Source organism: Urtica dioica, chromosome 5, assembly GCF_054948205.1.
Source record: "Urtica dioica subsp. dioica isolate 48M chromosome 5, U.dioica_male_clone48M_v1_H2, whole genome shotgun sequence".
In the NCBI taxonomy this organism is placed as follows: Eukaryota; Viridiplantae; Streptophyta; class Magnoliopsida; order Rosales; family Urticaceae; genus Urtica; species Urtica dioica.
Window position 1 is genome coordinate 30,372,561 of NC_142760.1, and position 72,089 is coordinate 30,444,649.

At 44.2% G+C, this 72,089-nt stretch overlaps 1 protein-coding gene and 2 pseudogenes across 2 annotated transcripts; 2 read left to right on the forward strand and 1 right to left on the reverse strand.

Moving 5' to 3' along the window:
- The first annotated feature begins 23,487 nt into the window (after window positions 1–23,487).
- Window positions 23,488–31,883, forward strand: LOC149397835 (protein FAR1-RELATED SEQUENCE 6-like; annotated as a pseudogene).
- An 828-nt stretch (window positions 31,884–32,711) lies between these two features.
- On the forward strand, window positions 32,712–35,256 carry LOC149397836 (eukaryotic translation initiation factor-like). Of its 2 annotated transcripts, XM_089614324.1 has the most exons (5): window positions 32,712–32,898; window positions 33,173–33,263; window positions 33,359–33,694; window positions 33,773–34,015; window positions 34,559–35,256. In XM_089614324.1, coding segments are annotated over exons 1-5 (1,275 nt in total). In that variant the 5' UTR covers window positions 32,712–32,896; the 3' UTR covers window positions 35,162–35,256. The 2 variants fall into 2 exon arrangements, with proteins under 2 accessions (XP_089470450.1, XP_089470451.1); XM_089614325.1 differs by lacking the exon at window positions 32,712–32,898 and having other exon boundaries at window positions 33,173–33,268.
- A 5,824-nt stretch (window positions 35,257–41,080) lies between these two features.
- LOC149397837 (germin-like protein 1 pseudogene) lies at window positions 41,081–41,990 on the reverse strand (annotated as a pseudogene).
- Window positions 41,991–72,089: the final 30,099 nt, after the last annotated feature.

Here is a 72,089-nt window from a genome sequence, read left to right on the forward strand (position 1 = left end):
AAGTTTTATTAAGACTTTTATAAAATCCAAAGGTGTTATAAACCAAACGATAATTTACTCCCTCAAGAGAAGGCCGCAAAAAATCTCCTTTTATAAGTAAATGACACATCATTAATGCTAAGCCAAGATGTCAATACATCTATTTTGACTAGCCACCTTGTAAATTGGTTTGATCACTCACATCCTTTCGCAGGGCCTCGAGGGAGGATTACTAGGGATTGAGTCTAAGTGTGTAGCCAACCACTTAGTCCAAGAGATCGACTTTGAAAAACAATCCACCGAGGGGAGGCCTTGCCATCATCGTCTCACTCTCGGACGTAGCTCATTGAGCAATGATCAGAGCAAAGCGCCCTTGAGTACTCTCATTTAAGAGAGGGCCACGAGGGTGACTCTTAGTCCGGCGACACTTGCACTTTTCATTAGTGTTGGGGATCGTGGGTTACAAACAACGAATATAACCCTCCCACTTAGTTTTTGGAGTTGGTTCATCGACTCTTATAAGTTCGGAAACAAATTTCCTAGTTAGAGAGCGACAGAGCGGACAACTAGAAGAGAATCCTAGATCGACATGTTCAGAGCAGTATTAGTGCATAAAGGCACAAGGTACATACTCGATCTTTTCCTATTTTCTATTTCGGGAAAGTGCGTGAGGGAAGTGTGAACTTCAACTCACTCGAACACTTGAAAGTTTGAGATTACACATCTTTTTATTTTTCGGCTTGTCTACAAGGAGACCTCCCACTCAAATTTTCAAGAGCATATAGATTTTGAACATATGTGATATAGATATAGTTTTGAAAACATGTTGAAAATTTATTTGATTTGGATGACAAAATATTTTCAAGTTTGAAAGTGAAAACGGTTTTTCAAAATTCAAACTAGTTTTGTAAAAATTCAATTTCAATTAAACTTTCAAAAATCAAAACATTTTAATCTTACACATCATGTTTATAATCATATGAAAAACATTTTTGCTCAAGAAAATTTTCTCATTAGAGTTCTATAACTCATGGTAGTGGGGTTTGAAAATCCGGATTTCTAAAAAACTGGAGTTTCAGACAGCCGCGCACCTCGGAGTAAAATCGCCATATCTGGCGGCTCCGATGTCCTTTTCAGCCGAAACCGGTGGCATTGGACAGAGGACAGACAGAGCTTTAATTTGATTCAAGAATCATTAAATTTAGATTTCGGAGCAGAGAGTTATGACACTTTTAATGCTGGTTTACTCCAGCTCGAAGAAAAAGAAATAAATTAAAGCTTGGTCCTACTTAGGTGCGAAAAAGAATCAAGTGTAACGGAACGTTTTAAGATGTTGTTTAAAGCTTCTATTTGTGTTTTATTAGCAGGGTAATAACATAGAATAAAAGAGATAACAACAAGCATAAAACGAATACGGTAAATAAAAGAAACTAGAAAGACAATGTAACTAGTCACAAAATTTACCGAAAATTCTCAAACCTTTAAAACACGTTTTTCAATATAAAAAATTAAAAACTTTTAGAACTGATTCTAATGTGTTTTAAAAACATCCCAAACTCATAGAAAATCAACATGCTTTTTAATTTAAAGGCAAGAGCAATAAATTAAAAAAAAATCTAAGATTACAATTCTAACTTGTCACAAAATTAGTAAACTTTCGAAAACGATTTTCAAGCTCATAATTTTAAAAACATGTACATGCTAATCTTTGACCATAGCTCTGATACCATTTGTTGGAATCGATCTAGGGTTTGAGAAAATAATTAACGCTTCGGTAAGCGGCGGAATTTTAAAAATTTTCTTTTACAAGTAAAACAGTTTTTACTAACCTAGACAAGTGCAAGTACATGTAATTAAAAACTATTATGAGCATAGAAGTTTACTAACCTTTCTTGAAGCTTGAACTTTGAGAAGCTTTTGGAAAGTTGCAACGCTCGTCTCCCTCGCAGCACGTCTCTCTTGCTTTCCTCGCCAACTCGAGCAACCACGAAAGTTTCTATCACATGAATCACTCGAGAATAAAGGAATTAGTGAGTGGGCACTTTTAAACACGACGACTCGAGAACAAGTCTCAAAGTCGAAGAGCTAAAACCACTAGGTCAAATGAGGACCTAGGTGCCAAAACAAAAACAAAAATAACTAGAGAGAGAGAGAGGAGAAATCGGCCACAAGGTCTAGAGAGAGAGTCTCTCAATCTCTAACTTATGTGGAATGAATCAAATGAGAGGAATGAGGTGGGGTATTTATAGGAGGATGATTACCTTCAAAAGGTAGTTTCCTCATACCCCTTGCACGTCCAAATGAGCTTCTAGAAGCCTTTGGATTTGTTTCCTCATTTGCTTTCTCTCTTATTGGCCGAAAATGCACTTTCCTTCTAAAGGAAATTTGTTTCCTCTTTTTCTTTTGGCAAGTATCTTCATACATCAATGCACAAAATAAACTCTCTTTTTCTCTATGGGGCTGCACGAAATTAGTCTCCCATTCTCTTGGGTTGGACGGCCAAAGGGCTTCCAGAAAGCCTTTCTAGATTTTTCTTTACTTGTTCATGACAACATAAGAAAAGCCCATTGAGAATTTTCAAGTAAAATTCTATGAAATGAAATTAATCCACAAGGCCCAATGAACACATCATGGCCAAGTGATCTAGGCCATCATATGACCATGTCAAAAAAATTTATTGACATTCATTTCATGCTATGTCCAAAAAGACAAATTTACCCTTTTGACAATTTTCGTAAAACTTGTCTCGTTCTTGTTTTGACTTAGCTTCTAGTTTAACTATTCCTACTCGATATGATTTGTGATAGTGACCTCATGGATCCAAATGAACAAAGCTTGAGCTAAACACTTGGACTCAAAAGTTCACAAACCTTTTCCAAGTTTAGCTTAATGTAAACTGACTCCACTAAAGAGCTGACACTGAAAATCTCTCGGTTCAAATGAATTTATTTTCTACTCAAGAATTCGACCTAATTGTAATGAGCGGATCCACTGAATATTATCTATGTTACCCTTCATGAATGTCATCAGCTAGTCGGGATTTACTAAATTACCATTTTACCCTTCTAGCTGTTATTTCCTCAACTCCTTTGTCGCTTGTGAATAAGTTAGAAACAATGTATTGACGAGGAGCTAACAAGTCACATTGTTTCATCCAAAAGAGTCAGGACTCAATTTGGACACTGGCCAGTTCATTTATTCACACTCCAAGGAACAAAGCATGAGGTGACATACATTGCATTTCAGCAATCTTGTACATGAATTCCATATCTATGAGAACTTCACAAAGTTACTCATGACAGACTCACAACTTAGTACTTCACCAATAGGCCTTGTTCGGAATCACATAGTGAGTCCGAACTTTGACTTTCTCAAATGAGAATACTAAGGTGTGAAATGGCATGTCTCATTTAAGGATTAAGGTAAGCATGATGCAATTCATACATAGTGACTTCGAGACATAAGAGTTTAAATGGTTTGTTCTTATATTGTCTCTAGAAGTGCACTGGTCAATTCAGTACCTTCGGAAGATACCTAGAAGAACTATAGAGTCCCCAACTCTCAATGCCTCATAACCAGACATCATAGATTCTTCTGACAATCATACTGAGGTCAATAGTCCTTTGACCCTAAGATTGCGAATATATCGTTTTAAGCAAACTACGAAGAGTTCGTTCATGCAAATCTACATTTGTCTCTTCGTAAGTTGTTAAGTTTGTTTATGGACTAAAAGACTAAGGTTTTATCATAAAGCTTCAAACAAAGAAAGAATGAATGAACGTTTCAACTTTATTAATGAATGAATAGGCAATTACAAGCAAGAGTCTTCGTAAGACTATATGACATCAAATGTACATAAATAGACACTACTACTCTTCTTGTGGGCACCATTGACAACACTTTTCTTCAAGCACAATTTTCCTTCTAGGTTTCGCATCCTTCATAAAGTCCTCCTCAAGGAAACGAGCATTCGTGCTAACGAAAGTCTTATCGTCCTCGGGACTATAGAAAGTAAAACCTTTGGTTTCCTTCGGATATCCTACAAACAGGCACAATTCTGACCTACTAGCCAACTTGCTAGTCTTTTGCCTCAGCACGTGTGCAGGGCAACCCCAAATTCGGATGCGGCCAAGATTCACTTTACGACCAGTCCATCGTTCATAAGGAGTACCAGGAACCGTTTTAGACGGAACTTGGTTCAGAATGTAAGCGGCTGTTTCGAGGGCATATCCCCAAAAGGAAGGAGGGAGTGATGAGTAACTCATCATTGATCTAACCATCTCCATTAGAGTTCGGTTCCTTCTCTCTGACATTCCGTTTTTTTGAGGTGTGCCAGGTGCGGTAAGCTGAGAAGCGATATCTTCTTCTTTAAGAAAGTCATCGAACTCTCCAGACATATACTCACCACCTCGATCGGATCGAAGGGTTTTGATCACTTTGCCAGTTTTCTTTTCCACTAAAGCCCTAAATACCTTAAATACGTTAAAGGTCTCGGATTTGTGTTTGAGCAAATAGACAAACCCATATCTTGAGTAATCATCAGTGAAGGTAACGAAGTATTCGTATCCTCCACGTGCCTGTTGGTTGAGCGGACCACATACATCAGAATGTATTAGTTCCAGCAACTCAGTGGCTCTTCGACCCTTATCGAAGAAAGGTCGCTTAGTCATTTTTCCTTCTATACAGGATTCACAAGTAGGTAGTGAACCTATTGCAGAGGCTTGGAGTGGACCATCCCTCACAAGTCTCTTAATCCTATCTAGACTAATATGACCAAGTCTTAAGTGCCAGAGGTATGTTGATTTTGTTAGATCGGAGGATTCAGAAAGTTTGATCCTCTTTGGCTCCCTAATTAGATCGTTATCTATTTCGGTGTCTAAAAGAGAAGGTTGAGTGGGATAGATGTAAAAAAGACCATTCTTCATACATGCATCAGTGACGAAAGAATTAGAAAAAGAAATACGAATTCCATTCTTTATAAACTTTAAATAATAATCTTGCTCGAAAAGTTGAGCAACAGATACTAGGTTTTTCCCAAAGGAAGGAACATAATAAACATTATTCAAATTTAAAGTTCGATCTTCAAAAGATAGCGTCACGGATCCCACAGCCTTCGCAGACACCACACTCTCATCATCCCACTTGAAGCAGAAGTCGCCATCCTCTAAGCTTTTGCTTTTCCTAAAACCAGTCAAGGAGCAGCAAATATGGTTAGTAGCAGCGGAGTCAATAATCCACGATGATACATTATCAGCTACTAAACAGGCTTCAGTAACAAGTACAATACCTTTTGCTTTGGTTTTGAGGTAGGCGGGACAGTTCCTACGCCAGTGACCAGGCTCGTTGCAGTGGTGGCACTTGTCTTTAGACTTGTCCACCTTCGGAGCCTTTGGCGCCTTCTTCTTCGTTTGAACCTTAGGTTGGTTCTTCTTCTCGGCATTGCGAGGTCTCTTCTTAGATCCAGAGGTGGAGGCAGTAGCATGTACTTCTCCTTGAGCCCTCTTTTTCTTAGTGAGTGCCTCAGCGGTTTGAAGTTCCTTCATGAGCTCGGTAACAGTGTACTCTAGCTTGTTCATGGAATAATTCAACTTGAAGGTATCAAAGGTTTCGGGGAGAGTTTCCAAGATCATATCTATTTTAGTCTCCCCATCAATCTCATATCCAAGAATCTCCATCTCGTTGAGATAGCTAATGATCAGCATCATATGATCTCTAACGGGAGTTCCAGCCTTCATACGACAGTTCATGAATTGTCGGACCGCTTGTTGCCTAGCTTGATGTCCTTGCCCTCCAAACATCTCATGGAGATTGTAGAGCATATCGGTGGCAGTTTCATAATCACGATGTTGTTGTTGCAACACATTGTTCATCGATGCCAAAATATAGCATCTCGCAATCTCATCGGATCGAAGCCAGGCCGCCAGGGCGTCTTTCTCCTCTTGCGTCGAATCTTCATTCGTTTGAGGACAGGGGGTGGTGAGAACCCATTTGTGCTTGTCGACAGTAAGGACTATGTCGAGGTTACGTTTCCAGTCGACGTAATTGTCGCCTTCGAGTTTATTCGAGGAAAGAATTGTAGAGAGAGGGTTGAGAGACATATTGCCTATAAAAGTTGAAACAAGTTTATGATTAGTCTTTGGTTTAGGATTTAAGTTTTATTAAGACTTTTATAAAATCCAAAGGTGTTATAAACCAAACGATAATTTACTCCCTCAAGAGAAGGCCGCAAAAAATCTCCATTTATAAGTAAATGACACATCATTAATGCTAAGCCAAGATGTCAATACATCTATTTTGACTAGCCACCTTTTAAATTGGTTTGATCACTCACATCCTTTCGCAGAGCCTCAAGGGAGGATTACTAGGGATTGAGCCTAAGTGTGTAACCAACCACTTAGTCCAAAAGATCAGCTTTGAAAAACAATCCCCCAAGGGGAGGCCTTGTCATCATTGCATCACTCTCGGACGTAGCTCATTGAGCAATGATCGAAGCAATAACGCCTTGGAGTACTCACATTTAAGTGAGGGTCGCAAGAGCGGCTCTTAGTCCCACGTTATTGCATCTTTCACTAGTGTTGGGGATCGTGGGTTACAAACAACGAATATAACCCTCCCACTTAGTTTTTGGAGTTGGTTCATCGACTCTTATAAGTTCGGAAACAAATTTCCTAGTTAGAGAGCGACAGAGCGGACAACTAGAAGAGAATCCTAGATCGACATGTTCAGAGCAGTATTAGTGCATAAAGGCACAAGGTACATACTCGATCTTTTCCTATTTTCTATTTCGGGAAAGTGCGTGAGGGAAGTGTGAACTTCAACTCACTCGAACACTTGAAAGTTTGAGATTACACATCTTTTTATTTTTCGGCTTGTCTACAAGGAGACCTCCCACTCAAATTTTCAAGAGCATATAGATTTTGAACATATGTGATATAGATATAGTTTTGAAAACATTTTGAAAATTTATTTGATTTGGATGACAAAATATTTTTCAAGTTTGAAAGTGAAAACGGTTTTTCAAAATTCAAACTAGTTTTGTAAAAATTCAATTTCAATTAAACTTTCAAAAATCAAAACATTTTAATCTTACACATCATGTTTATAATCATATGAAAAACATTTTTGCTCAAGAAAATTTTCTCATTAGAGTTCTATAACTCATGGTAGTGGGGTTTGAAAATCCGGATTTCTAAAAAAACTGGAGTTTCAGACAGCCGCGCACCTCGGAGTAAAATCGCCATATCTGGCGGCTCCGATGTCCTTTTGAGCCGAAACCGGTGGCATTGGACAGAGGACAGACAGAGCTTTAATTTGATTCAAGAATAATTAAATTTAGATTTCTGAACAGAGAGTTATGCCACTTTTAATGCGGGTTTACTCCAGCTCGAAGAAAAAGAAATAAATTAAAGCTTGGTCCTTTTTAAGTGCGAAAAAGAATCGAGTGTAACGGAACGTTTTAAGATGTTGTTTAAAGCTTTTATTTGTGTTTTATTAGCAGGGTAATAACATAGAATAAAAGAAATAACAACAAGCATAAAACGAATACGGTAAATAAAAGAAACTAGAAAGACAAGGTAACTAGTCACAAAATTTACCGAAATTTTTCAAACCTTTAAAACACGTTTTTCAATATAAAAAATTAAAAACTTTTAGAACTGATTCTAATGTGTTTTAAAAACATCCCAAACTCATAGAAAATCAACATGCTTTTTAATTTAAAGACATGAGCAATAAATTAAAAAAAATCTAAGATAACAATTCTAACTTGTCACAAAATTAGTAAACTTTCGAAAACGATTTTCAAGCTCATAATTTTAAAAAACATGTACATGCTAATCTTTGACCATAGCTCTGATACCATTTGTTGGAATCGATCTAGGGTTTGAGAAAATAATTAACGCTTCGATAAGCGGCGGAATTTTAAAAATTTTCTTTTACAAGTAAAACAGTTTTTACTAACCTAGACAAGTGCAAGTACATGTAATTAAAAACCAATATGAGCTAGAAGTTTACTAACCTTTCTTGAAGCTTGAACTTTGAAGAAGCTTTTTGGAAAGTTTGCAACGCTCGTCTCCCCTCGCAGCACGTCTCTCTTTCTTTCCTCGGCACCTCGAGCAACCACGAAAGTTTCTATCACTAAATCACTCGAAAAGAAGGAATCAGTGAGTGGGCACTTTTAAACGCTACGACTTAAGAACGAGTCTCGAAGTCGCAGAGCTAAACACTAGGTCGAGTGAGGACCTAGGTGCCAAGACAAGAAAAAATCGAAAATAAACTAGAGAGAGAGAGAGGATTTTCGGCCAACAATGTCTAGAGAGAGAGTCTCTCAATCTCTAACTTGTGTTGAATGAGAAAACAATGAGAATGAGGGCCCTATTTATAGGAGAGGGGTTGGCCTTGGAAAGAAGTAGTTTCCTCTTATTTTCCAAGCCTTTATGAGCAATCTTTTATTACCCATACCTATCAATATAGGCGCCCATCTCATACAATCCACAAGGGATTAGTTTCCTCTTTTGTTTCCCTTCTTGGTGCCTTGGCCGATTCTCCTTGTTTCCTCATAGAGGAAATTTGTTTCCTCTTTTTCTTTTGGCAAGTATCTTGATACATTTATGCACAAAATATTCTCTTTCTCTTGGGTATTTTGGGCGCCCATCTCTCATCTAGAAGGAGCTTCTAGAAGCTTCTTCATTTGTTCATGACAACATGAGAAAAACCCATTAAGAATTTTCAATAAAATTCTTATGAAACGGAATTAATTCACAAGGCCCAATAATCAAGTTATGGCCGAGTGACATTAAGTCATCAAATGAACTTGTCAAAAAATTTATTGACATTCATTTCATCCTTTGTCTCAAAAGACAAAAATACCCTTTTAACTATTTTCGTTCTTGTTTTGACTTAGCTTCCAGTTTAACTATTCCTATCGATGTGATTCGTGACAGTGACCTCATGGACCCAAATGAACAAAGCTTGAGCTAAACACTTGGACTCAAAAGTTCACAAACCTTTTCCAAGTTTAGCTTAATGCCAACTGACTCCACTAAAGAGCTGACAGTGAAAATCTCTCGGTTCAAATGAATTTATTTTCTACTCAAGAATTCGACCTAATTATGATGAGCGGATCCACTGAATATTATCTATGTTTACCCTTCATGAATGTCATCAGCTAGTCGGGATTTACTAAATCACCATTTTACCCTTCTAGCTGTTATTTCCTCAACTCCTTTGTCGCTTGTGAATAAGTTAGAAACAATGTATTGACGAGGAGCTAACAAGTCACATTGTTTCATCCAAAAGAGTCAGGACTCAATTTGGACACTGGCCAGTTCATTTATTCACACTCCAAGGAACAAAGCATGAGGTGACATACATTGCATTTCAGCAATCTTGTACATGAATTCCATATCTATGAGAACTTCACAAAGTTACTCATGACAGACTCACAACTTAGTACTTCACCAATAGGCCTTGTTCGGAATCACATAGTGAGTCCGAACTTTGACTTTCTCAAATGAGAATACTAAGGTGTGAAATGGCATGTCTCATTTCAGGATTAAGGTAAGCATGATGCAATTCATACATAGTGACTTCGAGACATAAGAGGTTAAATGGTTTGTTCTTATATTGTCTCTAGAAGTGCACTGGTCAATTCAGTACCTTCAGAAGATACCTAGAAGAACTATAGAGTCCCCAACTCTCAATGCCTCATAACCAGACATCATAGATTCTTCTAACAATCATACTGAGGTCAATAGTCCTTTGACCCTAAGATTGCGAATATATCGTTTTAAGCAAACTACGAAGAGTTTGTTCATGCAAATCTACATTTGTCTCTTCGTAAGTTGTTAAGTTTGTTTATGGACTAAAAGACTAAGGTTTTATCATAAAGCTTCAAACAAAGAAAGAATGGATGAACGTTTCAACTTTATTAATGAATAGATAGGCAATTACAAGCAAGAGTCTTCATGAGACTTTATTACATCAAATGTACAAAATAAAGACTACAACTCTTCTTGTGGGCACCATTGACAACAAAATTTTTGTGTTCCATGCCTCGACCAATCATCGCTTGCCTTAACTATAATCCATAGACTTACATACAAATGAGAGTTCATGAGTTTTAACTTTAAGTCAATTACTAAGTATGATAGAAGAATCACAAGCTCGGGTTACCTTGACCTTTCGCAATGCTTTTGCGTCTCGAGAAATCTCGACTCCCAAGGTTTTATAACTCTTCAAACCCCTCTCAATAAGCACACCTAATGCCTAATTTCGTGAATTTTGGCTCAACACACCCATATGCCCCCTCTTTTCCTTTAGTCTCCACTAATACACACATAATTTCTAGTTGGTCCGTAAGTCGTTAAAGCTTGTATCATTTAGGCTTAGGTCACAGGTAGATATGGATAATGTCATGGCTCATAGTTAAACTAACAAGGGTCGTAAATCACATTCCTTTTGACTCACACAATAATTTCCTCCTAGTCAATACTAAATCGTTTAAACACTGCGAACAAACTTGTAACAAATAAACATACTATACAGAACGCTAAAGAAAAGCGTTCCTAAGTACTCATCGTATTTTTTTTTTCTTTTGAGGTACGAGATTAGATAAACAACTGAAATAAAAGACAGTGTTTAACGAGTTTTTAACAATTTTTCTGTCGGACTCGGAGGATCACTCAACAAACAAGTCACAAAAATTCGGAAGTGATAACCAATGATGTCCTTGCTAGCTCAACGGGTTCTTTGTGGGATTGTCTTCTTTGGCTAGGCTCATTTAGTGACTTATAATGAGATGGGTCGTATTTGACCTTATGTGAAAAGGGTTCTAATTGGTATCCATGATCAGGTCGGATTTTTAGGTCAACATGGCTTATCCTAATGCTTACTTCATCCCAACTTAGATTAGTATGCATTCTATTTCGCCTCGATTTGGAATCGGAGAGGGTTATAGTGTGTTGTGGGTGTTTTCAATCAAGAGATCAGTCAAGTTACTATCCAAGGTCGCCTAAAGATTCAAAACATACATTATGGGGTCAAATATGGCAACTATAAAGCTTGACAAATTCTTTCTTAACTAGTAGTTCATGAACTAAATCTCACCTCTAAAGCTTAGGCACTTACAATATCATTGGCAAGCAATACAATAATCAAATCGAAACATGTTACACCAATTTCTACCTAAATACAAAGAAGCTATTTCTACTATATACAGATCCACAAAGATAAGAATCCCCCAAACTTAAAACCTACATTGTCTCCAATGTAGTTCACTGAGCATATATGGAACATGAACTTATCTTGCAGGGTTGGCCGATCGTCCCTACTCGTACGGTGGTGGTGGAGACGGGTGGTATGGTGGATGTTTATAGTATTGTGGTGGTGGAATGTCTCCAATGAATGAATTTTCTTTACGGGGCGCCTCATACGCAAATGTGCTCTTCAAGGCTTCGAGGAATATTTTTTTTAGACAATTGAAAATAAACACAAAAAAATAATAAACACGTTGGGTTGCCTCCCAACAAGCACTTTAGTTAACATCAATAGCTTGACAGGGTACTTCTTCACCACTTCAATCCTCGCCTTGCCTCATCGCCTAATCTTTTTCGATTCTCTTTGTATGGCGGTGGTCATTCTCCTTTCCTCGGTGCTTCGGGACCTTTGATATTTGAACGTTAGATTCTCCCTTCTCGGTCTTTTTGGGCAGTGATAGTGGCGGTCGAGGAAGCTTTAGAGGTGATGCTTCCTCTGATTCGAGCATGTGGACTTCCCGTCGAACTTTAAGCGCTTTTGAGATTTGTAAATCCCCTCACGCTTGATGCACAACTTTAGTTCGCCTTTCTTCACATCAATAAGGGTACCTCATATGGCCAAGAACGGCCGTTCGAGAATTATCGGAATCTTTCGGTCTACCTCTATGTCGAGGATGAAGAAGTCTGCGTGGAATGAAAAATTGCCTACCTTGACAAGCACATCCTCCAGAAATCCTCGTGGGTGCTTCACCGATTTATTCGCCATTTAGAGGATAGTGTGCGTTGGCATGGTATCGCCTATCCCAATTTTTTCAAAGATGGTGGAAGGCATAAGATTAACGATCGCCCCAAGATCACATAGTGCATGGTCGAAGTAGACCTGCCCTATGATGCATGGGATCGTGAATCGGCCCGGATCCTTCATTTTTGGGGGAATGTTTCGTTGAAGAAGCTCGCTACACGTGAATAAGCTCAACGTGACCAAGAGCCTCGCCGGGTATGGAATTGATGGCATGTAGACTCAAACTAGAGGAAATGACTTGGCCATCTTTGGGCTTTTAGGGGCAACATCACTCCGGTGAGTGATGGCATTGCACTGATCCTTCGGGTTCTTCACAGTGTTGCTTGGAAGCATCCCTTGCGGTCGAGAATTGAGAGCCTCGGCCATCTGCCCCATTTGAGTCTCGAGATTCTGAAGTTGTGCCGATTAGCCCTTAAAGGTGTTCTCGGGCTTCGTTGATGAATGTGGCAAGGAGGTCTTCAACATTGGCTTTTGGGGCGGACTGAATTTGTTATTGATGTGCATGGAACCCATGTTGTTGTTGATAGCCCTGTTGTTGATTTTGGTACGCTAGTGGTGGTTGGTTTTGCAAAAACCCTTTTTGTTGTTGTGGTGCCCACCATGCGAGATTTGGGTGGTTGTTCCTTGCTCCGTTGTAGTAGTTGTTGGAGTTCCGGAATGTTGGCCGGTTGTAGTTCCCCACGAAGTTTGCATTCTCAACGGTTGTCATTCACGTGAAGGCAGTCATCGGTGGAGTGAGGCCCATTACACCAAAATCATGGCTCCGGTGCTGAGTGCATGAAATGAGCGGTTGTTCGCATCTCTTTCATCTTCTTATTCTGGTCCACCATTTCTTTCATTGCTTCTACGTCCGGTTTGGAGGTCGTGGTGTTCGCGATGGCTGAATTTTGCTTCATAATTCTTCTCTTAGTCAGCACTCCCGCGGCGGTGTTGACTAGAGTCTTCGTGCCCGAAAGAAGCCCATAGTAGAATATTTGGAGTTAGATCAAAAGAGTGACCCCATGATGTGGGCATTTTCTCAACATCTTTTTGAAGCACGCCCACGCTTCATGGTAATGACTCGCCATCTCATTGACCGAAACTATGGATCTCATTTCGTAAATGGGCTGTCTTCTCGAAATCGAAGAACTTGGCGAAGAAAGCATTGTAGAGATCGTCCCATGTTTTGATGGAGTCCACACGCAGCAACTTTAGCCAACTCTTCGCTCGATCGCGTAGAGAGAAAGGGAATAATCGAAGACAAATAGCATCGGCAACGATATTATGGATCTGGAAAGTATCATGTAATTCGTTGAAATTTGCGATGGGCTCTCATTCGAGTCTTCGTTGGGGGCTCCAGAGAATTGATTTTGTTGAATCATGTTAATCGTCCTCGTCTTTATTTTGAAGCTTTGATTCCCTCCGATAGATGGATTTTTGATTGCCGAGTGATACCCCTGGGTCGTGGGTAGCACATAATCCATGAGTGGTCTTTCAGGTTCGCTCATGGTTGATTGCTTCTTCTTTTATTTTCGATTATTTTTGCACGTTTTCTCAATTTCAAGGTCGATCGGAATAAGACTTTAATTTTACGTACGCATGCACCTTCACAAGAGCAAAAGAGAACACGAAAACAGGTGAGTACAAATAAATAAAAGAAGGTACAAATAGAAAACTAGTTGATCGAATCTTAATTAAAACAAAATCTCGACAACGGAAACACTTGTTGCAAATTTTACACACACGCAAGCGCACGTGTTGCCCAAGTAGTAGAGTGTACACAAAGTACATATATCAATCCCATGAAGAAAACGTTTAACTAATGAAAAGACTAACTAGCACGAATTGAACCCAAGATTTATGATGATGATTTTGACAAATTAAAATAGAAAAATTCACAAAGAAGTTAAAGATGATTTTTTACGCTAATGAGAATGACAAAACTATGGCTTCACAAGTTTCATATGGTTTGGATTCTAAAAAATAAAGCACGAAACACACGCACCTAGTTTGCTAATCATGTTCACGATAATTGTAATCCTAGATCTCTCTCGAGCATCTAACAATCTCAATCTATGCCGGGATATCTTCACTCGATCTCAGCCCCTAAAAACAACGGCTAGCATTAATAACAAGAGCGTTCTCCAGATTCCGTAACAGCCTAGCTATGTCTAACCTAGGAATGTATCACGGTAAATTAACTCTTTTGCACAACTAACTTAATCTCTTCTGGGCATCAAATCAATCCTAATATCATGAACACGGTCGCGAGTCAAAAATAAGAATCAAACATAGAATTAATTTAAACAAAACATGATAGAGCATATGAATGTTGGAATTGATCTAGGGTTTAAGAAAAAAGTTTAACGCTTCGTTAAGCGGCATAATTTTAAAAATTTTCTTTTTCAAGTAAAACAGTTTTTACTAACCTAGACAAAGTGCAAGCACATGTAAATAAAACTAAAATGAGCATAATAAATTTACTAACCTCTTTAGAAGCTTGAACGTTGATGAGCCTTCGGAAGGTTGAAAACGTTCGTCTCCCTCGCAGCACGTCTCTCTTTCTTTCCTCGGCAACTCGAGCAACCACGAAAGTTTCTATCACTAAATCACTCGAAATAAAAGGAATTAGTGTGTGGGCACTTTTAAACACTACGACTTAAGAACGAGTCTTGAAGTCGCAGAGCTAAACTCTAGGTCAAATGAGGACCTAGGTGCCAAAACAATAAAACGAAATTGACTAGAGAGAGAGAGGAGAGGGGCGGCCACAAGGTCTAGAGAGAGAGGCTCTCAATCTCTAACTTATGTGGAATGAATGAAATGAGAGGAATGAGGTGGGGTATTTATAGGAGAAGGGTTGGCCTTGGAAAGAAGTAGTTTCCTCTTATTTTCCAAGCCTTTATGAGCAATCCCTTATTGCCCAAATCTCCAAAATGGGCGCCCACCTCATGCAAATCCCCACGGGATTAGTTTCCTCTTTTGTTTCCCTTCTTGGTTGCCTTGGCCGATTCTCTTTGTTTCCTCTTTTTCTTTTGGCAAGTATCTTGATACATTTATGCACAAAATATTCTTTCTTTCTCTTGGGTATTTGGGCGCCCAACATGTCTCTAGAAGGAGCTTCTAGAAGCTTCTTCATTAGTTCATGACAACATGAGAAAGACCCATTAAGAATTTTCAATAAATTCTTATGAAATGAAATTAATCCACAAGGCCCAATGATCAAGTCATGGCCGAGTATTATTAAGTCATCAATGACCTTGTCAAAAAATTTATTGACATTCATTTCATGCTATGTCTCAAAAGACAAAAATACCATTTTGACAATTTTCGTTCTTGTTTTGACTTAGCTTCCAGTTTAACTATTCCTAATCGATGTGATTCGTGACAGTGACCTCATGGATCCAAATGAACAAAGCTTGAGCTAAAAATACTTGGACTCAAAAGTTCACAAACCTATTCCAAGTTTAGCTTAATGTCAACTGACTCAACTAAAGAGTTGACACTGAAAATCTCTCGGTTCAAATGAATTTATTTTCTACACAAGAATTCAACCTAATTGTAATGAGTGGATCCACAGAATAATATCATGTTTACCCTTCATGAATATCATAAGCTAGTCGAGATTTACCATTTTACCCTTCTAGCTGTTATTTCCTCAACTCCTTTGTCGCTTGTGAATAAGTTAGAAACAATGTATTGACGAGGAGCTAATACAAGTCACATTGTTTCATCCAAAAGAGTCAAGACTCAATTTGGACACTGGCCAGTTCATTTATTCACACTCCAAGGAACAAAGCATGAGGTGATATACATTGCATTTCAGCAATCTTGTACATGAATTCCATATCTATGAGAACTTCACAAAGTTACTCATGACATTCTCACAACTTAGTACTTCACCAATAGGCCTTGTTCGGAATCACATAGTGAGTCCGAACTCTGACTTTCTCAAATGAGAATACGTAAGGTGTGAAATGGCATGTCTCATTTCAGGATTAAGGTAAGCACGATGCAATTCATACGTAGTGAGTTCGAGACATAAGAGGTTAAATGGTTTTTTCTTATCTTGTCTCTAGAAGTGCACTGGTCAATTAAGTACCTTCGGAAGATACCTAGAAGAACTATAGAGTCTCCAACTCTCAATGCCTCACAACCAGACATCATAGATTCTTCTAACAATCATACTGAGGTCAATAGTCCTTTGACCCTTAGATTGCGAATATATCGTTTTAAGCAAACTACGAAGAGTTTGTTCATGCAAATCTACATTTGTCTCTTCGTAAGTTGTTTAGTTTGTTTATGGACTAAAGACTAATGTTTTATCATAAAGCTTCAAACAGACACGGAAGAATGAATGAACGTTTCAACTTTTTATTAATGAATAAGCAATTACAAGCAAGAGTCTTCATGAGACTTTATTACATCAAATGTACAATATAAGGATTACAACTCTTCTTGTGGGCACCATTGACAACAATGAATACTTCAATTGATGAATATAAACGAATCCATAACCATAATCCTAACTTGCTATACCATAGTCTATAAAGGACTTAGTGCATGATGAGATGGAAACAAACAAAGAAGATGAAATTGAAGAACTCGTGAAATTGAAATCAAATTCAAATATTATAAAACTTATGGGAGTTCCAAATATTGTAGAAGAGAATAAAAACTGTGAATAATTGTGGTGATGCGGTGGTGATGATGATCTTCTCCGAATACTTCTTCTCTACCGAGCTTTTCAACCAAACAAGACTAATTAAAACAAAACTAATAAAAAGATGGTCTAAAGTGTTTTTGTAGGTTTCTTAGGTTTATTCGGAGTCCACATGTGCCGACGGATGAAATCTGAAGGCTCGAAATACATAAAAAGCACAAATTTTTGAAGGTTTAATTCGGGGGCTGTGAGCCGCACAAGCCTTGCAGTGCGCCGTACAAGGAGTTTTAGGTAGGCTCTGCGCCGCACAAGCAACACACCACCTAGTGAACCAAGCTCTTGTAACTTTTGTGTGGCGCACCACTTTGATGTGTTCATTGAACCACTTTTTTGGAGTTTCGGGTGTCGGAAAAGTGTTCCAAAAAATTCTCTATGCTCCTTGAGGTTGCCCCATTCTCCTCGTGTGCTCCGATTTCTGCCATTATCTCCCGAACTATGAACATATAGGAAAAACTCAAAAACACCATCAAATCCCTCTAAAACTCACGATGTTTCGTCGTTGAGTGCACTAACAAACGTGTGTAAAATGCGCTTATCGCTAATCACGCCCACGTTAATCGTATCGTTAAATCTCCCTCGAGCATCTAACAACCAAAGTTAATGTCGAGCTTTTACCTATCAATCTTAAACCCAATAAACAAAACAAATATTAAATATGAAAACACACACATGACTCTGTAGCAGTCTAGGCTATCTTCAGTCTCTAAAAATGCACTACATGGGTTCTTTTTTTTTTTTTTTTTTTTTTTCCGCACACCCAATCAAATATCTCTCGAGTATCAAATCGACCTTAAACTTCAAGCACGAGGTAGCTTATATCATGTAAAGAATTAAACGTGAAATTAAATTAGACAAAACAATATTGAGCTGGGCATGGATATTGAGATTATTATGTATAATAAGGATGTGGAGGTTGTGGTGGATAGGGAGATGAGGGTGGATATTGAAGTTTGTAAAGAGATATTGGTATGAATAATGGATTCAATATGAGCGACTTGGAGGTACATAGGAAGATGAAATCACTTAGATTGGGTTATATTCATTGTTTTCAAAATTAAAAAATTGAGACAAACTTAGACAATTTCGGACACTGGAGGTGTTTGAAGAGCTTGTGTGGGATAAACTTCGACGAGAAGAAGATTATTCTAACTTTTCTTCTTTAAGTTTATTAGTTATACTTAAAAACTATATACTGAATATTAAAACTTTATAGTAAAATTATATATGACAACTATATATTAAAATTCACTACTACAAATTAACATATTGAGTGCGGAAGGGTATTAGGTGCGTCGCACCTAAGCCAATATTAGGTGCGATATGTCGCACCAGATATTCATCCGGATGACTAAAAATTTCGCTAATATTTAGTGGTATTAGGTGCGACATTGTCGCATCTAATTTAAAATTGTCACACCTAATACTTTTAGGTGCGACAAATGTCGCACCTAATACCTTTAGGTGCGACAAATGTCGCACCCAATGCTTTTTAAAATTAAAGTTGTCAGCGAAATCCCTCCGAATATTTTTGGATCTGAGATTTCATATTAGGTGCGACATTGTCGCACCCAATATGAAAAGGGGTTATAACCCGACCGAGCCTTCTTCTTCTCTCTCACTCGTTCAAATCTCACTATCACTCTCAGCCTTCTCTCTCTCGCCGCCCGAGTCTCCTCCCTCTCCACTGCCCTCTCTCTCACCGCCGCCGCGAAGTCGCCGTCGCCGCTCTCCTTCAAATCTGCTATCTCCGTCGTCCCCCTCCACTCCTCGCTCTCCCTTAACCCGCGCCGCCCCTCCGAGCCGTCCGACCAAACGCTCTCAGTTACGTCCCCCCCCTCTCTCTCTCTCTCTCTCTCTCTCTCTCTCTCTCTCTCTCTGTCTCACCGTCTCTCAATCTCACTCTGTCTCTCTCTCTTCCAGCCCCGCCGGCCGTGACCAGCTTCGCCCGCCGTCCGCCCGGACCTGCCTTGTCTGCCCCGCCGCTCGGACCAGCCTTGCCCGCCCCATCGACCGGACCAGCCGGCCCGCCGCCTTGACCAGTTTCCCGCCCCGAGCCGCGCGCCTCAGTTGAGCCCTCGACGAGCCCGCTCTATCCTTGACGACAAGCCCACCCCGCGACCGTGGAGGTATGAGTTCCTCTCGTTGATTTTTTCTGGAACGTGATTAGTTTGGTTATAAATTTTGGATTAGTGAGATTTTGGATTGGTTAGAGATTTTGGATTGGTTAGGTTCGTTACGTTTATGTGAAATTGAATTGAAATGTTTAATTTAGTTTAGTTTTAGATTATCGTAATTATTTGAATTGAAATTGAAATGTATATGTGATTGTTACTTAGTAATTTCGTTAGTAAAATTGAATTGAAATGTTTAATTTAGTTTAGTTTTATATTATCGTAATTATTTGAATTAAAATTTAAATGTTAATGTTATTTAATTACTTAAGTTAATTTACTATTTTTTGACGGCTAATTAGTTTATTGGATATATGTTGAGTTGAATTGGTTGTTTGATTTTATTGTAATTTGTTAAAAATTTGATTAATTAATTAAGTAGTAATATATATGAATAGGATAGTCTTGGTTGGTTATATATGTGGTTTTTTTAAATTGCAGATTTTGGTTAGTCAATATTATAGGGGAAACTCTGCCGAATTTCTGGTAGAATAAAACGTATTTGCCAGAAAAATTAACTCTTTCGACAATATATTTTAACGAATTAACTAATTTGTCAAAATTGGTTAACTCGTTAATGAAATCAGTAGTGAAGTGAATTTGTATTAACGATTCACTCTCAAATTCATAATAATTCACTCTAAATTTCAAATATTAACGATTCACTCTCAATTTCCTAATAATTCACTCTTACAAAATGAATTCTAACGATTCATTTTTATCTCTCAATTTCCCGTGTCATTCAGCAGAATGTCAAATCCAAGTAGAGATTGGATTACCGAGAACAATCGGTTGAGTTTGCAATATAAAACAGGGGTTAACGAGTTTATCCGCCTTGCAAGCAAACTCCCGAACAAAAACGGTCATTATCGTTGTCCTTGTAAGTCTTGCAATAACGTGAGATGACTGGACATCGGGGTCGTAAAGAATCACCTTTTGAACAAGGGGTTTACCCCGGGATACACCGAATGGTATCATTACGGCGAACGTCATGTGCTTACCCAAGTAGAAGATGCTAGCGAGACTAACCAGAGAGGAGTCGGTGGATTGCACGATGTTCTCCATGATATAATGGATCACGAGGACTTCGACGATTTTACGGATCCGACTCCGAGTGAAGTGCGTGCAGATGAGCAAGTGGAAGACTTGTTCGTCGAGTTGGAAGCAAAATTGTACCCTGGATGAAAAGAGTTTTCGTCTTTGTCGTTCTTGGTTTCGTTGATGCACATCAAAGTCACGAACCATTGGACGAATAAGTCGTTTACATAATTGTTGCAGCTCTTGAGGAAGTCTCAAGCGAAGCAAGTATTTTACATCCAAGATCTCGTTAAGGGTCGCGAATGGGAAATCGTTCAGGAATGCAATCAACGAGGGATATGGGACATTCCTGAAGTTGATCCGACCACTTCAGCATTGATTCCATTGACAATAGAATTGTCAAATATCGACCGTCTTAATCATCGACACGAAACCACTACGGCCGAGCTTGTTACTGTTGTTGAAGATGATGAAGAAGTGGATGAAGAAGATGAGGCGTACGCCGTTTTTGAGGGAGACGATGTTGATGTCGATACTAACATTACATCAAGTTACAACGATGAATGACTAACACCATGTAATAACCATAGTCATCGAATACTAATTAAATAGTAAAAATACTAACTACAATTCATTTTGCAGGATGTCTACTTCAGGTCAGGACCCATCAGGAGGAGAGCGTGACCCCCCGCAGATGCCGAGGAAAAAACGGGGACCAACGACTGGCCTGGTTTCTGCGAGAGCTGGTGTTGGGACCCCTGGAGCGAACATAGTTCGCTACGATCAGACTGCACAGGCGTTCTACAAAGACGTCAGGGAGTAAAATCCGTTGATTGGGACGTTCCAAAACCGATTAGGAAACCTGATCAAGAGTACCATTCTAGTCGACCTCCCAGACTGGAATCATGCCTGCGCAGAGTATGGCGGCTCTTATGAACTCGATTCATAACGAGTATTGCTTCGTTTACGCTCATCCCGACACTGGCGAGCTTGTGCCTGCAGATCCTATTCGCAGCGAGATTGATATGGCTATCATTCGCGATGCGAAGAGGATGCGCCATGGCCATAAGTCGAGGTTGTCGCAGCTCTTCTTCAAGACATTTTGCGGGAGTAAGGATCTCGCTAAAAACGAAACTCCCGAAGGCTATAACCAGGAAGACTGGTTGAAAGCAATAGAGACGTTCGACTCGCCGGAGCATAAGGTATGAGTTGAACTTCCGATGGTTATTTGAATTTCTTAATATTGAACTTAACGAATTTATGTCTCGCAGGCGAAGTCTGTCCGTAACTGGGAAAATTCAAAGATGAAGAAGACGAAGGCGAGACAAGGGTCGTTTAGTTTTTTTGGTCATTGCTCGAGGAACGTAAGTCGCTTAATATTAATATGCAATATATATGTGATTCATATTTTAATGTTGAAAACTTACAGCGAAGGGAAGATGGGAGTATAGGCTCGGCTTTAGCGATATAGTCAGAAAAACACCATGACGCTAAGAGATCGTGGACGACGGACTTCGCGAAGTCGCAATTCGTAAGTTATTTGTTTTATTTACTATATTTAATTATATAAATTATTCTTATCTGATAAGTTTTTGTTTTTTTTTGTGAAGGATCAAATCACCATCCAGACGATAGATATTTTGCGGCAAGCGGAGGAGCGAAACGCCGTGATCTCCCAAGAAGATGCAGAGATGTACGCGATGCGCGACATTTTGGGAGTACGCAGAGACAGGGAAGTCGGTTTAGGGCCTTCGATCCCAAGGTCATCACTGGGTGTTGCCCAAACGCTAGATAGAGGCTCGTCAAGTTCGTCATCTCAGACCGATCCATTGGTTGCCAAGATGCGAGCTCAGATGGATGCCCAACAAGCCGAACTGCAGGAGATGCGGCAATAGATCGCCTTCCTCAGCCATATGCACAACCAGCCTCCCACGACTCCCCAACCTCCGCCTGCACCGCAACTAGGTGGGACTGATCAGCAGACGCCAGGTTCCACGCCGGTGGTTCTACGCCTAGTTCTATGGATTTTTTGCGAGACCGTCCTTACGGAAGCGGCTGAGCGATCGGCAGGGCGTCAGGCAGCGATGGACGAGGACGCGGAAGCGGTTCCCGAAGTTCTAGCAACTTATTCGGTAGATGGAATTCTAATATCGATAAGTTTTATAGGAAATAAAATTAGGAATTCATTTTTTCGCTTTTTTAGAATGAATTTGTATTTTTAATTAAGAATTCTATTTTCAGAATATTATTTCTAATTAATTTAGAATTTTGTTAATTAATTTTTATTTAATTCTAAATGAATTTTGATTTAATTTTCTTATTTTGTAATTTTTTTTAATTTAAAAAACATATTCGGTGCGACATTGTCGCACCGAATATAATGGCGGGAATGTTATTAGTTGGACAATGTCGCACCCGATATGAATAACCCGCCAATTTTTATAAATTTGGTAGGAAAATAGTCTATGCATTAGGTGCGACAATGTGGCACCTGAAAGTGTCGCACCTAAAGGTATGGTTATTAGGTGCGACATGTCGCACCTAATGCCTTTAGCGACGGACTTTTAGGTGCGACATTATCGCACCTAATGTCGCACATAATAAACTATTAGGTGCGACATATGAGGTATTTGGTGCGACAATCGTCGTACCGGATGACGCTTTTTGTCCTAGTGATTATGTATGTAACTATATAGTAAAAAATAAAATTGCATGAGACTGAGAGTAGTTGAAAAGAGCGGGAGAAGAGTGTATTGAGCTTGTGAAGAGATTATGTGAAATGAAGGTAATATTTGTACGAGAAATAAGTTGGGAAGTAAATACCATTTCTTACTGTTGTCAAGTAAAAGTTTAAATTCATCACATCCGATGAATCTCAAACGGTCACAAGTCTAATAGCTCAAATTAAAAAAAAAATCACTAAAGTCCAATCGGATTCGGAAGGATTGGAAGTAGGGCCATCCGCATCCTTTCGTCTTTCTGGTGTGCAGCCACTGGAAGGAAATTTTTAATGGCGTTGAAGATTGCAACGGAATCGGAAATTTTATCTTTTGATTCTGATGCCCAAATTCAAACATATATTAAGAAAATAAAAAATGCTTACTATCCCGAGTTTCTACTCGGGCTATTTTTACGACTTCTCAGTTTTTGCTGACATGAAATATATTAAATATTTAACATTTGGATTTATTAAAACAGAATACCAAAAGTCTTGAAGGCTTACTTTAGTAGTAGCTTCTCTTCTGTGTCTTCATTTGTTCTTGTTATTTGTCCATCTTCTGAATGTACGTACTCATGCTCTTTATTTTTCTTTATTTATTTATCTCTTCTTCCTCTTGCTTGAGTATTTGTTTTGGTTATGTATGGAAATAATTATTATTCATCTTTATACTCTGCTGCTGTTTTTTTCTTCTTCTTGTTCTTCCTCTTGTGTGGCTCGTTCATTATTTTTAAATTGTTGATATTTTTTTATATCGTTTCTTTTTCAGGAGTTTATGATAAAATTGATTTAACATCATTTGAACTCCAAAAATGTATTATTTTTATCAGAGTTTATCAGTAGTCTAAATGAAGAACATGATATGCGTGGGGAAGGAAAAAAATAGTAGTGATTACTGTGAAGTTCTAAATGCACCTGAGTATGGAATGAAGGTTGATGCTTTCAATGATTTGTTCAAGTACTACAGACAATATGGAAAGCAAGAGGGCTTTGGAATCAAAAGAAAAACATCACGAAACTCGTTAGATAATAGATTGAATTTTTTTCCTTGTCATGCGCAAAATTATTTAGTTCCTAATCCTCTAATGAGATTGAGTTGAGGAGCTAGAGTCAATGGAACCATTTTTTAGGAGGGAAAATGCAAAGTCAATTATGTTATTCTAGAACACAATCACGGATTGAGTCCTTGGAATTCACGAATTTTCTACTGCAATAACGATATAAGCACCACTGTTCAAAGAAAACTCAATACTCAACGATCGGGCAGGAATCAATGTAGCAAAAAACTTCCATTCGTTTGTAGTCGAAGCGGGAGATCACGATAATGTTCCATTCTTAGAAAAAGATTGCAGGAACTTCATTGAGAAAGCCTTATGACTACGATTAGGAGTTGGAGATGCCGAGGCAATTCATGCATATTTTACTAGAATGCAAGGTAATAATTCTAATTTCTTTTATGTGATGGATTTGGATGACAAGGCATGCATAAAAAATTTGTTTTGGCCTGATGCAAGGAGTAGAGCACTTTGTGAGGAATTTGGGGATGTGGTAACGTTTGAACATATTTGACGAATAAGTATGGTATGCCATTTGCTCATTTCTTTGGAGTTAACCACCACGGTCACTCAATCTTATTCGGATGTGGATTACTATCAAGCGAAAATACGGAAACGTTCACTTGGTTGTTCAAAAGATGGTTAGCTTGTCTGTCTGATTTGTAAACATAATTTAAACGATCCTAATTAGACAAGATCTTAGAACTAAATGATTTTCACAGAACATTAGAGATTGAGAAAAAACCTACCCCGATCCATGACGATAGTGACAGTGACGGCAGCGGATGATCACCGGAATTGGTTTCTCTCTCTTGACCTCTTTAGACTTCAGAGCTTTCTTTTGATGGCAGAGGAAAACTACGTAATAGGTTGAGAGATGACCAATCCCTAGGGTTAGCTTTATATAGACCCACCATCAGGGTATATAAGGAAGTTACCTTTATTTTAATTAACCAATAGGATTTAACCGGATTATATATTAAGCCCACTAATTGGTATTACACTTGGGCCACACACATACGTTGGCTTTATAAAATAAAGTCTAACATTCTCCCACTTGGCCCATGTGTCATTAGATACCATATGGCTTAATAATAAACGTAAGTGCGCATAGAATAAGATAAATCCATCGTAATATTGGTTACATCATAAAGTCTCTATTAAACATGAAAACTAATAAGGATCATAGCGGTTGTACGTCAATTTATTGACATAGTCCCTACCATGTATCACAATACTAGATTCACACTCAATAAGACACATAATAAGGTATTCATTAGTGGTCCGAATCTTGATCATACAATGCATTTATGTATATACTAATCATGATAGAAAACAAGATTCATTACTTCATATCAGAAACAAAATAAACGAGCTCAAAGTGTCAATCACATAAAACATAAATTGCATCAGGGATGACATCCAAGGATCCCCATTCTTTCGACATGATCAGTAAATACCTTAGGGGGCAATCCTTTCATTAATTGATCTGCAACCATAAGCTTTGTGCTAATGTGCTTGATCGACACCCTTTGCTTCTGAATTTCTTCTTTAACGACAAAGTATTTCAACTCTATCTGCTTAGCACCTTTCAAATACTTGTCGTTCTTGGAAAAAGAAGACTACTGCGGAATTATCACAATAAATTTTCAGCGGCTTGGCGATAATGTCGACAATTCCAAGTCCTGAAATAAAGTTCTGCAGCCATAAACCATAAATCGTAGCCTCAAAGCATGCTACAAACTCAGCTTCCATAGTAGATGCAGCAATGACAGTCTGCTTCGCACTCTTCCATTAAATCTCTCCTTCGGCTAAAAGGAACATAAAGCCAAAAGTGGACTTTCTGGAATCCACACATCCGGCATAATCTGAATCTGAATATCCTATCACCTCGAGGTGATCAGATCTTTTATAAGTGAACATACGATCCTTCGTTCCTTTCAGATACCTCAGTACTTTCTTTGCAGCTTTCCAATGATCTATTCCTGGATTACTTTGATACCTGCCCAGCATTCCGACAACAAAACTGATGTTTGGCCTGGTACAAGTCTGTGCGTACATCAAGCTTCCAAAAATAGACGCATAAGGAAATTGTTCCATTTGTTAGCGTTCCAATTCATTTTTTTTACATTGATTGAGACTAAATTTATCTTCCTTCTGAATTGGAACAACACCTGCAGAGCATTAGTCCATTTTGAATCTCTCAAGAACTTTATTAATGTATGCTTTCTGAGACAATCCCAACCATCCTTGTGATCTATCACGAGATATCTCTATTACGATCACATAGGATGCCTCACCCATATCTTTCATTTCAAAGTTCTTAGAGAGAAACTCCTTGGTTTGACGTAATAAACCAAGATCATTAGTTGCAAGCAAGATGTCGTCAACATACAAAACCAAAATTATAAACTTACTCCCACTGATCTTCAGATATATACATCGGTCAGCGATGTTTTCTTTAAATCCAAAAGATGTGACGGTATCATTGAACTTGAGATACCATTGTCGGGAAGCTTGTTTATGTCCATATATTGACTTCTTCAATTTATATACCATATGTTCCTTTCCGTCAACCACAAAACCTTCAGGTTGATCCATGAACACTTCTTCATCTAAATTCCCATTCAGAAATGCAGTTTTCACATCCATTTGATGGAGCTCTAAATCATAATGAGCTACCATAGCCATAACAATCCTCAGAGAGTCCTTTTTAGAGACAGGATAAAAGGTCTCTTTGTAATCAACACCATCTTTCAGAGTAAAACCTTTGGCAACGAGTCGAGCCTTGTGTCTTTTGATATTGCCATTTGAGTCGAGCTTGGTCTTGAAGACCCACTTGCACCCTACTCTTTTACAACCTTCAGGCAATTCAACAAGGTCCCAAACTTCGTTGTGATTCATTGATTTTAGCTCTTCTTTCATGGCGTCTAACCACTTAATAGAATTCTCACTTTCTATGGCTTGTGAAAATGAAACTGGATCATTATCAATTCCTAAGTCGTATTCCGACTCTTGTAGATAAACCACATAATCATCAGAAATAGCGGATCTTCGTTCTCTTACAGATCTTCTTAATGCGACTTCTTGTGGTTCATCTATGATAGTTTCATTTGGTACGACATCATTCAGTGGTGCTTGGTTATTAATTTGTTGTTCTTGCAAATCATTATCATGATCAACATGAACAGGAACAACAACTTGAGAAGAAGGTAGAGGCAAAGGTACTTGCACTCTAACTTCTTGGATTTCCACATTACGTGGTTCCAAACTCCCACTGACTTCACCATTTTCAATGAACATAGCATTACCAGTTTCAACAATTCTCGTACTATGGTTAGGACAATAGAGTCGATACCATTTAGATTTTTCTGGATAACCAATGAAGAAACCACTTATCGTTCTTGAGTCCAGTTTCCTTTCATGTGGATTATAAATTCTTACTTCCGCTGGGCAACCAAAAACATGCAGGTGCCTTAGACTAGGTTTTCTTCCCGTCCACAGTTCAAAAGATGTCTTAGGAACTGCCTTACTGGGAACCATGTTCAATAAATATACAGCGGTCTTTAAAGCATGCATCCACAAAGATTTGGGTAAAGAAGAATCGCTTAACATACTCCTAACCATATCAATTAAAGTACGATTATGTCTTTCTGCTACACCATTTTGTTGTGGTGTTCCTGGCATAGTGTATTGAGCACAGATGCAACGGCTTTCTAGGAACTTAGCAAATGGACCAGGGCACTATCCACTTTCATCATATCTTCCATAGTACTCACCACCTCTGTCAGACCTGACAATTTTCACATTTCTATCTAATTGTCTTTCACCTTCATTGACAAACACCTCTAGGGTATCTACCGATTGAGATTTTTCGTGCAACAAATAGACATATCCATAACGTGAAAAGTCGTCGATAAAAGTGATGGAATACCTTTCTCCACCAAGTGATGGAACGTCAAATGGCCCACAAATATCGGTATGTATAATTTCAAGGAGCTGTGAGCTTCTTGTGGCTGCTTTCTTACGTGTCTGTCTTGTGTGCTTTCCCTTAATGCACTCAACACAAACTCCAAGATCGGTAAAATCCAAATTAGGTAGGATATCATTCTTTACCAACCTTTCGATTCTTTCTTTGGATATATGACCCAAACGTTTATGCCATAAGTAAGCAGACGATTCATTAGATAAACCACGTTTAGTACCAACATTATGATGCACGGTTAAAAGAGTTTCAGCAAAAGGGTATCAAACTTTAGTTTGTACAAACCATCACAAAGAATATCAAAACCCAATAAAATATTTTGTTTGAATAAACTGAAACATCCATTCCCAAATTTAAAAGAGTACCCAGCTTTATCGAGTTTAGATATGGAAACCAAATTGCGAGAAACAGAAGGAACATAAAAGGTTTGAAAAAGGTCTAAATGATGCCCAGTGTCTAGGACTAAACGATAGGTTCCAATGGCTTCAACTTGGACTTTGGCTCTGTTTCCCATGAGGATGAATTTTTCATTTAAGCTTATGGTTTGGGTCGTAAGAAATCCATGCATCGTATTTGAAACATGAGTGGTACAACCAGAATTAAGCCACCAAGTATTATAAGGAACTTCGGCAAAATTTGATTCGAAACATACAAAAGCACTAGGCTTACCATTTCTTTCGAACCATACCTTACGTTTCAGGCAATCTTTATGCCAGTGCCCAGTCTTTTTACAGAACCTGCACGCATCATTGCTTAGTTCCTTCTTGTGGATTTGGACAGATAACTCATTAAGCTTTGATAGTCCTTGCTTGCCCTTTCCAGTCTTCCATGATTTCTTTCTAGCTCCTTTATGACCAACGAGATTGACATAATGATTTTCCGGTTTCTTAAGCCTCGCTTCCTCTTGAATGAGCATACTTTGTAACTCATACACATTCCATTTATCCTTCAGAGTGTTGTAATGCACGTGAAATGTGCCATACTCAAGAGGTAAGGAATTGAGGATGAACGTTACGAGGAAATTTTCATTCACTTCCATTCCCATGGTCTTCAATCTTGCTGCAATATTCTTCATTTCGACAACATGCTCATGCATGGTACGAGAACCATCAAACTTCATGGTGGTTAACTTACCCATTAGTGCCCCAGCCCGTGACTTATCAGCCGAGTCGGGCTGAGAGTTTTCTTCCACAAACTTCATAAATTCCTTAGCATTTTCAATTTTCTTAAATGTGGACTTGATGTTGTCTTCTACAGTCATTCGCATAAACGTTAGGCTCAGTCTGTTAGATCTTTCCCAAGCTTTATGGAATGATCTTTGGTCAGCGCTGCTAGCATCAGTTAGAGCAGCAGGTTTCTCACTTAAGAGTGCCAAATCAAGATCCAGAACACCGAGGTGAAACTGAACTTGTTCAGACCTTTCAGAGAAATTAAGACCATTGAACTTAATAACAGACGTGGCTTGCGACAGAAGAGAAACATGAAAAAAAGCTACAAAAATAAATAATGTATGCTTACACATTAATGCTTTGCGTAATAAACCTAATCCATAATATAGATTCATAATATGTGAAATAAACATAAGGTATACATTGAAGTCACCTTTGGGCAGATCAACAATATATACGATAAGGTAAACATAATTGATGCTAAAAATAAATTTTTCACATAATAGGTTATTGACATACTTGAATTAGATATATTTGCAAGATTTGGATATACTAAACATACGTAACCAAGCATATCAATTTACCACGATAATGTTCATGAATTATAAAACGAATGATCAACCTTTGGGCGATCCGAAAAGTTTTATAACCATGAACTTCAATATATCATAATGTCATTCGATTTATAAGCATCACATAAACATGAGTAATTGAATTTATTTGATATCTAAACTTTATAATTTGGTCACTTTGTGACTAACAAATTAAGCATAATGTATAGATATCAAAATAAAATAGCTATGATATAACACTAACATATTACCTTATAAAATTAAATATTCCGTGATACAGTTTAGATGATAAAATTCATAACTTTAATATGCAATGTAATGTAAGTACTAACATTACATGATCAGTTTAACCCAAAAAGAAAAAGCAAAATTAAAACTGATCCTTTCAAGTATGTTTGGTCTTATGCATAATCAATGAGATACATAAAACATTCACTCATGAATGTGTACAACGTCAAACCCATAATCCGAATATGAGACATACGATTGTAACGATAGAAATATTTTAAAAACACATATGATCTCAAACGTAATCGGTAATGATTAAAGTCTTATTTTTAATTCATGGCAACATAAATATCGCCGATTGAATTTGTAAAATAAAATAAAAAACTTTTCAATTAATGTATACCCTCGTATCCATATTCAGACCATACAAAAGAGCTTTTCTCATGAATAATAGAGATAAGGTCCATTCAAGTCGGTCAAAGTAAAGCAAAGTGAAATAATCACAGAAACGAACGAAATTGCCAAAAAGTCGATCCATGAATCATAAACAATGATAATAAATAAATTGAACCAATAGATCACACAAAAAAAAAACATAATATCGCAACTTAAATTTCAATATTGAATAATATATAAGCGGAAGCATAACGCGCGGAGGATGAAAACAAATCGTTATAGGAAAATCTCTAATTCATCAATCAATGCTCTGATACCACATGTAAGCATAATTTAAACGATCCTAATGCCAAGATCTTAAAACTAAATGATTTTCACAGAACATTAGAGATTGAGAAAAAACCTACCTCGATCCATGACGATAATGACGGTGACGACATCGGATGATCACCGGAATCGGTTTCTCTCTCTTGACCTTTTTAGACTTCAGAGCTTTCTTTTGATGGCAGAGGAAAACTACGTAATAGGTTGAGAGAGGACCAATCCCTAGGGTTAGCTTTATATAGACCCACCATCAGGGTATATAGGGAAGTTACCTTTATTTTAGTTAACCAATATGATTTAACTGGATTATATATTTAGCCCACTAATTGGTATTACACTTGGGCCACACACATACGTGGGCTTTATAAAATAAAGTCTAACATGATTGCGCTCCTAATGCCATAATTATTGATCAAGACAGAGCCATGAAAAAAGCAATTGAAACTGTGTTTCCCCACACTCGTCATCGATGGTGCTTATGGCACATAATGAAGAAGATACCCGAAAAGTTAAGTGGTTTTCAAGATTATAAGGAAATTAAAAAAACACTTAAAAATGTGGTCTTTACTTCCTTATTAGTGGAAGAGTTTGAAAAAATTACGGAGTTATTTCTCAATGAACTCAGTCTTCAAGAAAATGTGTGATTGTCTAGCTTGTATGAAGAAAGATACCGATGGGTACCGGCTTTTGTTAAAGGCACATTTTGGGCTAGAATGTCAACTATGTAGTGAAAGTATGAATTCATTTATTGATGCGTATGTCAACTCCAAGACAACATTGAAGCAATTTGTTGAGCAATATGATTGTCTCAAAGAGACAAGATTCAGAAAGAAAATAAAGCTGATTTTAAGTCTCTTAACACATTAGTTCCATGTGCGACTCATTTTGAGTTGGAAAAACGATTTCAAGAGGCTTACACTATTGCAAAGTTCAAAGAGCTTCAAAAGGAGGTAACATCGAAGCTTTTTTGTGAAGTTGCTAGTGTAGCTGAAAATTGTGAAATGAAATGTTCATGTCGATTGTATGAATCTAAAGAAATTTTGTGCAGCATTCGATTTCAGTTCTCATTAAAATGGGAGTTAAAAAATGTACCAACAACGTATGCCTTGTCGCGCTGGAGAAAAAAAATTGAGAAGAGGTCACACGAAGATCAAAGTTTCTTATGATGATTTCAACCAAAATACCGAAGCCGAACGATTTCAAAAATTGCATAAAAAATTTGAGAATCTGGCATGCATTTCAGACGAGAAATTCCAACTGCTATGGAATTGGATGAAAGATTTTCAAGCAAAAGTTACTCAAGATGAAGCAAATGATGAAGTAATGAATAATAGTAGTCACACTAAGAGTGCTCATGCCAAGGAGATTACTGAGAGCAATCAAATTCATGCTCCCGTAGATTTTCAAAGACAAGATCAACCACCTAAAAATAGAAAAATCTCAAAAATTGAGAAGATATCTGCTAAAAGGAAAGGAAAAGGAAAAAAATGAGAAAATGCGAAGAAGGGAAAATAGACTATGCTAAATGGAGACATCCAAGTAAATAATTTTATTCTTAATTTTATAGTTATTAATTATGTAAGTATGTATATATATATATATATATATATGTATATATATATATATATATATTTATAATTATTTTATCTATTTAAGTGCAGGAAATGGTGCCTTTGGGGAATAACTTACCCATAGAATATGTTCCACAATACTAACAACAGCCCATAGATCTTTTCGTTATATCAATCACACCATATAATGTTCAAAGTAACATGACATCAATTTCTTCCACTAAATCTCACATTTGTTTAATTATTTTCAATGATATTCATCAACTTAAAAATTAACTCTTTCTTTGGAACAGATCTTTCAATGTCTAGCAACATGGTACACTATAAATCTATAAACCGTATCTTCCAATTTAACAAAGAACTCTTGCTGGTATTTTTGTATTAGAGAGATATCGGTATTTTGGTGTATATCATGGTCAATTCTAGTCATATATATATATAATCTGTGTGTATACTATTGGGTATTAACTAAAAAAAAGAATATTAAATGAAGAAAGAATATTAAATGAAGAGAGAAAACTTTGTTTTATGGAAAATAAAAAATAAATTAATCTTGATGACATATAAAGTTAACAGATGTAGCTATATGAATGACTCATCATAATTGGCTTACTAAACTGTTCGGGCAAAATAGCAACCCTCTACAAAAAATTATACGTGGTACTTAAGATTAAGATAGTTTAGTGGTAATTCCACACCAGTGGAGATTGTGAGTTCAATACCACTGCACCAAAGCTGCCTTAAAAAAAAAAAATTATATTCTAAACTCTCTCTCTCTGCCTTCTTTAGTGACATTGATCCTACGCACACATTTGCCTTTTCAGTTCCCCCATCAAAAGGAAAACTAGAAATTTTCTTAATGTCTTTTTAGTTTCTCAGCTTTGGCGAGGCAAACTCTCTTCACCGAGCAGCAAGAGTGGAGGAAGAAGAGCCATGTACAGTCTTTAAAACCCATTTATGTTTTTGGTTTTGTGCTTTATGCAATTTTTTGTATGGGTAAATAGATCAACTTTTAGCTTATGCTATTTTAAAAGATCGTCTGAACTTCGAACTTCATTTAAGTTACCTAAGGGTCTCAGTCCCCAAGTTCAAATTTTTGAAAGCCAAAATATTGAGACAAAAGTGTTAATTTTATTTTCCTTGTATAAAATATCAGCCTTTTGAGAATAATCTCAATTTTCAATTGATTTGCTTGTTCTTGTAATACAGGTTTCTCAATAAGTTGACTCCAGAGAAGTTTGATGCCCGTTTACGTCAAATGGTTGACTCCGGCATTACGTCAGCTGCGATGTTGATGAGGGTGAGGTGACATTGATGATTGATCCAAACCCATCTTAATTCATAAATCTTTATAATTCCCAGTTTATTTATATATTTTTAATTGTATTATTCTAGGTTATTGTGACACTGATATACGATAAGGCTGTTTTGGAGCCAATAAATTGCCGTATGTATGCCCGACTTTGTTACGATCTCGATCAGAAGCTGCTCCCTTTCCCGTGTGACGAGCCAGGTGGTAAAGTGACAGTCAAGCGTCTCCTCTTGAATATGTGCCAAATGACATTCGAAGGCGCTGACGAACTCAGCAAGGAATTAGAGAAGCTGAGCGGTCCCGAACGCAGGGACAAAATACGATTGTTAGAAATCCGTAGACTAGGAAACGTCAAGTTTATAGGAGAGCTTATGATGCAGTACATGATACCCCAGAGTATATGCCATTTAATTGTTCAGGTTCTTTTCGTGTCTCACCTTTGTGTTGGGGATCGGTTGATGTTTGATCATTTATTGATGTAATGGTTTGTCAAACAGGAACTCTTGGGAGGCGATCCTGAAGAGTGCCCTGCTGAGGAAAACGTCGAGGCGGTTTGCGTTTTCTTGAACACAATTGGCAAGAAACTGGACGAGAGCCTCGAGTCGAGGCGCATGAACGACACATATTTCAGCCGACTGAAGAAATTTACGACGAGCACTAAGTTGTCTCCGAGGATTATAATCATGGTGCGTGATTTGCTTGATTTGCGTGCCAAGGATTGGGTAACTAGGAGTGAAGAGGTGACTTCTCTGTCTTTTCTTCTTAGGCCTAAATAAATTATAACAGGGGAGTTCTGATCTTCGGGTTTTAGGCTCCATTTGGAACATGGAAAATAAGAGGGAAAGTAAAATTAAAGGGAAAATATGAGGGGAAATCAAATTTTATTAATGTATTTGAATCCATGGAAAATGAGACAAAAAGAAAACGGGAAAGTGAAACGCGGGCCTCAGGTATAGAAATTTAGATGAATTATATTCCTCACCCGATTTTCCATGGAAAATGGAAACTACTCATTAGTTACATATTTTCCCTTCCATATTCTTATTCGTTCTATTTTTCCCCATCTAAACAACACAAGGAAAACATAAGATTGCAGGAAGTTATTTTCTTAAAATGCACTTTTGAATTAGGCATTTAGCTCAGTCTAGGCAAATGGCTACCATGAGAAAAGCAATATCTTTACCCTTTGCTGCTACATGGGAAGAGGCGATAAATCAAATATCTTTGTAAATGATCGCTTGTATAAGGGCACGATTTAATAGTAATTTTTTGCTTTCTTATAGGTCGAAGCCAATGATAATACCATCGTTGATATCCATCCCGAGACAAAAGAGAATCCCGGGCTACTCTTGGGTGCGACTACAAGCATCGGAGACAGTCGTGATGGTTTGGGAATCGATAACGGCAGCTGTGAAACGTGTAGAACCCACTCATTGAACGAAGTGCTGACTTGCACCGGGGAACTCGACTCTATTGCCCGCCATTCCGAGCTTGTCAAGGAAATCATTTCTTGGGCGATCAAGAAAGGCCCGCACGTAAACGCCGAGCTCATCGTCGAGCTTCTTGAGCACCTGCGCGGCAAAAACGTTGTCACTGTCGAGGACATTGCAAATGGATGCCTTCTCTGCGCTCCGCTCCTGGAGGGTCTGCGCATCGAAATTCCGAGAGCACCGGCGAGTTTCGGGGAGATATTAGGAGGGATAGTTTTGAGCGGGTACGCGGACTTCAAAGCGGTGAAGGAGGCCATAGAGAAGCTCGGGCCAGAGAGCGGAATTCGGGCGGCGGTTTTCGCCGGAGCGATGCGAGTCGTCAACGGGAGTCCGTCCGGTCCACGGGTTTTGGAATCACAAGCGTCCAACGTGTTTGAGTGCCTGCATTTTCTCTGAATGACTTACTAATAAAAAAAAATGGCACCGTTTTGTGTTTGTGTATGTAGATCACGTTCTCGGGGTTTTATTTTTTATTTATTTATTTATTTTTTTTAATCAGAAGTAACTACAAGAATTCAGCTTCATGAACTTGCAGCTTGTTCGCTCAATCTGTTAAAATAACTGAAAAGTGAAACCAATGACACACTTCCTAACGTTTCAACTTAGTCGATCTGGGGATTTCTCTTTGTCAGCTTCAGATTTTCCAAGTTATAGCCATTGATGGCACTCACTTACAAAAAGATTGTCATAAACATGTCAATTAGAAAGATACAAATTACTCAGAAGCACAGCACGCCAGCTCAACAAAAATGCCGTTAATGAGTTTCTGCGCAGGGACGTTCTTTTACCGAGCTTCGTTAATAAGCTCAGTCCAATTATAAAAGAAGACGTGGCTTGTGCGAGTTTCCATGGTATCGCAAACTGAAAAGACATACATGTATTTATGTAATAATGAACGCAATTTACATAGAGAAAAGGTTAATTAACACATATTTATTGAATTTTGTGTAGTTCTACGCGTAGAAACTAAAATTACTCTTTGAAACTTAGCAGTACTCTTTATATAGCTTTATCTTTCAAAGTTGTATGCGACTTTCACAAACATTTTATCCAACATATGGTAAGTGTATGTAGGTTTTTCATAATACCATCAGAATCTGCTACTCTTTAACATCCAAAAGTCTATATTATGAACATAGCATCAAACACATAATTCATCTAGCAACAATGGAGTCAACTTTCTGCTCTTACTATGTTCTCCTTCTTTTTCTACAATTTTTTTTTTCTCATGCCATGCCATACTCGCAAACCCAAACGGGTATCTGATCCAATCGTTGGGATTCGGCCCAAGATGAGCGAACGCAAAGAGCCGCCATCTTGAAGGGGCGTGTTAGGAATCCCACATTTAAAGTGAATGAGAACTAACAAATGCTTATAAAGGTCATGAGTTACTCCTCTCATTACCAATTGATTTTGAGATGGAACCCCATGATACTTTCACAGATCTAAAACAGATTGCAATAATAGAAATCACATATACAAGAATTTTTTTTTTTTTTTTTTTTTTTTGTAACTAATGAGCGCAAACCCATAGGCAACTACATTAGTAGTTGCCGGTTGTTTTGGCAAATAGCGACTTCATTTAGACTTGCGGCAACTCCTTAAGGAGTTGCTATAGGTTTTTTTTTTTTCTAGTAATTAACGTGTTCAAAACCATAATTCCTCCTTTTCCACACCACGAAAAGTTAAAAATATTTCATAGCCTGCCATATTTTCTTCTTGGCGCTCAAATCCCCCCTCAAACTCCTTAATAAACCTTGTTCTCATTTTCACCAAATCTCCAAATCACTATCTCTAAAGGCGGAGCTGCTTTGGGCCCGGGGGGCATTGGATGCCCCCTCAACTTTTGAAAATTGTAATTTTTATCATAAAATTTAAGTTTAGTCTAAATTTATAAGATTTTTCTAAATTTGCACCTCTGTTTTTTTTTTTTCCTTTTTTCAAATTTGGAGATCCTCGACGACGCCATTGACAGAGGAAGCCACTATCCGCCCCTTTTTTATTCTTTCTTTCTATCATTTTTTTTTCTTTATGTGATTCAAAAAATTTTGTGCTTCGCCCACCACAAGTTCAATAATATTTCCAAGAAAAAATGATGAAATGATTGAAAAATGGTGGGCATTTAGCATATATCTGTTTACTCAATGTTGTTTTGATTTGCATCTTATGTGGCTTACAAAAATAAGGATTTGTGGAGGCTGATGCAGATATGATGGTAGAATATGGAAGGATTTTGATAGGTAATCTTTGTCTTCTTGTCTCAATTTGGATTTTTCTTTTTCAAATATAAGTTTTCTTATCATACAAACAATGGGACACTCGTTTATATCTTTCTTAGATAGTTCGGCAAGATGTCAAAGAAGTCCTTTTGTATCTGTCTTCAAGCTTTCAAGGTAAAAGTAATGCACCCTGCAATTGAGTAATCCAACACATATTATAATTGATGAGTGGATTTTTAAGTCAATTTAATGCTTTTGTATTGAATTATGGTCGGTAAAAGTTGGAGCTGAAAGTTGTATTGTGGAATAATTATTTATGGAAATGACAATTTGTATAGCGGAAAATGCGATAAGAGCTAGATTCTCCTTTTTTTTTTCTCCACGGACTTTTTATCTTTGGTGCACCATACGCGAACGGTGTTGTGATGAAAAAATTTAGAAGGAGTTGAGCTTAAGTGATAGTGACATTTTATTTAATAATTGAGGAGGATAACAGACTCGAGCTGAGCCTCGGTCTGTAGTTCAGGTAATTGTGTGTGAAGTCAAAGGGTAAAAATGTGAGCTTGTCGGACAAAAAAGAGGAAGAGAGTGAGAGGGGAAACAAAGTGGCAGATGAGTTCAAGAACTTTCTAAATGCAGGACCCTAAGCAACGTTTCCAAAGAGGGGATATGGCGAAGCCCAAAGAGAATTTCTCCAATGACCTCTCCAAGGCGAGCTTCAACAATACTTGGTAATTATAATCCAAATGGTATCATAGAGTCGTGAAAATTTGTAGATAAGTAAGTATTAGAACTCACTCAGGTTTTTAGTCAATGTGGTCTGGTTTTTAGTCTGTGTCGTTTTTATTCTTTTTTCAATAGTTGTCGTTTATTATTTGTAAACAGGCTATATAGAGCCAATCTTCTGTACAATTCATATTTGAATCGAATAAAACATTTTTTCACTCTGGTTCATGGACGAACAGAGTTTCATCCCCAAAATTCGATTCCTCTATCTAAATCCCTAGAAATCCAGTAGTAAGTGGTTGAATATACAATACTCTGAAGTCAAATCGGAGGAAAATATAAATCAATGAGTAAAAGTAAATGATACAAAAAATGGTAGCCCAATTCGGTGTAACGTCACTTATTTTGAAGGGCAGTTTGCACAGTAAATTTTTTTTTTTCACCATATAAAAAATATTCAACAGTACACAATGATCTTATATGGACAATCTCCGTCTCAAAGCCAGTTTTTCCATTATACTCGTGAATTTCAACTCAGGCTCCCCTTTAATATGAGATCCATTCACTTGCACTTTCAAACAGTCTCTCAAGTGTTTGGTAATCTTCAATGTCAACGCTTTTGAATACTTTAATCACGAAATCAAAAAACCTAAACAACACTCTAACGATCAATGAATATGAAATAGTATCTAGAGAATCACACCACACACACCACACATATAGTTTCTTAATCCTCTGATATTGCACGTCTAAGAACCCAAATTGTGTGAATAAATGTGTCAAGACTATTAAGGGCATGACCTTTTTTTTTTTTCTAGTATTTAACAACTCTAAAATTCTAATTAGGGTTTCATTACCTATTCACGTGAAAAAAATATATGTAAAAGATTTGATATGATAAGGGCAGCGTCTAAACCAAGACATGTCAACGAGCCAATTCCAAATACAAGAGTTCAAGACTTCAATGAAGACTTTCGTGGTTTAAGCCAAGATGAATGAAAAATGTATAAATCTTGGCATGGGCTGATCTACTCTTCCAGAAGCAAAATGGTTAAGTATGCCTCTCATTAGATGCCATAAGCCTTCTCTAATCAGATGTTGTTTGGAGAACTAGGTACAACTCTTTATTAGGCTTAAAAGAGTGTATTTGGGCTGCTTGTTTATGGGTCTCATGGATAAAGTTCTCCATCTCCTCCTTGAGCTGTTTAGCTCTTGATCTTGTCATTGGTCCTGGTTGATCTTGGATTAAGTCCTTCTTTACTTGTTTATGAGTTGAATCCATCTTGACTTGATCTTCATGCGAATCCATCTTGATGTAGGAGGAGATGGAGAACTTTATCCATGAGGCCCAAAAACAAGCAGCCCAAATACACTCTTTTAAGCCTAATAAAGAGTTGTACCTAGTTCTCCAAACAACATCTGATTAGAGAAGGCTTATGGCATCTAATGAGAGGCATAATTAGCCATTTATGACACCATTTAGAGCAGCAACAAAGGGGATTCCGAATTTCACAAGGAATGTCATCAGATTCATGTTTTATGGCATTTAATGTCTAGTTTTAATTGTCTTTAAGTGTGTTTATTTCATTTCAGTTTCTTTTTGCTTTGTTAGCTTTGAAAAACGTTTTATAATGGTTGTAATAGTCTGAATAGTTTTTCAGAACACTTTGAATGAATTTGTGAGAGATTTCTCTTTGTTTCTTGAAGAAACTATACTAAACTTATCAAGGGAATTCCTTGTGGCGTTCGAATTTGACTTATCAAGCGAATTTCCATTCTCGTTTGTGGCGTCTTCATCATTCCAAAGTTCGAGCTTCAACATAAGCTACGGGTCGCGGATTCACCGAATCTGATCTCGAAGGATCCTTGGGTCTGATCCAATCCAACAAATTGAGAAGGGTCATAGTCACATTGTTGGCTTGGTTCGCATCAGTTGGTATCAGAGCGCAGAACTCTCCCAGGTTTTTATGAGTGATTGTTAATAGTTTTATAAAAAGAAAATGGATTTTGATAAGGTTTTGAGTGAACTGAAGGATATGGTTTCAAAAGAAACGAGAAAGCTTGTGAAGAGATTAGATCAAGTTGAAGAACAATTACAACCAAGAAGTCTGATTCAAAAGAAAAGGAGGTTAGAGTGGATTTTTTTGATGGAAAACATCTACACCATGTTGGAACAACCGACCGAACAAGAAGACAAGGAAGAACTTGTTCAGCGTGTTGAAGTTGTTAAAGAAATGAAAAAGCCGACGGAGAAGGATTATGTGACTACGCTGAACGAAGAGCCTATTAGAGTAAACTTAGAAGTTCCAGAATCTGAAGGTAATGATTTTGAAGAGAACAAGAGCCTGGAGGATGAAGTAATTTCCTCTCAATCAAAGGAGTTCAAGATATCCCCAATCGCTGCAAATAACATGCAAGATTTGAGGACAAATCTTTTCCAAGAGAGAGAGTATGATATGATAAGGGCAGCGTCTAAACCAAGACATGTCAACGAGCCAATTCCAAATACAAGAGTTCAAGACTTCAATGAAGACTTTCATGGTTTTAAGCCAAGATGAATGGAAAATGTATAAATCTTGGCATGGGCTGATCTACTCTTCCAGAAGCAAAATGGTTAATTCATCATCTAAGCAATTGAAGAGATGGTTAAGAAGCCCAAAAAGTTTTATTCTTCATCAGATTATAAATGGGCATGACTTTTGGGATTCTTATGAAGTTTCACCTTAAATTGGTATCTTTTAGTTGGCTGAAACAATTGGTAATTGTTTATTTTCGTTTTATTAGTAGGCTGAATTCAAAATGTTGTATTTATTGGGTTTAAGAGGTGTCATTATGTGATCTGATTACTTAGGGGGTTATAATTTCGTTTTTATTGTCTTAATGGGTTTAAATGAGGCTTTTGGTTTTCCTAGCATGAAGGGTTGTTTCATGCCTATAAATTCATCTCCATTTTAATGAGAAAAGCATCCAGATTTTGATAAAAAAAAATGAGAGTCTTCTTTTGAGTTCTATATGAATTTTTATTGAACTTATCAAGACGAGTCTTGTGGCGTTCAAACTGACTTATCAATCGGTCTTTCGCATCCGATCGTGACGTCATTCAATCCCCGACTTATCAAACGATCTTTCACCATTGTTTGTGGCATCTTCATTATTCCAAGGTTCGCGTCTCTATAGGCGTTGGGTCGCGGAGTTACCAAACTTGTGGAGAAAACGATCCTTCCGCTGGAAATCGTGTTCCTGGCAATGAGCATCGTATCAAGATCTTTCGTGAATCATTCTGGTGAAATAGAAAACTTTCCAGAAATACAGAATTGCACACATCGACAAAGATGTCTCAACATATCCTAACACATGTTTTCAAGGCATCTTGCCAAACAAATTTATTGTTAGAAAAAACCAATACGACACAAGTAAGAACACTAATATAATGTAGTTGAACAATGTAAAGACAAAATAACCCTCTCTTTAAAAGCATAGATAATATCAGTTTTCGACTAGAAAGAACTTGTCTTTTTTATTTTATTCGTTACATAGCAGATATTATGACTGATACCTAAGCAGTCTTTCTGCACATTATTAAAAGTAACACAAGTGTCTTCATCCAGACCCGCCAAATAAACGCTTGATCCTCCTGATTTCCGGGTCGCTGATGAAGGTATTGACACCAACCAAAAAGGTAGGAAGATTATTGCCGAACAGACTGTTAGGCACGTATTGGAGTCCGGGGTTTTCGCTGTTAAACGCCACAATGACCGTGGCCGGCCTTGAGCTCGGCGAGTTGTATTGAAAGTGCAAAAGGCCTTGAGGGAAGACCATCACGTCGCCTTTGTTGAGAGTCGTCAAGAGGACTTTGTTCTCGGTGGTGATGATTCCGGCGATTATGGTTCCCTCGACGATGAACACGATCTCCGTGGCCCTCGGGTGAGTGTGGAGAGGGACAACACCGCCGGCCTCGAGGTCTACCCTAGCTAAGGCAATGTCTTGGCCGTTGAGTGCCGGGAATGTGGTGTAGATCGCGGCGGCGAGGCCGGATTTGAAGATGTTGGACGTGTTTGTGCGAGGCCCAAGACCCGAGAACACGAAATCTCTGCCTGTGACATTTGACTTGTCTTTGCAGGGAAACCCGGAAGGGGTCTCTTGGGAGGTGTAGTCTGCAATACAGAAGTCTTGTACCGCCCCGAACCCGAAGGACGGTGAGAGAAGGATAACAAAGAGGAAGAGGGTAAAGATTAGAGTCATCTTACTCATCATTTCAAAATGTATTGTTTTTTTCTTACTGTGTTCTTCTAGTTATTTTTGTAAAGGATATTGGGAAGTACGTTGGTATATATAAGGCTTTCATGTCATGCACGTAGTGATATTTGAAGAGGGTATGAAGTGCAAGTTTGTTGAAAATTTATATAGCTTATATTTTATTATATAATTGTGCTACCTGGGCATGGCATACGTAAATTTAATACATACCCAACTTCATTGACATTTTCAACAACTTTTATCTTGATGTACGGATTTTTCAACAAAATTTAATTTATACCAAATGTTTATAGATATCTTCTACCAAATATAGCACCCGAAACTAGGGATATAAATGGATAAGGTCCCAAAAAATTAGACCCTATCCATGAAAAACAAAATTAAAACCGTACTTTATCACACCCATTTTTCAATGAGTAGGGTCTGAATAAATCTTCAGGAGTTCAGTGTATGGTGTTTTTACCTAATTATATTAGATTTTTGTGTGTAACTTATTAACAAAAATCTTTTAAAAAATTAGATCAATAAAATGTATGCTAAAATTCTCTTAAAAATTTATAAATCAGAGAAGATACACTAAAATATGAGGTATTCTCAATATATATAGCACCTACTTTTTTAAAAAAGAAGTACTTGATATTATATACTAGGTAAAGAGGTTATATTCATGCATTTGGAACCTTGAAAATGCAAGGAAAAATGAAAATATTAGGGAAAAGGAAAATTAAAGGGAAAATTAAATTTTGTTATATATTTGAACAAAATTTTGTTATACTATATACTTGAGCAATGTGCTCCTTATAAGTGGAGGGATGTCAAACACTTATAAGGAGCACATTGCTCAAGTAGCCAATCGATGTGAGACATTCTAATATATCCCCTCACGTCCAGGATGGAGAACTGGAGCGTAAAGTTTGTGAGAATGAACATTCACGGGTGGTCCCACATTCAAAATTGGGCCCCGCTCTGATACCATCTTAAAAGTGTGGGGTTCCATCTAAAACCAAGCTTGATAATTAGAGGAGTAACCCACAAGCCTTATAAAGAGCCCAAGATCGTAATACCCAGTCGATGTGGGACTATCCTGATACATCCCCTCACGCGTACAGGCACATTTACTGAAAGCGTGAAGTATAGGTCCGATCAGGTAGCCCACAATCGAGAATGGGCCCCGCTCTGATACCATCTTAAAGGTGTGTCGTTTAATCTAAAACCGAGCTTGGTAATTAGAGGATTAACCCACAAGCCTTATGAAAAGTCCAGGATCGTAATACCCAGTCGATGTGGGACTATCCCGATAGTTTTGGAATCACAAGCGACCGCGTAGTGTTTGCGTGCCTGTATTTCTTTCTGACTGACTAACTTTGCTTCCTCGTGTTCTTTATAACAAAAAATGTAAAAACGTTACAAAAATGGCACCCTTTTGTTTTTGTGTATATAAATCACGTTCTCGAGTTTTAAAAAAATGAGAAATACTATCTATATCTTGAAATTGCATATATGATATTGGAGGAATTATCTGGTCATGAAATATGAACTCATGGAGTTAGAACTCAAAATGTGTGGTGCGCCAAAATTTTCTAAGAGATGAACTACAATATGATGAACCAGGACTACTCCAAGAACTTGCACCTTGTTACTCAATATGCTAAAATAACTGAAATGCCATAACCTTTAAAGCAAACTTTATCCTTGGGGGCGGAGACACATTTATTTATTTATGTGCATATAGTCATTGGGGTTTTATAATTGTTGTAACACTATTATATACGCTAATATTCCCCCTCAAACTCACGATGCTACATCAATAAGCATTGAGAGTTTGTCAACTAAGAAGCGGAAGCGTGAAGTGGAATGAACCTTCGTGAATAAATCGACAATCTGAAGCGAAGAGGGAACATATGACAATGTGATTGTATCAAGCTGTAGATGATGGCGGGTGTAATGACAATCAATTCCAATATGTTTGGTTTGCTCATGAAAGACCGAGTTACGAGCAATCTGAATGGAACTCTGATTATCACAGTATAACAGCGCAGGATGATGAAGAGTGACACCCAGATCAACAAGTAACCAGCGTAACCAAACAATCTCACATGTAGTCGTGGCCATAGCGCGATACTCAGCTTCAGTGGAAGAGCGAGAAATAACATCCTGCTTCTTGCTCTTCCAAGAGATGAGTGAATCTCCAAGGAAAATACAGAATCCAGTTGCGGACTTGCGATCCGTAAGATCACCAGCCCAATCGGCATCAGATTAAGCGCGCAACTCTAATGAAGACGAGGAGGAGAACAATAGACTCTGAAACTGAGTACCACGAAGATACCTGAGAATGCGCAGAACGGCAGCCCAATGAACTGTGGTAGGAGCAGTGACAAACTGACTGACAATATGAACAACATGCCCAATATCAGGACGAGTAACCGTGAGATAAACCAAGCTTCCAACCATCGTGCGGTATAGACTGGGATCGGGCAGAGGAGACCCGTCAGATGGAGAGTAGCGTGCATTGGTTTCAAGTGGAGTATCAACGATCCTGTTGTCAGTGAGACGAGCGCGCTCAAAGAGATCTGATATGTACTTTGACTGAGATAAAAAGGTAGCCATTTGGAGAAAAAGCCACCTCTATGCCCAGAAAGTAGCGCAACGAACCCAGATCTTTCATAGCAAAGCACCGAGCCAAGTCAGACTTTAACGATTCAATCCCATCATAATCATCGCCGGTAATAATCATGTCATTAACATACAAGGACAAGAGGATACGACCTGTACTTGTATGCTTGACGAACAGAGCGGAATTGTGCTGACTAGGAATGAAACCAAGGGATGTGATCACAGTGGAGAACTTCTCAAACCAAGCTCGGGGGAGCTTGTTTGAGACCATAAAGAGCTTTGCGCAGCTTGCACACATGACCGGGCTGATGCGCGACACCAGGAGGGGGTGTCATGTAGACCTCCTCATGAAGATCACCATACAAGAAGGCATTCTTCACATCCATCTTAGATATCTGCCAATGATGTACGGAAGCCACAATGATTAGAGCGCGAATCGTTATCATCTTTGCGACTGGTGCAAAAGTATCTTCATAATCCATACCATACTCCTGAGAATAGTCTTTAGCAACAAGATGGGCCTTGTACCGCTTCACGGACCCATCTGATTTGGTCTTGATCTTATAAACCCAACGAGAACCGATGGCCTGCTTCCCTGACGGCAACGGTACGAAGTCCCAAGTGTGGGTCTGATGTAGAGCAATAAGTTCCTCAGCCATAGCAGTCTGCCAAAGGGGGTCAACAACAGCCTCTCTATAGGACAAAGGCTCAGACAAAGAGTGAAGAGACACGAGAAAGGAAACAAAAGAGGTAGAGTATGAAGAATATGCAAAATCGGGAAGTTTAGTGGACTTACGAGGACGGGTGGACTGACGCAAAGGAGGATGATCCGCAATCTCAAGTGATGGCTGAGCAGTCGTAGCAGGAGGGGTCAGAGGCGTGCGTGTCTCAGGAACCAAAGTACCAGTGTGTACAACCTCATCGGTGTCAATATCAAAAGGATCAATGCGAATAAGGTCATTCTGAGTCATGTTATGAGAACTAGCGGGAACAGAGAAGAAATGAATATGATCTAAAAACACAACATGACGAGAGACATACAATTTCTGACTGATCGGATTAAAACAACGATATCCCTTTTGACCAACACCATATCCCAAAAAAACACACAAAGCAGACTTAGGAGACAATTTATCGCGCTCGACGTGAGGTCGAAGCACGAAACAAGTGGAACCAAAAACACGCAAAAAGGCATAATCAGGGACATTTCCAAACAACTTTTCGAAAGGGGACAAACCTGAATTATTAGAGGTTGGGATTCTGTTTATGACAGAGGCAGCGGTATGGATAGCTTCCTCCCAAAAAATACTAGGAACCTCGGCAGACAGGAGGAATGAGCGAGCAGTCTGAACGAGGTGACGGTGTTTCCTTTCAGCTACACCGTTTTGTTAAGCTGTGTCGGTACATGAGGTTTGACGGATAGTCCCATCGGAAGCAAGTAACTGGCAAAAATCGTTAGAAGTATATTCACCCCCTAAATCACAACGAAAACATTTAATGACAGCAGAATGTTGTGTTTTGACGAGGGCTCTAAAATCACGATAAATGCTCAAAAAATCAGATCTACGCTTCATTAAATAAACCCAAGTATAACGAGTGAAATCATCAACAAATGAAACATAGTATCTATAACCACCCTTAGTAGACACGGGAGCAGGTACCCACACATCAGAATACACAAGATCAAACGGAGCAAGAGAAGACGAAACACTTTTATGAAAAGGTAAAGCTGAAAATTTTGCGAGTTTACAACCACTACAATCAGAAATATCTTGGGAGTTCAAATTTCCTAAAACTCTTGTAGAAACCAAAAAACGGAAATGAGACGCTGAAACATGACCCAAACGAGAATGCCACAAATAAAAGTCAGACGACAAATTACTCAAATGAAAAGAAAATAAATCCACAGTAGAGGCAGCCACATCCGTTACTTTAAGTTCATCCAAGACGTAGAGTCCCCCCCTGCTTACGGCCTGTCCCAATCACCATCTGAGATCGCGGATCCTGAACACAACAAGATGAAGAAGAAAAAGTGACTACGAAACCAGAATCGATCAATTGACTAACAGACACAAGATTTAAAGCAAGACTAAGAATATAGTAGATGTTGTCGGTCGTTTTCGGAAAACCCGAGACGCCAAGAAGACACGCCGTTCAAAGGGCCGATGGTCAGGCCGGAGGTCCTGAAGAGCGGCAAGCCTTCTCTCATGAGTCGACTGACAAGTGCTCGCGCCAAATCCTCATGCCCCTCGAGTCGAGCCCCGAGTCGTTCTCCTCGAGTCGAGCCTTGAGTCGTTCCTCGAGTCGAGCCTCGAGTCGTTCCTCGAGTCGAGCCTCGAGTCATTCTCCTCGAGTCGAGCCTCGAGTCATTCTCCTCGAATCGAGCCTCGGGTCGCTCCTCGAGTCGAGCCTTGAGTTGTTCCTCGAGTCGAGCCTCGAATTGTTCTCGAGTCGCTCCTCGAGTCAAGCCACTAGTCACTCTCGTCGAGTTGAGCCTTGCTCCTCGAGTCGAGTCACTCTCGTCAAGTGGAAACCTTCATAATTCACGTAGGAAGAATGGTATTCGAAGACCCCTAAAGGCCCGCAAGAGCCCGGCAAGACGAGCCGTTCACCATAGCAGGCAGCGCGCCGCGCCAGGCAGGCGCGTGCCGCGCCAGGACGTGCCCGCGCCGCGCGCCGCGCATCCTGCGCCGCGCGTCCTGCGCCGCGCATCCTGCGCCGCGCGTCCTGCGCCGCGCATCCCGCGCCGCGCCCGGTGACCTGCGCGCCGCGCTTTGTGCGCCGCGCGCGCCGTGCGCCTCCACTTGATGGCACGCGCGTTCCTAGTCCCACATGGACGAAAAAGGGACCTTCTAAGGCCCCCAAACACCTATATAAACCCCCTCCCATTGAGGGGAAAGCCATCCTATTCAATCCAATAAATTCTCTTCATCTCCTATCGACACGCTCGATTTCTTACTCTTCTCTGCTTCTTTGGATGCCATATTTGGCCTGAAGCAGTCTCTCTTCTCTCTCCCCCGTTCTCAGAGCATCCGAAGCACTCACGGGGACTTCCCGGACGTCGCTCCCTCTGACCGAACGTTCTCCGGTGCTCAAGCACGCCCCTAGGGTTCTCGACTAGAGTTCCCCTCGCGCGTCTAACACGCTAGACGCGTACGCGACCTCCGAGGTTCTGAGACGCTGCCGAGGACTCCTCGCGCCCCGTCTCCTTCGTCGAGCACGCTTCTCCATCAAGGCTCCGCGCCTCATACTGCGTCTTTCACGCTTGAACTACGTTCTGACTTGATCCCACACACGGGTACGTAGGCAGCCGACACCCAAGGCACGGTCACTCCTCCTCCTCACCCCCTACCTCTCCCGAGAGGCGGGTTGATCGGAGAAAACCCTAGCTCGAGACTATCGAGTTCACACTCTTGGCCCGGGTGCGATCACTTGGTCCGGCCTTGGATCGAACCGCCCGAGGTTTTCAATAGTTGTTCATTTTCGTGCGACAACATTTTGGCGCTAGAAGGAGGGGACTTCCTGACCTATTCAGCCCGAAATCCCTTCTGTTCATCTTCTTCTTTTCTTCTGCGAACTCAACCTTCTCGAACTTGAGAAACGATGAGTAGCCAACCACCCGTACGTTCTGAGGGCATGAACAACCCCGAAAATGTCACTGGGACCAAGAAATACTTCTTGCGCTCCCGAGCGCATGGTGACGAAGAGTCGCTCCACGAAGAGAGCTCGACCCGCTCACCATCTCCATCTCCTGATAGCAGGGACGACCGCATCATGGAGTTAGAGGAGAGTATCCTCCGACTGAAGGCGAGGAACGCAAGGTACCACAGCCGACTGGCTGCAAAGTAACCTATGCGTGACACGATAATCCCCAACGGGGATCTTGAGAACCTCAACGAGGAAAGCCGCGACCGCGACCCTGATTACGAGGGTACTGGTGAGTCGGAGGATATCGAGACTTCTCTCACGAAGGACGGGGGACTCCCCGCCGTGTTTGAAGCCGGTCCGTCGAATCCCTTACCCCGAGCAGGCGATGCGCCGGCAGCTTTTCAAGAGGGGAATTCCCGACGTTCAGCTCTCGACCGACTAGGTCCGAGGGAGAACGTTGCGGAAAGTCAGAGCGCGCGGAGAGCGCACCGTCGCAAACAAAGCCTGCGCCTCCGTACGACCGGCCCTGACCTTAGGGACCACCTCACTGCTCAACACATTGGGCGTGGCAATGATCTGAGAGAGCGACTAAGCTCTAGACCCAATATCCCGCTGGCAGCCCCAACTAACGGGAACCGCCGCGCATGACAGGGGTCTAACGAGAGGCTGCCGGTGACTCCTCCCGATCAAGGGGTTACTCCAACGACCGGTCTCGACGTGGTCACTATGATCCAAAACCTTCGAAATGAGGTACGAGATCTCCGAGAATACGGAATAGGTGGAAGTGCCTATGGGGTCGTTGAGGAGAATTCATCGCCTTTCACTACTCAGATACTGGCTGAGGTTTGTACGGGGAATTTCAAGCTCCCGAACCTCGCTCCCTATGATGGGAAGGCAGATCCTGCTTACCACATCCAGCACTATGAAACCTGGATGACGATGCAGGGTGTTTCTCCTGGTGCTATGTGCCAAGCTTTTAGTTTGACCCTCACCGGACCCGGCTTTGAGTGGTTCAAGAACTTAAAGCCAGGAAGCATCCACTCGTTCAAAGACCTGAAGGACATGTTCCTAGCACGGTTTGCTACATCTATGGTCCAAAAGAAGACCAAGATGTACCTGTGGTCAATTAGGCAAGAGAGTGGCGAGTCTCTTAGACGATACCTCGCCCGATTCACTGAAGAGTCAAACAAGGTCGACCGCTTTGACGACGGTGACGCAATTGCCGTTATCATAGAAGGCTTGCGCACAAGTGACTTCCTCAAGTCTGTCGTCGGCCGTGTCCCTTCTACCATAGCCGAGTTAATGACTCGAGCTAAGACCTTCATGGGAGTCGAAGATTACCTCGACGGCCGCAAGAGCACTAATCAAAGCTCTCGCCGTCGAGAAGAACCTAGCCGCGAGCAGAACGAACCTCGTAAAAGGCGAAACAAGGGGAACCAGGTTTCTAGCAACCAAGCCCCTGTACCTCAGAAACCGCGACTTGCGGAAAACTTCAAAGGGTACTCGTCATTCACGCCGCTGAACACAGCGCCGGAAAGAATCCTGGCTCTGGCACGTGACAAGTTCACGCCCCCGGCTCCAATGAAGAAGGATCCCGCAACTCGCGATCGATCCAGGTATTGTGAGTTCCATCGGGAATACGGTCATTTGACCTCGGAATGCTACAACCTCAAAAGGCAAATCGAGGCTTTGATCCAACGGGGTGAGCTGAAAGAGTTTGTGTTATGCATGATTAGCGCTGCGGGCCCCACCACGAACAGACAACAGTCTGGTCAGGGAGGAGGAACAGCCGCTTCTGCCGACCGAACCACGGCTACTGCCAACGCCAACCCACAACTCCACGTGGTAACCACCATACTGGGAGGTCCACAAGATGGAGATCCAGCCCGACAACGGAAGAAATTCCTTAGGGCCGTGTCTCAGGGAGACGCTGCTATGCACGTCAACTTCACATATGAAGAACCTCCGTCCGTGCCTCACGAGACGATGTATTTCACCAATGAAGAGGCCAAGCGAGTTGTGCATCCGCACAATGACGCGATCGTGCTCAAGGCCCAAGTGGACAATAACTTGGTGAAAAGGGTTCTCATCGATAACGGCAGCGCTGCCGACATAATTTTCAAGTCCACCCTAGAGCGCATGAAGCTCGGGGGGCTGCGCCCGACTCCGACCCAAACACCATTGTTTGGGTTCACTGGGGAAAAGGTTATGACCGAGGGCATTATCGACCTGCCGGTCACCTTTGGGACGCCTGGAGGAATCGAGGCCGTTCACATGGTCCCATTCCTAGTGGTCGATCAGGAGTCGCCTTATAACTTAATCATCGGGCAACCCACGTTGAACCGGCTAAGGGCAATCACTTCCACGTTAGGAATGGCAACGGGTACGGGTTTTAGCGGGTACACCAATACCGGTACCCGTACCCGCCTATTAAAATACCCGTTAACCCGTACCCGTTAACCCGGTTTTCCCAACGGGACGGGTAACGGGTATACCCGCCGGGTGACGGGTGCCAAAATTGAGCACCCGCTATCCCGTTAACCCGTTTAAAAAAAATAAAAAAATAATTTTTAATAAGAATCAAAACAACAACCTACTCATTATGATGTAATCTAATGTTTTCTTAAAAAAAACATCTATTTTTTTTCCATAAAAATAATTAGCGGGCGGGTTAGCGGGTTAACGGGGCGGGTTTAACATTTTCGCTACCCGACCCGTACCCGCTAAAATACTAACGGGTAATACCCGTTAGCCCGTTAACTCATTTTGAACGGGTATTACCCGACCCGTTAAGACCGGGTAACGGACGGGCTAACGGGTTTCGGGTAAAAATGCCATCCCTATTCCACGTACCACCTACTGGTGAAATTCCCCACCGAAGTGGGAATTGGCATTATGGCTGGAGACCAATCCCAAGCCAGAATATGCTACGTAGAAGGAGTTGATGGCAAGTCCGCGGGAAAAGCGGTCAACACAATCTTCCAACTGGAAGACGATTTCCCATGCAACCCAAGGGATGCAAGGAAGTTCGGAGAACTTGACTCCCGGGATGAAATCGAAAGACTCAAGGTGGAAACCTCCGATGATCTTGTGCCAATCGTCCTGGACGAATCTAAGCCTGATCAGGTTGTAAAGGTCGGCACCCGACTTCACTCGCCATCAAAACTCAGCTTACTGCCTTTCTCAGGGAGTTCAAGGATGTTTTTGCATGGACTCATGCGGACATGCCCGGAATCGATCCCAAGGTAATAGTGCACCGATTGAACGACGACCCAAAGGTCACCGAAAAAGTGCAGGCTAGACGAACGTTCAACCCAGAAAGATACCTGGCCATAAATGAAGAGGTCGAGAAACTCCTCACCGCAAACTTCATTCGAGAGACTAAGTACCCCAAGTGGGTCGCCAACGTGGTAATGGTAAAAAAGCCCAACGGGAAGTGGCGAATTTGTATAGACTACAAAGATCTTAACAAAGCCTGCCCTAAAGACTGCTTTCCACTCCTGCGCATCGAACAACTGGTGGACGCCACGGCCGGCCATGAACTTCTAAGCTTCATGGACGCCTATTCAGGCTACAACCAAATTCGAATGCACGAGCCCGATCAAATTAAGACGACCTTTGTCACCGATCGAGGTTTCTACTGTTACAAGGTCATGCCTTTCGGCCTTAAGAACGCGGGAGCAACGTACCAACGCTTGGTAAATCGGATCTTCGCCGATCAAATCGGCAAGACGATGGAAGTATACGTGGACGACATGCTCGTTAAAAGCCTACTGGCAACCAATCACGTACGCGACCTAAGGGAGATGTTCACAATCCTCCGCCGATATAAAATGAAGCTCAACCCCAACAAATGCGTATTCGGGGTTGAATCCGGGAAGTTCCTTGGTTACATCGTCAGCCGACGAGGCATAGAGGCGAACCCGGAAAAAATCAAGGCACTCCTTGAAATGAAGTCGCCAAGACGAGTCAAAGAGGTACAAAGCCTGACTGGTCGGATTGCCGCTCTGACACGCTTCGTGTCTAAAGCCACCGACAAGTGTCAACCGTTCTTCAAAGCTTTGAAGAAGACGGACGGCTTTGAGTGGACGGACGAATGCGAAAGTGCCTTCCAAGAAATGAAGGCTTACTTTGGGTCCCCACCATTCCTCTCTAAACCGAGAGAGGGCGAGACGCTATACGTGTATCTCGCCGTCTCTGAAAGAGCTGTAAGTGATGTCCTTGTCCGCGAAGAAAACAAGGTCCAGTGGCCGATCTACTACGTGAGCAAAGCCTTACTCGACGCGGAAACGCGCTACACCGAGATTGAGAAACTTTCTCTGGCTCTCGTAACGGCAGCAAAGAAGCTACGACCGTACTTCCAAGCTCACCCGATCGCGGTGCGAACTGAGCATCCAATCGGTAAAGCTCTTCAAAAGGGAACATCGACTCGCATGGCGATCTTGTCCCAAGAATTGAGCGAGTACGGGATTGAGTTCAACCCAAGAACGGCTTTAAAGGGGCAGGCCTTAGCCGACTTCGTGGCAGAATTCTCTTATACTCCCGATATGGGAAGAGCGGAAGCTGACTTGAACGATGATGAGCTGACTCGGAAAAGGAAGGTAGACCCAACGGGTCCCATCTGGGAGTTATACGTAGACGGAGCATCTAATGCTCGGGGGGCCGGCGCCGGAATAATTTTGATTAACCCCGACGAGGAAAAGCTGCGGTACGCCCTTCACTACGGCTTTCAAGCCTCCAACAATGAAGCTGAATACGAAGCGCTCATTGTAGGGATAAAGCTGGCACAAAAACTCGGCTCCCATAACCTGCGAATACACTGCGACTCGCAGTTGATCGTAAACCAGGTTAAATGAGATTACACCGCCAAGGAACCTAACATGGTCGCGTACCTGGCTAAGACAAACTCCAAACTCGATGCCTTCTCTTGGTTCGAGATTCACCAAATCCCAAGAGAACAAAATTCGGAGGCTGACGCGCTTGCTTGCCTCGGATCTGGCATCAACGAAGACGGATTGGGGACCATACCCATTGAATTTCTCCAACGGCCATCCGTCTCCCGAGACGAAGTCGGGACCATAGAGGTGGAATCTCAGCCCACTTGGATGGACTCAATTGTCGAGTTTTTGCGAAGAGGGGAACTCCCCGAAGACCGCAAGAAAGCCGATAAACTGAGGGCCTTAGCATCCAAATACACGCTCCGTGAGGGCATACTCTATAAACGCGGTTACTCGACGCCGCTGCTCCGGTGCCTCGATAGCGTTGAGTCGACCAAGGTCCTCCGCGAAATCCATGAGGGCATCTGCGGGAACCACGCCGCTGGAACTTCCCTTGCGCTCAAAGCGCTTAAGCAAGGCTATTTCTGGCCTACCATGAAGCGAGATGCTTGCGAATGGGCAAGGCGTTGCGATAAATGCCAGCGCTTCACGGAAATTCTGCGACAGCCCCCGACCCCATTAAGCAGCATCGTTGTCCCACGTCCCTTTGCTAAGTGGGGCGTGGACATCATTGGTAAGCTCCCTAGAGCGCCAAGGCAATACGAGTACGCCATTATCGCCATCGACTACTTCACTAAGTGGGTAGAGGCCGAGCCGCTTGCCAGAATAACTGAAGCAAACACGACAAACTTCATCTGGAAAAGCATCATATGCAGGCACGGTATCCCCGCCTCGATTGTGACCGACAACGGAGCACAATTTGACAACGCGCGAGTAAGAGATATCTGCGATCAATTGAAGATCAGCAAGACCTTCTCCTCGCCGCGTCATCCTCAGGCCAACGGCCAAGTCGAGGCAGTCAACAAGACTATCAAAAGCAACCTGGAAAGGAAGCTCGAAGACAAGAAAGGCGCCTGGGCCGAGGAATTGCCATTCGTCCTATGGGCATATAGGACAACCGCGCGAAACGTCACTGGCGAGACGCCATTCTCCCGTGCATATGGGGTCGAGGCCGTGGTTCCAATTGAAACCGAGATACCCACGTTCCGAATCGATACATTCGACGAAGCGGACAACGATGAGGCCATGCGCCTTGAGTTGGACCTGATCGATGAAAAGAGAGCGGAAGCATTCAGACGCCTCGCCGCACAGAAGCGCAAGGTCGAAAGATACTACAACTCCAAGATCAAAAGGCGAACCTTTGTCGTCGGAAGCCTCGTCCTCAGACGAGTGTTCCAGAACACACAAGTCCAAGGCGCCGGCGTCCTAGGCCCGAACTGGGAAGACCCTTACAGAGTCCGCAAAGTCATTCACGACGGGACATACTACATCGAGCACACGGACAGAACTCCGATTCGCCACCCGTGGAACGCGGAGCACTTGAGGCAGTACTACCAGTAGCTAGCGTCCCCCGCATTTTTATCGCTTTTATTTCCCATTTTCAATAAGGCCTACGAGCCAATGTTTTAGGATTTTAATTTTCTCGCAAGTTTTTCGCAAAAGTAATAAAACTCGAGTTTTCCGTTTCAAATTTCGTTTTATGCAAGTTTTCTGGTTATCAACAATTAACTTATAACCCAAAAACTTGGGGGGGGGGGGGGGGCTAGCTATGGTAAGGAAACTCTCAAAAGAACACGCTCCACCAAAAAATCATAAGACGCCTACATGACGCAACCTAAGACGCCTACATGGCGCACTTAAGACGCCTACATGGCGCACGTAAGACGCCTACATGGCGCAACCTAAGACGCCTACCTGGCGCACTTAAGACGCCTACATGGCGCACGTAAGACGCCTACATGGCGCAACCTAAGACGCCTACATGGCGCAACCCGTAAGACGCCTACATGGCGCAACCTAAGACGCCTACATGACGCACTTAAGACGCCTACATGGCGCACGTAAGACGCCCACATGGCGCAACCTAAGACGCCTACATGGCGCACTTAAGATGCCTACATGGCGCAACCTAAGACGCCTACATGGCGCAACCCAAGACGCCTACATGGTGTTGTCGCACGAAAATGAACAACTATTTAAAACCTCGGGCGGTTCGATCCAAGGCCGGACCAAGTGATCGCACCCGGGCCAAGAGTGTGAACTCGATAGTCTCGAGCTAGGGTTCTCTCCGATCAACCCGCCTCTCGGGAGAGGTAGGGGGTGAGGAGGATGAGTGACCGTGCCTTGGTTGTCGGCTGCCTACGTACCCGTGCGTGGGATCAGGTCAGAACGTAGTTCAAGCGTGTGTGACGCAGTATGAGGCGCGGAGCCTTGGCGAAGAGGCGTGCTCGACGAAGGAAACGGGGCGCGAGGAGTCCTCGGCAGCGTCTCAGAACTTCGGAGATCGCGTACGCGTCTAGCGTGTTAGACGCGCAAGGGTAGCTCTAGTTGAGAACCCTAGGGGCGTGCTTGAGCACCGGCGAACGTTCGGCCAAAGGGAGCGACGTCCGGGAAGTTCCCGTGAGTGCTTCGGGACCTTTGAGAACGAGGGAGAGAGAAGAGAACCTGCTTCAGGCCAAATATGGCATCCAGAGAAGCAGAGAAATCGAGCGTGTCGATAAGAGATGAAGAGAATTATTGGATATTCTTGGATATCTTGGGATGGCTTTCCCCTCAATGAGAGAGGGTATTTATAGGTGTTTGGGAGCCTTAGAAGGTCCCTTTTTCGTCCATGTGGGACTAGGAATGCGTGTGGCATCAAGTGGAGGCGCACGGCGCGCGCGGCGCACGAAGGGCGGCGCACAACGCGCGGCGCGCGGCGCGCGGCGCGGGGGGCGCGGCGCGCGGGTCACCGGGCGCGGCGCGGGACGCGCGGCGCAGGACGCGCGGCGCAGGGTTCCCTGTCTGGCGCGGCGCGCTGCTTGCTGCCCGGCTGGCCGGCGCAGCGCGTTGTGTGCGTAGTGGGCGGCTCGTCTTGCCGGGCTCTTGCGGGCCTTCGAATGCCATTCTTCTCACGTGAAATATGAAGTTTTCTACTCGATGAGAGTGACTCGATCCGAGGAGCAAGGCTCGGCCCGGCGAGAGCGACTAGCGACTTGATTCGAGGAGTGACTCGAGGATGACTCGAGGCTTGACTCGAAAATGACTCGAGGCTCGACTCGAGGAACAATTAAAGGCTCGACTCGAGGAACCATTCAAGGCTCGACTCAAGGAGCGAAGCTCGACTCGAGGAGATTGACTCAAGGCTCGACTCGAGGAGCGAAGCTCGACTCGAGGAGCGAAGCTCGACTCGAGGAGATTGACTCAAGGCTCGACTCGAGGAGTCAGGAGTTTGGGCGAGGGCTTGAAGATTTGCCGCTCTTTAGGACCTCCGGCCTGACCATCGGCCCTTTGAGCGACGTGCCTTCTCGGCATCTCGGGTTTTCCGAAAACGACCGACAACTGGGCGCGGTACAGGCGGGGAGTTTGATCGTCCCGCGTCCGGGGAGCCTGCCCCTCTCCTCGTGATCAACTTAGTTGGCGGGGGGGGGGGGTCCGCGGCAAAGTTCGCCTCGACGTGCCGCAGTCCGACTTGGGCTTTCAAGGCGTGCCGGGAGATGTTACGGACGCTGATGCGGTGACTCCGCTAGAGTCGGTTCTCGACGAGATAGACTGCGTGGACGACTTTGGTCCCGAGTCTGAAGATCCCGGAGGTGAGTCAGAGACATGTCCGGGGGCCGAAGGCCTCGCATCGGAGTGTCCCGAGGTACCGTCGGCAGCTGCCGCGGTCTTGTCGGAGGGCAGGGACCCTTCCGTGGAGCCAGGGGATTCTCAGCCCGAGACCCCTGACGCGGAGGCGTTGGTATCGGCGAGGTCGCTTGCTAGGACGGAGTGGTATCCCGAGGAGGGCCTTGCTGCTCCCGAGGACTTCGATTGTTCGGGGGTCGATGCTTCGAGCACGCTTACCTACCGGACATTCGTCGGTCTCCGGGAGGCTTTTGCCATTCCGTCATCCGTGGCGCTTCTCCGTCCTTTAAAGGATGACCGTCCTTTCCGGCCTCGTCGTGGTTTCGCCGCAGTTTCAGTTGCGAGTCTTAACTGCGGGTTGCGGCTGCCGTTTCAACCCATCGTTCAGCAGCTTCTCGCCCGTCTGGGGGTGCACGCATGTCAGATGAGCCCGGCGTTCTACCGCATAGTGGCGATGTGCCATATGGAGTGGCATTGCCAGACCGAGCGGGTGATGACCGTGAGTGATTTTCGCAATCTCATCGCGGTCTTCCCTGCGCCCGGGCAACCCAGTTTCTTTGTGGCCCGCGATCGACGGAATACTAAGCTGATCATCGATTCAGAGAAGTACAATCGACGACCGTGGGTGTGGGTCTCGGCGGAGGCTTTTGGTGACGCGCCGCTCCGGTTCGGCCCCTTGTCTGAGTTTCCTGCTAACGAGGGGGCCGACGATCTCGACTTTGTGAAGGAGATCCGGGGAATGTCGGAGGCTCGGAAAGCCGTTGAACGATTTCGTTCTCCTGAGCTGATGGCTTCCACCGGGTGGTTCCCGCCGTTTCCTCAACGGACCGAGGGTGCCCCGAGTGCCGCATCATCTCTCTCGAGCGGCGATCCTCAAGGTATGTTGGCGTTTCGTACTTTTGCTTTTGTTTTTAGCTCGAGGTTTTGACTTTGTCGCTTTTGCAGTCTCTTCGGCTAGGGTGAGGGCTCGGGCTCGTCTAGCGAAGGCTTCCCGGGACCCGAAGTCGTTGGCGGCGGTTCGTCGTCGGATTGCTGCGCGGGATGGTCGGGAGAAACTCGATACCGATCATCGGGCGGAGAGCGGTCCTCGCGCTTCTTTGAAGCGACCTTCCTCCTCGGCTTTGCCAGACACGTCTTCGGACTCTAAGCGCGTGAATTCGATGGTCGACGTGGAGGCCGCGGAGGTTAGGGGGGAGTGTTCCCTGGGCCTTGCTCAATCTTCGATGAAGATGTGGAAGAGCGTTGTGGCCAGCAGTGACGTGGAGTTCTTTCGTCACGGCGTTTCCGATGCACAGAGAGTGAGTTTCCCTTGCCTCGTTTGCGATGAATCTGTCTTTTGCTAAACTGTCTTTTTGCCTTCTCAGGTGCTTGCTCGAGCGACCCGGGGCGAGAAGATCCTTCACGACCTCATCAGGCGGATGAGTCGCGCCCAGGAGGAGCTTGCTCAAGCGAAGTCTCAGCTGGCTCACGCCGAGCGAGGTTCTCACTCAAAGGCGGAGTTTGCGAGTCTCCGCGAGCAGCTTCAGGAGGCTCGCGTGGAATTGGGAGTTACCCACGGCAAGTGTGACCGCGCTCAGGCGGCGGTGGCGAAGATGGCTGAGGAGCTAACGATGGAACGTCAAGCCCTTGAAGTGGCGACTCGATCGACGGAGGTCTTCCGGAGCGAAGCGCGGGACCTTCGACGTCAGTTGGAATCGCGCACGGAAGAAGTTGGCATTCTTCAGGGCCAGCTTACATCGAGTGAGGCTGCCCGTGTTCGTGCGGAGCGTAAGCGTGACTCCTTGGCGGAGGAGGTGGCTCGGGTCACCGAGGAGAAAGCCGCGGCGGAGCAGCTTGCGTCCGACCTTCAGGACGACTTTGATGTCGGAGTCGAGGAGGCAAGGCATGCAGCGGCGGTGGAGTGTCGGGACGCCACAGCTGCCGAGAATGTTTCTCGGGGGGTCACCTTCGACTTCTTCGACTCGCTTTTCCCACCACTCGACGGGGCCGACCCTGTGGGCGACGATCCCGCCGAGTGACCGTTTTCTTTCCTTATTTTTCCTGCGCAAATGTTTTAGCGCGTGCTTTTTAGGTTTTTCCGTTCAGCGCACTTGTCTTAGCGCTTGCTTACTAGGATATTTCCCTTTAGCGCACTTGTCTTAGCGCATGCTTTCTAGGTTTTGAGGCAGTTGCCCTTTTCTTTTATGAGGAGTCATTCATTTATTTTTATGAATGTTTTCGCACATTTATCTTCTATGGCATGCATGGATGGTCACTTGTTGTGTTAATGATTTTGTCCATCCTTTTATCTCAGCAGGATACTTTTTCAAACACGCCAGTCACTTGGATGGTTTGCGTTCTTAAGTATTTTCAACTGCGAGTCAGCCATGCTACGTAGGTGTGTTACGTGCGCCGGATTGCGCCACGTGGGCGTCTCAAATCGCGCCATGTAGGCATCTTGGGTTGCGCCATGTAAGCGACTTACGTGCGCCATGTAGGCGTCCTACGGGTTGCGCCTTTACGCGACTTACGTGCGCCATGTAGGCGTCTTAGGTTGCGCCATGTAGGCGTCTTACGGGCTGCGCCTTTACGCGACTTACATGCGCCATGTAGGCGTCTTAGGTTGCGCCATGTAGGCGTCTTACGGGTTGCGCCTTTACGCGACTTACGTGCGCCATGTAGGCGTCTTAGGTTGCGCCATGTAGGCGTCTTACGGGTTGCGCCTTTACGCGACTTACGTGCGCCATGTAGGCGTCTTAGGTTGCGCCATGCAGGCGTCTTACGGGCTGCGCCTTTACGCGACTTACGTGCGCCATGTAGGCGTCTTAGGTTGCGCCATGCAGGCGTCTTACGGGCTGCGCCTTTACGCGACTTACGTGCGCCATGTAGGCGTCTTAGGTTGCGCCATGTAGGCGTCTTACGGGTTGCGCCTTTACGCGACTTACATGCGCCATGTAGGCGTCTTAGGTTGCGCCATGTAGGCGTCTTACGGGCTGCGCCTTTACGCGACTTACGTGCGCCATGTAGGCGTCTTAGGTTGCGCCATGTAGGCGTCTTACGGGCTGCGCCTTTACGCGACTTACGTGCGCCATGTAGACGTCTTAGGTTGCGCCATGTAGGCGTCTTACGGGCTGCGCCTTTACGCGACTTACGTGCGCCATGTAGGCGTCTTAGGTTGCGCCATGTAGGCGTCTTACGGGCTGCGCCTTTACGCGACTTACGTGCGCCATGTAGGCGTCTTAGGTTGCGCCATGTAGGCGTCTTACGGGCTGCGCCTTTACGCGACTTACGTGCGCCATGTAGGCGTCTTAGGTTTTTTTTTTTTTTTGGTGGAGCGTGTTCTTTTGAGAGTTTCCTTACCATAGCTAGCCCCCCTAAGTTTTTTGGGTTATAAGTTAAATGTTGATAACCAGAAAACTTGCATAAAACGAAATTGAAATGGAAAACTTGAGTTTTATTACTTTTGCGAAAAAAACTTGCGAGAAAATTTAAATCCTAAAACATTGGCTCGTAGGCCTTATTGAAAATGGAAATAAAAGCGATAAAAAAGCGGGGGACGCTAGCTACTGATAGTACTGCCTCAAGTGCTCCGCGTTCCACGGGTGGCGAATCGGAGTCCCGTCCGTGTGCTCGATGTAGTATGTCCCGTCGTGAATGACTTTGCGGACTCTGTAAGGGCCTTCCCAGTTTCGGCCTAGGACGCCGGCGCCTTGGACTTGTGTGTTTTGGAACACTCGTCTGAGGACAAGGCTTCCGATGGCAAAGGTTCGCCTTTTGATTTTGGAGTTGTAGTATCTTTCGACCTTGCGTTTCTGTGCGGCGAGGCGTCTGAATGCTTCCGCCCTCTTTTCGTCGATCAGGTCCAACTCAAGGCGCATGGCCTCGTTGTTGTTCGCTTCGTCGAACGTGTCGACTCGGAACGTGGGTATCTCGGTTTCAACTGGAACCACGGCCTCGACCCCATATGCAAGGGAGAATGGCGTCTCGCCGGTGGCGTTTCGCGCGGTTGTCCTATACGCCCATAGGACGAATGGTAATTCATCGGCCCAGGCGCCTTTCTTGCCTTCGAGCTTCTTTTTCAGGTTGCTCTTGATAGTCTTGTTGACTGCCTCGACTTGGCCGTTGGCCTGAGGATGTCGCGGCGAGGAGAAGGTCTTGCTGATCTTCAGTTGATCGCAGATATCTCTTACTCGCGCGTTGTCAAATTGTGCCCCGTTGTCGGTCACAATCGAGGCGGGGATACCGTGCCTGCATATGATGTTTTTCCAGATGAAGTTCGTCGTGTTTGCTTCAGTTATTCTGGCAAGCGGTTCGGCCTCTACCCACTTAGTGAAGTAGTCGATGGCGATAATGGCGTACTCGTATTGCCTTGGCGCTCTAGGGAGCTTGCCAATGATGTCCACGCCCCACTTAGCAAAGGGACGTGGGACAACGATGCTGCTTAACGGGGTCGGGGGCTGTCGCGGAATTTCCGCGAAGCGCTGGCATTTATCGCAACGCCTTGCCCATTCGCAAGCATCTCGCTTCATGGAAGGCCAGAAATAGCCTTGCTTGAGCGCTTTGAGCGCAAGGGAAGTTCCAGCGGCGTGGTTTCCGCAGATGCCCTCATGGATTTCGCGGAGGACCTTGGTCGACTCAACGCTATCGAGGCATCGGAGCAGCGGTGTAGAGTAACCGCGCTTATAGAGCGTGCCCTCACGGAGCGTGTATTTGGATGCTAAGGCCCTCAGTTTATCGGCTTCCTTGCGGTCTTCGGGGAGTTCCCCTCTTCGCAAAAACTCGACAATTGAGTCCATCCAAGTGGGCTGAGATGCCACTTCTATGGTCCCGACTTCGTCTCGGGAGACGGATGGTCGTGGGAGAGATTCAATGGGCACAGTCCCCAATCCGTCTTCGTCGATGCCAGATCCGAGGCGAGCAAGCGCATCAGCCTCCGAATTTTGTTCTCTCGGGATTTGGTGAATCTCGAACCAAGAGAAGGCCTCGAGTTTGGAGTTCGTCTTAGCCAGGTATGCGACCATGTTGGGCTACTTGGCGATGTAATCTCCCCTAACCTGGTTTACGATCAACTGCGAGTCGCAGTATATTCGCAGGTTATGGGAGCCGAGCTTTAGTGCTAGCTCTATCCCTACAATGAGCGCTTCGTATTCAGCTTCATTGTTGGAGGCTTGGAAGCCGTAGTGGAGGACATATCACAGCTTTTCCCCATCGGGGTTAATTAGGATTATTCCGGCGCCAGCCCCCCGAGCATTAGATGCTCCGTCTACGTATAACTCCCAGATGGGACCCGTTGGGTCTACCTTCCTTTTCCGAGTTAGCTCGTTATCGTTTAAGTCAGTTTCCGCTCTTCCCATATCGGGAGCGTAGGAGAATTCTGCCACGAAGTCGGCTAAGGCCTGCCCCTTTATAGCCGTTCTTGGGTGGAACTCAATCCCGTACTCGCTCAATTCTTGGGACCAGATTGCCATGCGAGTCGACGTTCCCTTTTGAAGAGCTTTACCGATTGGATGCTCAGTTCGCACCGCAATTGGGTGAGCTTGGAAGTACGGTCGTAGCTTCTTAGCTGCCGTTACGAGAGCCAGAGAAAGTTTCTCAATCTCGGTATAGCGTGTTTCCGCGTCGAGTAAGGCCTTGCTTACGTAGTAGATTGGCCATTGAACCTTGTTCTCTTCGCGGACAAGGACGGCGCTTACAGCTCTTTCAGAGACGGCGAGATACACGTACAGCGTCTCGCCCTCTTTTGGTTTAGAGAGGAATGGTGGGGACCCAAAGTAAGCCTTCATTTCTTGGAAGGCACTTTCGCATTCGTCCGTCCACTCAAAGCCGTCCGTCTTCTTCAGAGCTTTGAAGAACGGTTGACACTTGTCGGTGGCTTTAGACACGAAGCGTGTCAGAGCGGCAATCCGACCGGTCAGGCTTTGCACTTCTTTGACTCGTCTTGGTGACTTCATTTCAAGGAGTGCCTTGATTTTTTCCGGGTTCGCTTCTATGCCTCGTCGGCTGACGATATAACCGAGGAACTTTCCGGATTCAACCCCGAATACGCATTTGTTGGGGTTGAGCTTCATTTTATATCGGCGGAGGATTGTGAACATCTCCCTAAGGTCGCGTACGTGATTAGTTGCCAGTAGGCTTTTAACGAGCATGTCGTCCACGTACACTTCCATCGTCTTGCCGATTTGATCGGCGAAGATCCGATTTACCAAGCGTTGGTATGTCGCTCCCGCGTTCTTGAGGCCGAAAGGCATGACCTTGTAATAGTAGAGACCTCGATCAGTGACAAAGGTTGTCTTAATTTGATCGGGCTCGTGCATTCGAATTTGGTTGTAGCCTGAATAGGCGTCCATGAAGCTTAGGAGTTCATGGCCGGCCGTGGCGTCCACCAGTTGTTCGATGCGCGGGAGTGGAAAGCAATCCTTAGGGCAAGCTTTGTTAAGATCTTTGTAGTCTATACAAATTCGCCACTTCCCGTTGGGCTTTTTTACCATTACCACGTTGGCGACCCACTTGGGGTACTTAGCCTCTCGAATGAAGTTTGCGGTGAGGAGTTTCTCGACCTCTTCATTTATGGCCAGGTATCGTTCTGGGTTGAACGTTCGTCTAGCCTGCATTTTTTCGGCGACCTTTGGGTCGTCGTTCAGTCGGTGCACTATTACCTCGGGATCGATTCCGGGCATGTCCGCATGAGTCCATGCAAAAACATCCTTGAACTCCCTAAGGAAGGCGGTAAGCTGAGTTTTGATGGCGAGTGGAAGTCGGGTGCCGATTTTTACAACTTGATCAGGCTTCGACTCGTCCAGGACGATTGGCACAAGATCATCAGAGGTTTCCACTTTAAGTCTTTCGATTTCATCACGGGGGTCAAGTTCTCCGAACTTCCTTGCATCCCTTAGATTGCATGGGTAATCGTCTTCCAGTTGGAAGATTGTGTTGACCGCTTTTCCCGCGGACTTGCCATCAACTCCTTGCACGTAGCATATTCTGGCTTGGGATTGGTCTCCAGCCATGATGCCAATTCCCCCTTCGGTGGGGAATTTCACCAGTAGCTGATACGTGGAAGTGATTGCCCTCAGCCGGTTCAACGTGGGTCGCCCAATGATTAAGTTGTAGGGCGACTCTTGATCGACCACTAGGAATGGGACCATGTGAACGGCTTCGATTCCTCCAGGGGTTCCAAAGGTGACCGGCAGGTCGATGATGCCCTCAGTCATAACCTTTTCCCCAGTGAACCCAAACAATGGCGTTTGGGTCGGAGTCGGGCGCAGCCCCCCGAGCTTCATGCGCTCTAGGGTGGACTTGAAAATTATGTCGGCAGCGCTGCCGTTATCGATGAGAACCCTTTTCACCAAGTTATTGGCCACTTGGGCTTTGAGCACTATCGCGTCATTGTGCGGATGCACAACTTGCTTGGCCTCTTCATTGGTGAAATACATCGTCTCGTGAGGCACGGACGGAGGTTCTTCATATGTGAAGTTGACGTGCATAGCAGCGTCTTCCTGAGACACGGCCCTAAGGAATTTCTTCCGTTGACGGGCTGAATCCCCATCTTGTGGACCTCCCAGTATGGTGGTTACCACGTGTAGTTGTGGGTTGGCGTTGGCAGTAGCCGGGGTTTGGTTGGCAGAGGCGGCTGCTCCTCCTCCTTGACCAGACTGCTGTCTGTTCGCGGTGGGGCTCGCAGCGCCAATCATGCGCAACACGAACTCCTTCAGCTCGCCCCGTTGGATCAGAGCCTCGATTTGCCTTTTGAGGTTGTAGCATTCCGAGGTCAAATGACCATATTCCCGATGGAACTCACAATACCTGGACCGATCGCGAGTTGCGGGATCCTTCTTCATTGGAGCCGGGGGCGTGAACTTGTCACGTGCCAGAGCCAAGATCCTTTCCGACGCCGTGTTCAGCGGCGTGAACGACGAGTACCCTTTGAAGTTTTCCGCAAGTCGCGGTTTCTGAGGTACAGGGGGTTGGTTGCTAGGAACCTGGTTCCCCTTGTTTCGCCTCTTACGAGGTTCGTTCTGCTCGCGGATAGGTTCTTCTCGACGGCGAGAGCTTTGATTAGTGCTCTTGCGGCCGTCGAGGTAGTCCTCGACTCCCATGAAGGTCTTAGCTCGAGTCATTAACTCGGCCATGGTGGAAGGGACACGGCCGACGACAGACTTGAGGAAGTCACTCGTGCGCAAGCCTTCTATGATAGCGGCAATCGCGTCACTGTCGTCAAAGCGGTCGACCTTGTTTGACTCTTCTGTGAATCGGGCGAGGTATCGTCTAAGAGACTCGCCACTCTCTTGCCTGATTGACCACAGGTACATCTTGGTCTTCTTTTGGACCATAGACGTAGCGAACCGTGCCAGGAACATGTCCTTCAGGTCTTTGAACGAGTGGATGCTTCCTGGTCTTAAGTTTTTGAACCACTCAAAGCCGGGTCCGGCGAGGGTCAAACTAAAGGCTTGGCACATGGCACCAGGAGAAACACCCTGCATCGTCATCCAGGTTTCGTAGTGCTGGATGTGGTAAGCAGGATCTGCTTTCCCATCATAGGGAGCGAGGTTCGGGAGCTTGAAATTCCCCGTACAAACCTCAGCCAATATCTGAGTAGTGAAAGGCGATGAGTTCTCCTCAACGACTCCGTAGGCGCTTCCACCTATTCCGTATTCTCGGAGATCTCGTACCTCATTTCGAAGGTTGTGGATCATAGTGACCACATCGAGACCGGTCGTCGGAGTAACCCCTTGATCGGGAGGAGTCACCTGCAGCCTCTCGTTAGACCCCTGTCCTGCGCGGCGGTTCCCGTTAGTTGGGGCTGCCAGCGGGATGTTGGGTCTAGAGCTGAGTCGCTCTCTCAGATCATTGCCACGCCCAATGCGTTGAGCAGTGAGGTGGTCCCTAAGATCAGGGCTGGCCGTACGGAGGCGCCGGCTCTGCTTGCGGCGGTGCGCTCTCCGCGCGCCCTGACTTTCCGCAACATTTTCCCTCGGACCTAGTCGGTCGAGGGCCGAACGTCGGGAATTCCCCTCTTGAGAAGCTACCGGCGCATCGCCTGTTCGGGGTAAGGGATTCGACGGACCGGCTTCAAACACGGCGGGGAGTCCCCCGTCCTTCGTGAGAGAAGTCTCGACATCCTCCGAGTCACCAGTATCCTCATAATCAGGGTCGCGGCCTTCCTCGTTGAGGTTCTCAGGATCCCCGTTGGGGATCGTCGTGTCACGCATAGGTTGCTTCGCAGCCAGTTGGCGGTGATACCTTGCGTTCCTCGCCTTCAATCGGCGGATACTCTCCTCCAACTCCGTGATGCGGTTGTCCCTGCTATCAGGAGATGGAGATGGTGAGCGGGTCGAGCTCTCTTCGTGGAGCGACTCTTCGTCACCATGCGCTTGGGAGCGCAAGAAGTATTTCTTGGTCTTAGCGACGTTTTCGGGGTTGTTTGCGCCCTCAGAACGTACGGGTGGTTGGCTACTCATCGTTTCTCAAGTTCGAGAAGGTTGAGTTCGCAGAAGAAAAGAAGAAGATGAATAGAAGGGATTTCGGGCTGAATAGGTCGGGAAGTCCCCTCCTTCTAGCGCCAAAATGTTGTCGCACGAAAATGAACAACTATTTAAAACCTCGGGCGGTTCAATCCAAGGCCGGACCAAGTGATCGCACCCGGGCCAAGAGTGTGAACTCGATAGTCTCGAGCTAGGGTTCTCTCCGATCAACCCGCCTCTCGGGAGAGGTAGGGGGTGAGGAGGATGAGTGACCGTGCCTTGGTTGTCGGCTGCCTACGTACCCGTGCGTGGGATCAGGTCAGAACGTAGTTCAAGCGTGTGTGACGCAGTATGAGGCGCGGAGCCTTGGCGAAGAGGCGTGCTCGACGAAGGAAACGGGGCGCGAGGAGTCCTCGGCAGCGTCTCAGAACTTCGGAGATCGCGTACGCGTCTAGCGTGTTAGACGCGCAGGGATAGCTCTAGTTGAGAACCCTAGGGGCGTGCTTGAGCACCGGCGAACGTTCGGCCAAAGGGAGCGACGTCCGGGAAGTTCCCGTGAGTGCTTCGGGACCTTTGAGAACGAGGGAGAGAGAAGAGAACCTGCTTCAGGCCAAATATGGCATCCAGAGAAGCAGAGAAATCGAGCGTGTCGATAAGAGATGAAGAGAATTATTGGATATTCTTGGATATCTTGGGATGGCTTTCCCGTCAATGAGAGAGGGTATTTATAGGTGTTTGGGAGCCTTAGAAGGTCCCTTTTTCGTCCATGTGGGACTAGGAATGCGTGTGGCATCAAGTGGAGGCGCACGGCGCGCGCGGCGCGCGGCGCGGGGGGCGCGGCGCGCGGGTCACCGGGCGCGGCGCGGGACGCGCGGCGCAGGACGCGCGGCGCAGGGTTCCCTGACTGGCGCGGCGCGCTGCCTGGCCGGCGCGGCGCGCTGCTTGCTGCCCGGCTGGCCGGCGCAGCGCGTTGTGTGCGTAGTGGGCGGCTCGTCTTGCCGGGCTCTTGCGGGCCTTCGAATGCCATTCTTCTCACGTGAAATATGAAGTTTTCTACTCGATGAGAGTGACTCGATCCGAGGAGCAAGGCTCGGCCCGGCGAGAGCGACTAGCGACTTGATTCGAGGAGTGACTCGAGGATGACTCGAGGCTTGACTCGAAAATGACTCGAGGCTCGACTCGAGGAACAATTAAAGGCTCGACTCGAGGAACCATTCAAGGCTCGACTCAAGGAGCGAAGCTCGACTCGAGGAGATTGACTCAAGGCTCGACTCGAGGAGCGAAGCTCGACTCGAGGAGATTGACTCAAGGCTCGACTCGAGGAGTCAGGAGTTTGGGCGAGGGCTTGAAGATTTGCCGCTCTTTAGGACCTCCGGCCTGACCATCGGCCCTTTGAGCGACGTGCCTTCTCGGCGTCTCGGGTTTTCCGAAAACGACCGACAACACATGGCGCGCTTAAAACGCCTACCTGGCGTGACCTGAGACGTCCACTTGGCACAATCTGGCACACGTAAGGTGCCTACGTGGCATGGCTGACTCGCAGTTGAAAATACTTAAGAACGCAAACCATCCAAGTGACTGGCGTGTTTGAAAAGGTATCCTGCTGAGGTAAAAGGATGGGCAAAACCATTGACACAAACAATTGACCATCTAAGCATGTCATAAAAGATGAATGTGCGAAAACATTCATAAGAATAAACAAATAACTTCTCATAAAAGAAAGGGGCAACTGCCTCAAATCCTAGAAAGCATGCGCTAAGACAAGTGCGCTAAAGAGAAAAATCCTAGTAAGCAAGCGCTAAAACAGGTGCGCTGAATGGAAAAACCTAAAAAGCACGCGCTAAACACTTGCGCGAGAAAAATAAAGAAAGGAAAAGATCACTCGGCGGGATCGTCGCCTACAGGATCGGCCCCGTCGAGTGATGGGAACAGCGAGTCGAAGAAGTGGAAGGTGACCCCCCGAGAAACATTCTCGGTAGCTGTGGCGTCCCGACACTCCACCGCTGCCGCATGTCTTGCCTCCTCGACTCCGACATCAAAGTCGTCTTGAAGGTCGGACGCAAGCTGTTCCGCCGCGGCTTTCTCCTCGGTGACCCGAGCCACCTCCTCCGCCAAGGAGTCGCGCTTACGCTCCGCGCGAACACGGGCAGCCTCGCTCGATGTAAGCTGGCCCTGAAGAATGCCAACTTCTTCTGTGCGCGACTCCAACTGACGTCGAAGGTCCCGCGCTTCGCTCCGGAAGACCTCCGTCGACCGAGTCGCCACTTCGAGGGCTTGACATTCCGTCGTTAGCTCCTCAGCCATCTTCGCCACCGCCGCCTGAGCACGGTCACACTTGCCGCGGGTAACTCCCAATTCCACACGAGCCTCCTGAAGCTGCTCGCGGAGACTCGCAAACTCCGCCTTTGAGTGAGAACCTCGCTCGGCGTGGGCCAGCTGAGACTTCGCTTGAGCAAGCTCCTCCTGGGCACGGCTCATCCGCCTGATGAGGTCGTGAAGGATCTTCTCGCCCCGGGTCGCTCGAGCAAGCACCTGAGAAGGCAAAAAGATAGTTTAGCGAAAGATAGGTTCATCACAAACGAGGCAAGGAAAACTTACTCTCTGTGCATCGGAAACGCCGTGACGAAAGAACTCCACGTCGCTGCTGGCCACGACGCTCTTCCACATCTTCATCGAAGATTGAGCAAGGCCCAGGGAACATTCCCCCTAACCTCCGCAGCCTCCACGTCGACCATCGAGTTTACGCGCTTGGAGTCCGAAGACGTGTCTGGTAAAGCCGAGGAGGAGGGTCGCTTCAAAGAAGCGCGAGGACCGCTCCCCGTCCGATGATCGGTATCGGGTTTCTCCCGACCGTTCCGCGCAGCAATCCGACAACGGACCGCCGCCAACGACTTCGGGTCCCGAGAAGCCTTCGCTAGGCGCGCTCGAGTCCTCGCCCTAGCCGAAGAGACTACAAAAGCAACAAAAGTAAAAAACCTAAGCTAAAAACAAGAGCAAGAAGTGTGAAACATCGACATACCTTGAAGATCGCCACCCGAGAGAGATGATGCGGCACTGGGGACACTCTCGGTCCGTTGGCTAGGTGGAAATGGAGGGAACCACCCGGTGGAAGCCATCAGCTCAGGGGAACGAAATCGTTCGACGGCTTTCCGAGCCTCCGACATTCCCCGGATCTCCTTCACAAAGTCGAGGTCATCGGCCCCCGCGTTAGCAGGAAACTCGGCCAAGGGGCCGAACCGGAGCAGCGCATCGCCAAAAGCCTCCGCCGAGACCCACACCCATGGTCGTCGATTATACTTCTCTGAATCAATGATCAGCTTAGTATTCCGATGATCGCGGGCCACGAAGAAACTGGGTTGCCCGGGCGCAGGGAAGACCGCGATGAGATTACGAAAATCACTCACGGTCATTACCCGCTCAGTCTGGCAATGCCACTCCATGTGGCACATCGCCACGATGCGGTAGAACGCCGGACTCATCTGACACGCGTGCACCCCCAGACGAGCGAGAAGCTGCTGAACGATGGGTTGAAACGGCAGCCGCAACCCGCAGTTGAGACTTGCAATTGAAACTGCGGCAAATCCACGACGAGGCCGGAAAGGACGGTCGCCCTGTAAGGGACGGAGAAGCGCCACAGACGACGGAATGGCGAATGCCTCCCGGAGACCGACGAATGTCCGGTAGGTGAGCGAGCTTGAAGCGTCGACCCCCGAACAGTCAAAGTCCTCGGGAGCAGCCAAGCCCTCCTCGGGATACCACTCCGTCCTAGCAAGCGACCTCGCTGATACTAACGCCTCTGCGTCAGGGGTCTCGGGGTGAGAACCCCCTGGCTCCACGGAAGGGCCCCTGCCCTCCGACACGACCGCGGCAGCTGCCGACGGTACCTCGGGACGCTCCGATGCGAGGCCTTCGGCCCCCGGACATGTCTCTGACTCACCTCCGGGATCTTCAGACTCGGGACCAAAGTCGTCCACGCAGTCTATCTCGTCGAGAACCGACTCTAGCGGAGTCACCGCGTCCGTAACATCTCCCGGCACGCCTTGAGAGTCCAAGTCGGACTGCGGCACGTCGAGACGGGCTTTGTCACGAACCCCCTCGCCGACTAAGTTGATCACGAGGCGAGGGGCAGGTTCCCCAGACGCGGGATGATCAAACTCCCCACCTGTATCGCGCCCAGTTGGCGAGCGCTCTTCGTGAGGCTGAGCAGCGGGCACGGTCGCACCCAGCTCGCCTTCCTCCAGCCATTGCTCTACTCCGCTTGGATTTTCTTCCACGTGCAGAGGAATTTCCCCTAATCCTGTGAAGAGATCATCCTGTGCATGTTCAGAACCCTGAAACAAGAGAGAGAAATCAATCTCGGGACTCTCAGCTGAGAAAAGGGGAGGGACACCCATAATGCAAGCGTAAAAAAAGAGAAAACAAGCTTAGAGAAGAGAGAAAAAATAAAGTGAGGAATAAAGAGAAGGGGGGAGGCCTATTTATAGACTTTTAGGGGGGTAGGAGTCGAAATCCTACTCCCACAAGGAGCAAAATCGGAGAAAAAACTCCAAAAAGTCGGAGTTCTCCCGCGCAAGGCGCACCAGCCCCGCGCACGGGGCGCGCCGCGCGCCGCGCGGGTCGCGCTGCACAGACCGCGCACCGCGCCGTCCAGGGCGCGCGCCGCGCGGCCCCCTAAAAACACAAAAAAAAAGAAGAGGAAAAGATTTTTCCTCGGGGTCACAAGACACGGGAAATATTTTCCTCAAACACCCGGCGGAAACAACTAAAAGTTCACCGCCCGGGGCCTCCCGAGCAATGAACTTGGTGGGCTAATGTTGTCGGTCGTTTTCGGAAAACCCGAGACGCCAAGAAGACACGCCGTTCAAAGGGCCGATGGTCAGGCCGGAGGTCCTGAAGAGCGGTAAGCCTTCTCTCATGAGTCGACTGACAAGTGCTCGCGCCAAATCCTCATGCCCCTCGAGTCGAGCCCCGAGATGTTCTCCTCGAGTCGAGCCTTGAGTCGTTCCTCGAGTCGAGCCTCGAGTCGTTCTCCTCGAGTCGAGCCTCGAGTCATTCTCCTCGAATCGAGCCTCGGGTCGCTCCTCGAGTCGAGCCTTGAGTTGTTCCTCGAGTCGAGCCTCGAATCGTTCTCGAGTCGCTCCTCGAGTCAAGCCACTAGTCACTCTCGTCGAGTTGAGCCTTGCTCCTCGAGTCGAGTCACTCTCGTCAAGTGGAAACCTTCATATTTCACGTAGGAAGAATGGTATTCGAAGACACTTAAAGGCCCGCAAGAGCCCGGCAAGACGAGCCGTTCACCGCACGCCCAGCACGCTGCGCCGGCCAGCCGTGCAGCAGGCAGCGCGCCGCGCCAGGAAGGCGCGCGCCGCGCCAGGACGTGCCCGCGCCGCGCGCCGCGCATCCCGCGCCGCACCCGGTGACCTGCGCGCCGCGCCCCCTGCGCCGCGCGCCGCGCGCGCCGTGCGCCGCGCGCGCCGTGCGCCTCCACTTGATGGCACGCGCGTTCCTAGTCCCACATGGACGAAAAATGGACCTTCTAAGGCCCCCAAACACCTATATAAACCCCCTCCCATTGAGGGGAAAGCCATCCTATTCAATCCAATAAATTATCTTCATCTCCAATCGACACGCTCGATTTCTTACTCTTCTCTGCTTCTCTGGATACCATATTTGGCCTGAAGCAGTCTCTCTTCTCTCTCCCCCGTTCTCAGAGGTTCCGAAGCACTCACGGGGACTTCCCGGACGTCGCTCCCTCTGACCGAACGTTCTCCGGTGCTCAAGCACGCCCCTAGGGTTCTCGACTAGAGTTCCCCTCGCGCGT

What these genes read in the sequence shown, in the direction of transcription:
- LOC149397836 (XM_089614324.1), top strand. An exon ending in CAGCTGCGATGTTGATGAGG is followed by an intron (nt 33,264 to 33,358) that starts GTGAGGTGACAT and finishes GTATTATTCTAG; the next exon opens with GTTATTGTGACACTGATATA. An exon ending in GGGTAACTAGGAGTGAAGAG is followed by an intron (nt 34,016 to 34,558) that starts GTGACTTCTCTG and finishes GCTTTCTTATAG; the next exon opens with GTCGAAGCCAATGATAATAC.